This window comes from Tinamus guttatus, unplaced genomic scaffold (assembly GCF_059628265.1).
Source record: "Tinamus guttatus ecotype Peru unplaced genomic scaffold, ASM5962826v1 Tinamus_guttatus_pri_ptg000674l, whole genome shotgun sequence".
Lineage (NCBI taxonomy): Eukaryota > Metazoa > Chordata > Aves > Tinamiformes > Tinamidae > Tinamus > Tinamus guttatus.
In genome coordinates, this window is record NW_028289208.1 from 1,324,532 (window position 1) to 1,396,620 (window position 72,089).

General features: G+C 36.6%; 2 protein-coding genes across 3 annotated transcripts; both read right to left on the reverse strand.

Annotated features, from left to right (window-relative positions):
- Positions 1–4,066: 4,066 nt before the first annotated feature.
- DPY19L3 (dpy-19 like C-mannosyltransferase 3) lies at positions 4,067–29,942 on the reverse strand. Its single transcript, XM_010226209.2, has 18 exons — positions 29,822–29,942; positions 29,430–29,563; positions 22,354–22,444; positions 21,386–21,507; positions 21,041–21,186; positions 19,242–19,365; positions 18,351–18,485; positions 16,924–17,055; positions 15,759–15,860; positions 14,879–14,952; positions 14,485–14,643; positions 13,711–13,836; positions 13,256–13,367; positions 12,666–12,722; positions 9,847–9,929; positions 5,959–6,091; positions 5,057–5,215; positions 4,067–4,455 (listed from the first exon to the last, which is right to left on the reverse strand). Exons 1-18 carry the CDS (start codon positions 29,940–29,942, stop codon positions 4,294–4,296), a joined length of 2,172 nt encoding a protein of 723 aa, XP_010224511.2. The 3' UTR covers positions 4,067–4,293.
- Positions 29,943–36,848: 6,906 nt separating this feature from the next.
- On the reverse strand, positions 36,849–49,267 carry ZNF507 (zinc finger protein 507). 2 transcript variants are annotated; one of them, XM_010226207.2, is made up of 6 exons: positions 47,143–49,267; positions 46,028–46,133; positions 41,900–42,014; positions 40,036–40,140; positions 37,574–37,708; positions 36,849–37,444 (listed from the first exon to the last, which is right to left on the reverse strand). In XM_010226207.2, exons 1-6 carry the CDS (start codon positions 49,264–49,266, stop codon positions 37,081–37,083), a joined length of 2,949 nt encoding a protein of 982 aa, XP_010224509.2. In that variant the 5' UTR covers position 49,267; the 3' UTR covers positions 36,849–37,080. The 2 variants fall into 2 exon arrangements, with proteins under 2 accessions (XP_010224509.2, XP_010224510.2); XM_010226208.2 differs by lacking the exon at positions 40,036–40,140.
- Between the last annotated feature and the right edge of the window lie 22,822 nt (positions 49,268–72,089).

A 72,089-nucleotide genomic window follows, 5' to 3' on the forward strand; every position in this document is an offset into this window, starting at 1 on the left:
CTTCCAAGTTCTTTACAGACTTTAACATGTAGTAAGACCATTTTATTTAGTATAAAATATTTGTAAAGATCTGAAATTCAAATAATCTTGTGGATATTAGTATTTAATCTGTCTGTCAACTATATTAATCTTTGTGTTTTTCTCCATTTAAAATAACATGCCACGTATAACGTAGTCAAGCCAGCGAAAGCTGCTTGTCCTTAAGTCTGACCTACTGGCTAGATCCAGCAGGTTTAGAAGAGAAACCTTGGCTGTAAAAGATGCAGGATTAGGAGATTAGGGGGAATTCAAGCAGTTCCTTAATTACAGAAGTGATGGAAAACATGGCCATTTCTTGGGGATTTAAATAAATAGCTTGCACTATGCTATTGATAATTCTTGACGGATGAGAAGGTTTTGAGACACCTGGGATCTCTGGCACACTGTATTCTACCAGCAGACCATCTTATGATTGCAAGGCATGAATTATATTAATAATCACATAAAACACCTGTGCGTGTTCCCAGTTGACATTGCTGACCCCTCCAAGAGTCTCCTAAGAGCAGCATTACACATGCAAAGCCATATTCAGGCACTGGAGAGGAAAAAGGCATCATGGAGAATGATACACACACACACACACACACACACACCTCTGTGCATCCCCATCCCACCCACTGAGGGAAAAACACACCTGTACCAGGGCAAATTCAAACCAGCCTCCTCCATGAGCACAAGGAAACCAGCAGTGAGGCCCTAAGGGTCAAAGCAAATTTCATTTACTTAAATTAGCATAATCCCCTGTTAAAGTTAAGCACCTGGCATGAATTACTCATAGTCACAACTGATACGTCTTTAACTTGTAATAATGAAAAAAAATTCCAGCAACCTGTGAAAAACAAACATCATCGATAAAGTCAGTGATATATGCCAGGTAACAAGCTTGAAAAAACTCCAGATTTGTCTGAAAACTTTGTTTTCCTCCATATGAACTGATTGAAGGAATATTAGATTCCTTAACTGCTCCTTTCTCTATCCATCCCACCATAAAAAAAGAACGTGATTGCCCAGTGACACAAGTTTATTTAGTACATAATAGTCATTACATCTCTGTACAACAATGTAGTATAAAAGTTGTATGTTAAATTTCATCAGCAGAATACTGACAGAGAAATGAAAATAGAATAATGGAACTTGCTTTTTCTCTCCTCCAAAACATTCTGGCTACTTGATAACAAATTGCCTCTGCAATCTAAAGAAAGAAGTTCTTCACACCTACAATTGCACTGGTAACGCACAACTGAAAAGTCCTTGCAGACAATATATAACATATTGCAGAAATCACGATGGTGTCATTCCCACGGTTAGGTACTTGTCAGATTGCTCTATGTGTTGTTCATGGGGGTGGCTTGTATTTAATGTGGTGAAACAGATACCACAACAACCACTTGGAAACAAAAATGCGTTGGGATGACATAGATCAAGAATAGCAGAAGTTACTTAAAAAAAACCCCGCAGTTTTAATGCAACAAGCACGTACCAGACACAGGAAGCAGAGAAAATAATTCTCAGACAAATAAAACACCACGTATCACCTCACAGTCTCAAAGAGCTTCATCCCGAACCTGCAGGGACAGGAAACGCAGCCCTTTCACCTGGGCCCCACATCCCGGCACCGGGGCCAGGGCAGATCCCTCCTGCTGCTGCCAGGCCCGGGCTCAAGGGCATAAAAGCAGCTGGTGCCGGGGCTGTGTCCTGGAGTGCAGCGGTGAGGAGCTCCTTCCTCCTGCTGAGCTGGTGAGTGCTCTGCTCCGCGGGCTGCATTTTCTGTTCTAGGGAGATTGGCCTGCCAAGGGCTGGACTGATTAGTCACTAAATTAAATTTCTCCACTTTAAATGAAAATTTTCAGATACTGGAATGGTTGAAATTGTTTAAAAGTGTCACAGACTATGGAGGGCTGTGCTGATCTGGGGGTATTTGAGTTCCAAGGAGGTACTCTGCTATTGTGCTAGTTCTAGATCGCAACAGCTATGTATTTAATGCTTCCTGAAAGGAAAAAAAAGCTATCTTGGGGTCTTCTTTGTTCACTCTGCAATTTCTACAAAAAGCTTAAATTTCTCTTTTCTCAATGATAGAGGTTCTGCTGAAGAAAAACATTTATTCTGTCTAAAAGTAACTGTTATGGTTGGGACTTTTTAGCTTCAGCTCTTACTTAGAAATAAGTTCTGTAAATCCTAGGCTATGACTGGATCTTGGAATCTTTTATTTCACTTAGAAGAAAGTTAATGCACCTTTACAGAAAAACACAGCCACATTTCAAAATAAGACGATACATCCTAGAAATACTTTACCTTACATGTGCTTGTTTTCAATTACTGTAAGGCACTCATTGAGGAAACCACTGACCCATGCTTTCAGCAAGAAAAGGCATACATCATTACGGGCCTAATTAAAGTTTTAATACTGATTAAAATGTTTTATTATTGTATTATGTTAAACTGCAGTGATCTCCAACCTCATTAAGGGATACAGGGTAGAAATCACTCAGGAGTTTCGGTTGCTCACTTTAACAATCCAGCTCCTGTCAATGTTTGATTTAAATTCAGCGTGATTAAAGCACACTTTCCTTTTGTGTTAGCAGGAAAGTGCAGGGAGATGTTGAATGTGGTTTAATGATTATTTACTCAATATAAAATTGCTTGAGCATGTGACATAACTGTCTCCCATCTCTTCTGTAATTTACCTAACTACAGCTGAAAAGGGAAAACATTTAAATCACTTGGAATGGGAACACAGCTCAGTTGTGAAAGTTAATCTCATTACACATCTTGATTAAATTAAATGTGGAGTTTGCTATCAGTAGTACTTTAAGTTTCTCATCATTAGAAATTAATTGCAGTGGTAATTATTGTAACTCAGTTATTTGCACAGGTCGCAAACAATCTAATAGGTGTTCAAATGTTAATTCAATGTTGGCCTAGAGGCACTTGATTACTACAAGTCTCTTTTTCATAAGAAACAATACATACCTAATTAAGGATGGAGAGTACTGTTAGGTTTTGTCCAACTTAATCTCTAATTTCAGTGTAAAACCAAAATAGCACTAAATTACAGTAAAAGTGAGATGCTTTCTACATAGCATTTAAAAAGTCAATAAAACTCACAAAGTTCTAGCCTGGAAAGTGATAGCGGCTAAAAACAAGTCACAGAGTTTTCAGAGACTGAGGTCTGCTTTCACTTCTTACAAGTCAAGTCAAAACACACTCCTGTAATCTACTCCTTAGTAGCAAGGACATCACAACAATCTTTAGTGTGCTAAAAATGTGTCTTTATATTACTTGAAATACTATAAAGGAAAGCTCTAGTACCTGAACATAATTTCAATACCTAGATTTCCTGCCAGTCTGAGATGAACCTTTCTGTTGTAAGGTTGGCAGTGTCTCATTTTGGTATCCTACTTCTGGAATACCTGTAGGGTGAAAGGGATCCCCTGTGGTTTGGAAAGCAAAACAAGTGTTGTGAGAATACAAGCAGAGTAATTTTGCTTTTTGTCCTGAGCACTGTAAGGATACAAACATGCAACATGTATTAAAAGCATGCTCCAACCTTAATTCTCATTAGAAATACGTAACACTCCATCACTAAATTTTTAACACTAAAAAACAGCAAGTTTCTGTGTCACTGTCACTAAAAAAATGCTGTACAATCATCAAAGTTTTATTCTTTAAACTTGTTTGCTGATTCTGCAAACACACTCATGTGCTTGGAAACTCCTGTCCACATACAGCCCCAACGAGTTAAAAAAAGAGGCACTGAAAAAGCATAAAGGTTTGTCAGAGGATCAAGGTAGTAAGACTAGATCCAATATTGTTATCACTTTAATGGTTCACAGAGATAATGCATATCTAGTAATTCAGCAGTGTGGCTTGCTTCCATTGAATTTCTATCACTTTTATAGTTAAAACAAACAAACAAAAATCTAAAACCCTGAGCAGAGCTTCACAGGTTAGCTATTCTGCAGTGGTCGTGCAGGCTGCTCACTTCATGTCTGTTTAGTTAAAAATGGAAAGAATGTAATATCCTAGGTATTCAGAGGTCAACCTTGATAATCAAAATGGTCCCTGCTAACATTTATTATGAATCTATGAAAATTTTGGCAATATCAGGAATGTACTATCAAAAGGAGGCAGTCCTTAAAAAAGTTATTACACAAGAAATCATTAATGTAAAATGTATTACAATGTTTGTAAACTTCATCTTCTAATGTGGGCTCTAGCACTGAAATACTGAACTTGAAGCCATTGCTGGAAATGCTATTTATGCTTAGCAAGTCTGTAAACGTGGAATGTTTTGTTCTGAAACACTCTAGTGAAGTGTACAGTATAAGAAGGCAGATTTCTTTTAATTTCCTCACAGAAGCGAGGATACAACGAAGGTTTCAGATCAGGTTCATTCTCTCCCAAACCATCCATGATCTGTAATTGAAGTGAACAGATTTGTGAAATATATTTAGCCAATTTACTGTTAAAAGCAATAACAATGAACCGAAAAGCAACCCTGGAAATACATTCAGAGGGTTAGACTGCTCAGATATGCTAACAGTGACCATGTGAAACAAGGAAAAAGTGTTAAATTCAGTATCATGGTCACAAATGGCTGGTGTGTCAGTGGCACTCCCTGCTCTCAGTTACGTTGTCTTCCATGGCTCCTTGTTAAATCTAGAAATGCTCGAAAACCCCCTCGACACAACCGCATAGCACAACTGTCTGCTCTCCTGAGGGAGCTGACGCTCCAAGATGATTCCCTCTCTAGAGGGGAACGCTACATGTGCATGGATAACCTGATGCTCAGCAGGGAGTGATGACATGTTTTCTCCAGGTTTAAGTGCTCCTTGTTCATTACCAAACACCATTAGAAGCAAGCAGGGCTCCTCCTGGCTGTTGTGAGCATGTTTAAGGGCTCCATTAAATTGACTTCCCACTGTCATAATGAGGTGGAAAAAGCCCAGCTTCAAACTGTAATTACAATTCTTCCCCCAAAATACATTATTTTCTAAAACTTTTACAAAATACTTACATGACCATTAGCTATATCAAGCAGGTCACGTAACCGACAGCCTCTACTGTGTCTTCTCTCGTAACATATGCTGTCTTCTAGGATCACATAGTCTGTGCCAAACGATTGCAGTATCCTGTAAACATCTTCAGGAGATCTCTTTGCATAGATCTGATAAATCTGAAAAGGAAGGAATTAACTTATAAGAAAGTGAGTAATTATTGCTATGCATTCCTTTGTTTGCTTCTTCAATTATTCCTTTACCTGAACCAGAGAAAGAAATGACAGCTATAATCCACATGACTTAAGTATTTCCAAAACACATACATATATCTGATATATTCGGTAACAATCTAGAATATCTACATTAAAGCTATGATGCAAAATAGCATTCCAGTTGACTACAAACTCAAAAGGTAGTGAATTGTGCTTCTGTATGCAGAAAGCCTTTGATAGGCAGCCTCCAAAAGCTTTACAGTTATCTAACTTATTGGAAATGATAGCTTAAAACTCTCCAGCTCTGTATAGAGGCAACTTCTACATTGAATGTAATATGCTAGTTTGGGAGCTAAAGGCCAGTACTGGGCAAATCAAAGAAATGTTCCATATAGGCCAAAGAACCTGGCTGACCTACTGTTTTGGCCAACAGCACCCAAACTTGTTCATCCAGAACTAGCTTTAGTATCGAGGCATGGTTAGTTATTCAGACACATACCAGCCACTGGAAGTCAGTTAGCAGATATCCAAAGTGCTATTGAGTTTCACAGATGAAATTAAATTCTGGGGCTGTATCCAAAAGTAACCTAGAGCAATAGGTCAAGTGTGAGATGTGATGAGTAATGTGTCACAGAGATGGCAGGTGTTTTGTGGAGTGGAGCCTGTGGCCAGGATGAGTATTAGCTGAAAAAATCAAACATTCTTACCTGTTTTGTTCTCTCTCTCAGATTCTTATCTTCATAATGGGGATGATTAGTTAAGACCCGTCCAGTGCACAGTTTGACTCCTGCTAGTAGCTGCATGCTCCCAGCAAACACTGCTGTGCTTGGAGTGTTTGACCTAAACAAACGTTCACAAGTCTGAGAAGTCTCTCAGGGCATTTTGGCTTCAATTCTTACAGGTCAGAAGGAGGGAAAAAAGACTGAAGAAAATTTTTTGCTTGTGAAATTTGCAAATGTTTGCACCTTTCCTATTCGTCCCCTCTTTCAATATGAAGCCTTAAATTCCAGAATTCTTTACTAAACATACTCTTACAAGGCACACATTTGTGAAGTGAACAAACTACAGTAAAAAATACATACTCATTAGACTATCATAGTCTACAATAGTTGTGACTTAGACATGCCAGGATGCATTTAGAAGCCTTTGAAACCTCAGCTAAAAATTGTAAAGACGTTGAGAAACCAAACATTAAATTTTACTATTGCCTTCAGCAAGAAAATGCTTAGAAATGATTAATATTAATTACAAGCCCTTTCTAAACATTTTAGTACTAGTATATTAATCTAATCTAGAGGGGACAGAGATAGTCTTTTTAATACACTAGTTTTACTGAAATACTAGTGTTTTTTTTCAGCAGTTCACAAAATCAGTTTCTTTTTAAATTCTGAAAATGTAACTTCTAATGTTTCTTTTTTACTTAAACCATTCAAAGCCATCAGTGTCATGTAATAAGGGTTTCATCAAAAGAAATCAATTAGGCTTGGCACATAGTGTCCGCATTGTCCTAGTGTCCACTGGGTGGTCCCCGAGCAGCATGTGGCTGTCATCACTGCTATCAGATGCCTCCTTTTCCCTTTTGCCTTCCTGGTAATGCCAAGAAACCCAACTTGTCCCTGGGCTGCATCTCTGGGGATGGACACCTGACCTGAAGTCACGTCTGCAGCTCCCTATTTGCAGCTCAAAGAAGTTGAGCTGGTAGCAGTTACCAAGTTGTTACCTTCAGGAAGAGCCACAAGAGGGAGATCTGACAATTAACAGATTTTAAGAACTGCGATTTCTGTATTTCAAGCAAGAATCTTTCTCTAAAGCCCTACCTGAGAATGGCACTAACTGCTGTGGGCTGTATCCAAGGCAGCTAATGTGCTTCAAACCACTGAATGACACTTCTCTATTATAGCCAAGCGAAGCATTTTTTACAAATGTCTGAACAAATGATGTATAAAATAAAAGGATAATTTGTTTTTATAGCTTTTTGCCAAGCTCTGCACCACACTGCCCAACCTGCAAACAATTTATTCTGTATGAAATGTCACTGAATAATGACAAGGACTTGCAGGTCAAACTGATTTACATTATATAATTTAAATGTCATTCTGAGCAGACCTGATGGCATTTTGAACAAATCATCTCATTTATTTTTGAAGCTCTGAGCTTTCAACAAGTTCACCACAGCTGAACTAATGGGAAAACTATGCCCTGCAATGTAATGTGTGAAGCTTTTTAATATACACTTAAAAACAGAGAAGTATGTAAATACTGAAGAATAACTCATTAAAAAGGAAATGTTTTCCAGGAATTATAGGTCTATGCTTCATTTGCATAAAAAGTGGTGGTAGTTCTGTATTTTATGTTGCTTAAAGCACTGCTGTGAGTTTCTTATAAGGAAGTTCTACTGGAATGGCAAACCCTGTAATCACAGGTTACAGCACTAGAAATAGAATGGCTGCTTCTACTGAACTCCTTGAAGTTGAAATCTGTAGCCAGTTTTGAAAGCTGACAAATCTCAGAATATTCCTTTACTCACATCTGGATGTGACAGGAATCTGATTTGGCTGTAGTCTGAGATTTGTTAGAAGCTTTTTCTGTGCTCCTAGTAACTGAAATGGCCCTCCAGTGTGGGACCAGAGCTGTGAACTACCCTGGATCAGTGGTAGAGCTAGAATACGTTAAAAGTAAGGCGTTAGGCAGGGGAGGGGGAAAAAAGACAAGAGCTAAATAAGATCATTATAACAAAAACTGTGCTCCAGGTAGTCCAAAACTTTATGGTAATGATAAAAACCTGGTAAAACTTCTAGAAATGCTATGGTAGTTTTAGTAAGTAGAACTTATATTGGACAGAGGAATAGCTGACTATTTTTCAGTATATTTGAACAAACGAACACACATTTAGATCTAAGCAGAAAGAAGGGTTGTATTGGTATGGAGAGACTGCAATACAGATGAGTTATGCTTATTTCTGGGTTACATATGGCAAATAGCACTCAGTATGTAGAGCTGCAAATAATTAGTTCCTGACACCAATGGGCATAATGCAAACATGACAGATCGTTAACGACAGCAGAACTATCAAGTGTTAATACAGTAAAATATTTTTCTTACACATCAAAATTTAAGAAAATGAGTCCCACCTTGAGGAACATATCATAAATTTCTGTTGACTGCTATTTAATGCATAGATAATTAGTTTTTCTTTACACGAATAATACTTCTAAACACAATAAATCCTAAAGAGAAATTTTCACTCTGTAATTCTGTCATGACTTAAAATGAAAAGAGGACATGCATCAGTTGAGCATTCTCAGCACTACGAATATGAGAAAAATTATTCTCATTGGATCCAGTCAAATCCAGTTCATGGCTGGGAATAACTCCACATTCATATTTTATGTATAAATCTATATATAACTCCATATATTGTCCACAGGAGACCTGAACTATCAGACATTTACCATCTCTTAATAAAACAGAAGGGCTAAATGGAACTGGCTGGTAAACATTAGTCATGAGAACATGTCAATATGGCTACAGAAATCCTAAATGATAGAAAAAACATGGCCTGCTTTCAAAATAAGTCAGTGAAAGTTTGCCATATATTTTGCTTGTAAATTATTCCTTCTGGCTGATGGACTAAAGAAATGCAACATTACTGATCATAAAAACATTGCTGAGGGTGGAATGGGCTTTTACTGCTAGTTGACTGTTTTCCCTTAAGCTCACTGGATGCAAAAAATGCTACACACTGCTCCAAGGAAATATCTCAAGCAGTGCAGGACCAAATGTAGGACATTCAGATATCCTTTCAGGGTATTTTCCCCAAGAAGGAAATGCTTTCCAAGTATTTTGCACACAGGAATATCTCTAGTCACAACTTGACCTTAGTGTTCAGTGGTGACCTTGTTTCACAGAACATGCCCTTTATGTTCACAGTCCTCTGGGGAGTGCCCTATGTGGCCCTTTTCTCAGTATCTTCTACATGCAGTGTCCAAATGATTTCCATGCAAAATACTGTCCCATGCTCTGTGAGAGAGGCTTTGTGAAAAAGCATAACTGATGAGGTTGGACTGAATTTTTAATTCATATTCCTGACACAAACTTTGCTCATATGCTGTGCCTTGGAAAGCTCAAGCTGGATTACAAATACTTTTCTCGCCCTGCAATTCTTTATATCTAAGACTTTAAAAACTATGAAGTTGGAGAGGGCCATCTGACTAAGGAAGTGAGGAGGCAAATCCATTTAAATGTTAAGTTTTATTGATGCAAAGAGCTAGGCACAATTGTATCTAAGAAATGTGATGCCTCTGGACTGCCCATCCTTTCCCCAGGGAACTATGTGTACTTATGGGAGCAAGTGGAGTAAACTGGTTTCAGATGCATACAGCCTGCAATGTACTGAGCAGAGCAGGCTCTGAGCTTTTACACCTAACTGCTGTCCCCAGCCCTTAACATGCCAACCTCTAGCTAGCCCATTCCTCTTTAACTATTCCCATGGGTCACTAGAGTTTACTGACCTGTGACAAATAGAAGAGAGCACTATAACTAAGAACATTAGACCTATATAAATAGCATTTAAATAGAGAGAAAAATCCTCTTACTTAATCCAGTTCATCAGCTCCACAGTGTCTGGGTCATAGAATTCTCTCAGCTCTGAGAGTTCATCCATTATTCCTGGCCAGAACTAAAACAAAAACAAACACACTGAAGGCAGAATGAACGAGGAAAGCTCTGCACGTTGGAGGGGATGTCTGTGTTTCTTCTCAGCTGGTGACCTGAGCTCAGCCTGGCTTATGCTAAGATGCAAGTCGTAAGCACATCTACTCTCCTTAGGAAGGATGTGTGACTGCCATTATAATACATATAGGCAATTTTGGAGCTTGGGAACTGCAGCTCCTGCCAGATGACCAAAAAGGAAGAGAATAAGCTGCTGAGAGCCTGAGAACAGCTCCTCTCAGACACGCATCTCGCTGCAGGGCCCCAGGATTTTTTTAGCTGGTAATTGGCATATACCTTAAACCTGATGGGAAATTACAAGTTGCTACTGAATATTGCTCCTGTCTGTTACATATACATTACAACAAGTTGTTTCAGTTCCCTGCCTGGAGAATAAAAAATAACTTGAAACATTTAAATTTATAGAGTGATCTTTAAGAGGAGAAACAAGAGAAACAAGCAACATGAAACAGTTCAAGATACAACAGTCAAGCCAGAAAATAACTATGATGGCACGAGAAAAGGTAGTAGAAATTACAGAGTAGTTAAATTTTAAAAACAACCTTTATAGAAGAAGCAGCAAAAGAGAGATGTAGAAAATGTCCCACTATTAGATGTGTTGTGGATGCTAGTAACGCATTCCAAAAGGTTGAGTTGAAAGATGACCACAAAGGCAAAAGACAAATCCCAAACAAACAAAACCCCCGCACCCCTGCACAGTAACATCCAATAGGCTGTTGGGAAACAGATAATTCAAAATTCACCAAAGACAAAGAACATCAAAATCAAGAATGGATGAATCGGACTGTGACACTACTGCAGCTTTTGAATGAACAGAAACAACTGCCTTTCACTAGAGGACAGCTTTGGCAGGGGGGATTTCTAAATTACATTTACCATGGTAATCCTGAGGTGCCATGTTTTCAGGTAACACTGATTTTAGTCAAATCTAGAGAAAACTGAGAAACCAAGATCCAAATACAATAGAGAAACAGTGACAAAATAAACACTGATTAATGCAAACTAAAGCATATGAACTAATGCAACAATGTAGAGTTGTAAATCACATATGTCAAATCATGAAGAGTAGAATCATGATACATATGCAAGGGAGAACAAAAACAGATGATGTATATCAGACTCCTTAAAGGGGGATATGACAAATTACACAGAATAATGAATGGCATGTAAAAGAGCTTTCAAAATTGTAATGTGCTAGTCTCTGGGGGCAGAGGCTTCAGGACTTCAGGAAAAGAAGGCTGTTGGCAGATGTCTTAAAATTACTAACAGGGATTTCTGTCATGACTGGAAAAATTTTAAGGCCTGGGCATTTTCTTTTGTTGTTTATTCTACATACTGTTGAATTTACAAACTTTAGGTTAAAAAAATACAAGTAAAAAGTACATGAAGAACTTGCGTACAGCCAAAAATACGACTGACTCAGATAATTAGCATGAGCTGAGCTATATGCTGCCCAAACTATATACATGTGACTGGAACAAAAGTACTTGGCTACCATGAAGATAAGCTATCCATTCATGTAATTCCTCAAACTGCCTTTTTACTAGCAAAGAAATTTCAAAATTATTTGGCAGAAGAATGGAGTTGTTGCAGAAACTGATTTTAAGTGCCTAAATTTTTTTGAACAAATTTAGGAATGTCGGATTCATTTAAATACCATCTGATGGACATTATTCTGCTGAGTAGCTAAATGCAGCGGACATTGATGCTACCGAAATCTCATGTAAGGAGTATGAAGTGCAGTGTAAAGAATACTTAGTATTGCACATACATGTGTATGGATATGTGTTGCAATCTGTAACATAGGTAAAATATGTGTGGAAACACTCCAGAACTTTCACTTTACATGAGAGAGATTTTTGTACTGTTTTAATGAAGAAAATATATGTAAAGAGCAATAGGGTTATCTTGCAGGTCTCAAATGCTGTACGTGTAACCAGAGAGCTAGCTAGCCTGTGGCTGCATCTCTGAGTAAATTGTTTTTCAAGTGACGTATTTGGGATTGTAACAACCACATGCCCCAAAAGAGGCTTTCGTTAGCTTATTCTGGATTAGGATAGAACTCCTATTTTGAGGAATGGCACTGAAGCCTATTTCCTATCACAAATATAACCCTAACAGGTAATAAAATACAAGTTCACTTTAATATTAATTCAAAAAATCTAGCCATGCTGGCCAGTTAAAATCCGTGTGCCAAATATGCAAGATATTCATGCAATCTGAACATCCACTGTGCATGAACACATGAAGCTTTATCTGGAAAACAGATAAGTCAGTCTCTGATATTAAAATCCATTTGAGTTGTCAGCTTGGGTATGAAGGTCTTGGAAGGAGAATACATAAACCTAGTCTCACTGAAGCAATCTGTACTTTATCTGAACTTAGTAATTAATAGTTCAAACGAGAACAGACATCTTACCTTTACAGCATGTCAATCACACCTGGTAACTCATGCAACTAAAAAAAAAAACACTCCAGAAACAAGTACTGGGATCACATGAGCTTAAGTGACCCTCTAGGTACAATTTTGTATGCATAAATGCATATGCAATTTGGGCAGGTTATCATAATTCTTGAAATGCAGCTATAAATCTTGTATTTAATTGTACATAAGGCAATATCCCTTTAGCAGAAAAAGCAAAACTAAGAAATGCTAGAATACTGTCAGAAAAAAAAATCTTACCTTATATGAAATGTACAGTAACACAACTACTGGTAGAGAGTATCTAATCACAGATATCTAAGAGAAATCACAAAAAAATACATTGGTTAGTTCTGGTGGTAAATTTATTTGCATAAACTTATCAGGCATGAATACATTAAAAATAAGTTTGTCACAGAGTGGAATTTTAAGACCCTATTCTACTCCTGTTTTAAATAAAACCCCATTTAGAAAAAGTAACATAATCTATAGAAAAAATGAACCTACCACAAACTGTTTATATCTGCATTATGAAATGAAAAACTACTGTATCATTCAGTATAAGAGTGTAAATTTCTCTCCAGGCTGCTGCTTTCTTAATATAGCGACTAATATGTTTTAGTAAAATCTTAGCTATTTTTCATAGCTACATCTGTATTGCCATCTAGTGTATTCAAATGGAATTGTTTAATATAAAAACATCACTAAATACTTACTAGTTTATACAAATACATTTTAAAAATATCTAGTCTAAAACATTATTCATTTGATACAAGGCTTGTTTTCTTGAGTCCTGACTGTTTGAGCTTTGGAGCAAAGAGATTTCATAAAATGCAGTAAGTAGTGCTAACCCTTCGTGATGTGTAGAGACGAACACATTTCAGGATAAGTCCCCATACTTCTGTACTGCACAGACCAAATGATGCAAATACACACATGTGGGATGTCCAGAGGTATTTCATTCTGGAAGAATACAGACAAGTTCTTGCTGATTATCCCAAGTTCTTCTAAACTGTGCTGATGAGATCAGTTATGTTAGGAAAAATTTTGAATGCAACTTTCTTGGACTTTGAAAGAATTGAGTAAAAGATCAACTTTGCCTTTTCCCATGAACTCCTGAGCACACCTCTGCTCCCAACACTTTGGGTTTGGATTTTTTGAAGTATCTCAGTGTAGAAGTACACTAGGAATAGCTAGAGAGAAGGAAGGTTCATGGCCACAGCAGATTATGGTAAGGATACTTTATACTCTTATTAAATTACTCACTTGTTTGCAAAAACTTTCAGTAAAATGATTAAAAAAATACCTCATTGTGCTTAATGCTAAACATCCAAAAAGGACTGTGTGAATCAAGTTGTAAGCAGTTTCAGGCTTTAGTGCTATTGTGCAGTCTTCCTTTCTTTCCAGGGATTTTTCAACTTTAGTTGAACCACTGATTAAATACAAAAAATAAAAAGTGTTATATTATGGCATATACTTCTCAAAGTAGTTATATGCATCTTAAAAAGTATTCTGTCCTTCTGATGCTAGAGAGAAATACTGCTGCTCTCAGGCTACAATCACTTATTCACCCAGTATTCTACGATATCATTAAGATAGCACTAACCTGAGACAGTATCACTCAAGAGTGGTTTTCTGGAAGTGCAATGGGTGTAAATGAGTTACTTTAAAAACAGACAAAAACGCTTACAGAAAGCCATGCTTGAACACCTTGGTTTATTGCTTAGAGCACCTAATCTCACAAGGTTTATTAGAGGGCTGTTGATGCAAGTGAAGAAATTAACTGTGTTTTGTGGGCTGTGCTGGTGTATCTCTGGATTTTACAAAGGACATGGAATGGAGGTTAACTTAAAAGAAATGCTGAAAGGATTGGGCACGCGGAGTTGGGCATGGCTTATCCTAGCTCACCTCTGAGCAGCTTGGGGATATCTCCCAAGGAGATTTTGATGTGAAGTGCATAGCACATGGGAAATAGGATGGAAAAGTAACTTAAAAAAAAAATAGACAGAGTAAGCAAAAGAGTTTGGATAAATCTAGACAATAAAGTGATAAAAATCTGAAATTTTAAAACATACTGTACCTGAGGTTCTGAAAGGCAACAATTGCAGCTGTTACTGTCATAAGGAAGAGAACAAAAATGTAGACGTAAAAAAGTAAAGTATCCGAAAGTCTTGAAAAAGTATTTAATGGTAGTAAACCAAAAGCTTCTTCACAAAGATACAGGTTAGCATCAAAATCTCTAAAGAAAAAAGAACAATCCTTGTCACCGTGTATCTCATAACTTCATGCCAAAAAGGACCAAAGTTACTTTTCTTCCCAAGCAATAATGAAGCTGCAGATGTGATTATCAGGAGAAAAACATCTGACATCAACACAAGATTTGTTTGATTTATGATCAACCTCTTAAAGGAGTAATACTTAAGCGCAGACTTAAGTCATACAAAAAATTAAAATTGCAGCCTAATATATCATACCTTGTAGCCCCAAATCCAAATTTTGCTTTCAGGAATTTGAATATATGTTCATCTGACTCAAGATTTAGAATTTTCTAAGAAAGAAAAAAAAATAATTTTTAGCTATGAAAAAGAAAACTTTACATAGTAAACTCTTTTTTAAAATCATTTTTAATGAAATTGAGAATCAACACAGGCTTACTGAAACATGGAGCTTTGCAACAAAAAGTACATCATAAGCATTCAGTTTGCAATCATGGTCCTGTGGGCAAGTTATTTGCCTTTTTTTTTTTTTTTTTTTTAAGAAAGCAAAATATTTAAGTAGACTGATCACATTGGTTTTAAATACATCTGGGTTCAAAACTTATTACATCTTTACAGTGATACCTCAATGCATACTTGTTTTTAGCCTGCTATATGTGCAATTTTTTGTAGAGACTGAAACTCTAAAGCAGAAGAAATGTTACTGTTGCTAATGTCACATGCAGATCGCTTTGCACAAGACGCAAATAAAACGAGGGGATATTCTACATCATTTTTATAACAAGTACTCATTTTCAGGAAGATTCATTGAAAAAGTAAATAGAACCAGATGAAAAAAATTGCAAACGCTCAGCAGTATTAAAATGTAGGACAGATCTATACTTCTATAAAACTGCAGATGAACTTCTATGCATATATATTTGATTACGTGGTGTTAATTTATGATAATATTCTTGAATATATGCTTTAAAAAAAGATTAACAAAGCCATCTTCAATTTCTAAAGCATATTCTTTCAAGTGGAGTGGAAACTCACTGCAGATTTTTGTTCAAAGACATTATTTTAGATGACCTTTTAACAAATAGCTTTTAACATAAGTAATTTGTGTATTTTTTTAACAATGAAATGATTTGCTTACCTTGATGAGTTTATTGACTAGAAGGGTCAAGCATGAAACGAACAGCACATGGAGAAGAAGTTTCCCAAGCCTGCTAAGCAAGCCTCCCTTTTTTAGATTTTTCTAGAAATATTAGCATTTATATATTAGCATTTTAACATATTTAACATACTTAGGATTGTACATATTTGGAACAAAGATGACAAAAGAGACTATATGAAATTACTTTTTGGTCTAATCAGGATCAAATTTCTGTTAGACTAATGTAAGCAAAAAAAAAAAAAAAAAGTAAAAAATAATTATTCTCAAAAACTGAAAGAACATAAAGTCATAAACCCTGTCCAGCTTTACTCATCCAGATGAGTCTTATGAGCAGCCAAATGGTATCTTTCAGAGATGGCTCCATTATGCTCACAGAACTGTTGAAACCCAGTGAGACAACAGTGGTTGTGATACAGGAATCCCCCAATTTCAACACCTTTTTGTGTCTTTCCATCTATCTCTGATAATCTCCCACCTAACTACGGCAAGGGCATGTTCTGATTCTAGGTGTCAAGTGATACTGTTTTGAGCAATTTTCCAGTTCAGAGCTCCAGAATTGTCTTTTGTTTGCAGACAATTTGGGATGTGTGCAGCCCCTGTCCAGCTATAAAAAACAGTCCTGATTTTTGAGGAAGATACAGAAAAACTGAGAGAGCTGCAGCACAAATGGCTCTGTATATTTACATATTCTGGTTGGAAGCTGTAAACAAAGACCAGTATCAGAAAAAGAGAACAGTAAATGAAGGAAGAAATCCTGACCTTTGAGGGATACAATACATTTCAGTAAAATGAATTTAACAACTGCCTCCTTCACACAGAGTGCTTTGTTGGAGGCTGTAAGACCAAGACAAGCCCTGCTGCAACAAAGACCTTTGTTCTTTTTATAAGCAGCAAACTGCAGCTTACACAATCATAAATGTTAATAATGATCACTGAATTATGGAGTGTGATGTACTCAGTTATGCTGCAGTTAGTGTAATTTAATTCATTATTGTTTGAGCATGCAATGTTTTTATTTCTTTACAGTAACTCCTTTAATTAGTATTAGTAATTTAAGATTATCAGGCAAGGGGAGAGATTTTTGAAAATTACTTTCCTCTCCCTCGCTGTTTCCTTACTGTTTCAAAAATGTTTCAGTACATACCTGAATTGTCCTTGCTATCAAGACAGAAGCATTAAAACTGATAAGTAATGATCCAAGAATCATGGAATTAAAGAACTGCAGGACACAGACTAGCAGTAATCCAGAAACTTGAATGATATAGAGCCATGTAACCTGTAAAAATAACGATATTTCATGCCTACAAAACTTTACGGTCTTAGCTATTTTTCCTCAAATATTTTAAAACATATTTCAAGTGTATATTTACAAAAACACACTGTCTTGCACTAAATCATCAGGTTCATAGCCATTACCATATCCTTTGTCTGTTTATGTCCAGAGCTGTTAGTTTAGTGTTTTAGATATTTGCTATGGAAACTCTGGCAGTTTTAAGTGATACTTTTTTGAAAATTAATAGAGAGCAGTAGTGTTGTGGTAAGACAGTTTTAGAACAATTTAAGATGAAATGGGTAATGGGCCAAACGTCAAGATTTGTCACCTTAACTGCTAACTTCAGCTTATGTTTTTACATGTAATGAGGAGTTTAGAAACTACTAAATAAGCTGCACATTTTGAAATGCAACTACCACACTTTCAGTTAAACACAATCACTAACATGAGTCAGCTTCAAATTTACAATGAAATGAGCTACTCTTCATTCTGCTGTAACTTTCCATAAAGTTAAAGCAAGAACCTTTTTCACATAGTGTAGCATTTAAATGGGCTGAGATAATTTCAAAAGAATTTCATTGGCACTGAATTTGAAGACTATGTTTTCATCTACAACATATTGCTATTTCTTGGGATTGACAGTAAAGGCTTGCTTATCCTCCTAGTAACACTTGTTTTACTTTTTGGCTCATTCAGAACAGCCATGAACATGAGTGGTAATGTTGCTATTTTATGGTGAATTTCAATGTAGAAAAGATGCTACTTTTCTTGAGCCATCTGGTCTATTCTATTTCTTCTTTTAGGGTACAGTGCCTATGCAAGGATGCAAGATAGGACAAAAGTTACACATTGCTATGGAATTGCCTAAGAAAAACATTTTTTGCACCGTCAATTCTTTCTGGCAAATCTAGAGTTGATGCTCAAGGTGGTGGTTCAAGCGAATTATCAGATCTAGTATTACAATGGTGGTTAAAAGAGATTCTTTAGTAGTGTCAAAACAGTTGGGTCTAAATATCTTGCTATTTGATTTCAATAGCATATAAAAATTGGAATAAAATTAGACAATGAAGTGAATTAGAGTGAAATATAATCAGCTGAAAAAACAGAAAGGGTATACCTTGTGTTTATTCATTTCTACACTTACAGTAAATATAGTGTGATTACTTAAAAGCATATCAGAGAAGCACAGAATATTTTCTGCTTTTGACATACATATCACTGAAGAATGTAATACTTCTAAAATTGTTAGTTCTACGACTAAAAAGTAAAAGTTCAGTCATTTCTAACCATGGTCTTACCTTTGCTGTGGGAAGCATGTCCAAGCAGTCCAGTATGAATAATACCAATGCCTGGATCAGCATCATAAACTGATTAAATTGCCAGGTCAGGCTAAAGAAGAAGGTTGCTATGAATACAGCCAGAAGTGTCCATCTCTGGGAGAGGGAGGAAAGAACTTTTATTTAACTTCAGTTCCTCCCAATAAAGAAACTCCTTTTTAGAAAGGTAATCTGGCTTTATTTCTGAATACATTAAAAAAAATCTAATGAAAGTAGCTGCTTTTAAGATATATATATATATATATAGAGAGAGAGAGAGAGAGAGAATTCCACATTCTTGTATTTATAACTGTTTTACTGTTTTAATACCACCTGTAAGAAAATGGTGAGTCCTCAGCTCGATAGATTAACATGCAGTATTTATGTTATAAATATTAGTTCACCTGCACAAATCGAGGAGTAATGACTTAGAACTGTTATTCAGAGAAACTGTATTATGAGTCTGCTTTTATTCCTGCGGATGATGAGAACTATTAATACAAAAGAAATCAAAAGATTTAACGCTCGAGCTTTACAAGCTTTTTTCCTACCCACTCTTTGTTAGCCTGTTATGTTTTCTCAAATACACAGCACTGCCTTCTTGTACTCTTTAGAGATTTCCATTAAAGTTAAAAGTATCCCTTTAATTTTCTTTCAAAACTGGGCATATGTATTTCCTCATATTTCAACTATATCTAAATTAATAGAAGGTTTGCCTGATTAATGTTTTCATTTTTACAAGTGATATCTATCTCTATCCGCTGCTATAAATTTTGTCCTTAATTTTATAGACCATTATCTGGCACTTCATGTTTCAACCACAGACCTGATGTTTCTGGTACTAGTTTTACTGTCACACTTAGAAATACTCACTTCGTGAGCAGGCTGTAAATGAGTTCTGAGCAGGTATGTGATGGCTGCTATTTGAACTGCAAAGAACGGCAGTGCCCAGTTCTCTCTTAAAGGAATGGTGAATTCTACTCTTGTCGTATCTACTCTGTTCAAAAGAAACAGTTTAATCAATATAAAGCAATCCAATCTGGTGATAGAGAGGTGGCATGAAAGGCATGTTTTTATATTATATATTATTATATATATATATAGTATTTTAGCTATCATTGTCTTATCCTAGCAGTAAATTTGCAGGCTCTGCAGTCTATTCCCTTCAACATGTCTGACTGAAAAAACATCTACATGAAAGTTCTGCATATCCTCCATTCTTTACCTCAAGTCTTGTACTTCAATTTACTGTTAAAAGTTGCATGCTATGGATTAAACCTTGCTCACAAAGCAGAGCTTCGGTGATTTAAAAACAAAATCCAAAACAAAAACACCCCAAAATCCAGCATGTGGAGTTTTCAGGTAACCAGTCATCTTACTCCATTTTTGTTTGTGTAAAGCACATATAATAATAAACAGTTATCATTTTCTTCCCTCTGATCCCAGTGCATTGGATATGAGTACCAGGAAACCGATCAGAAATTTTTGATCATTTTTGGAATGTTCTAACATGAAAAATCTGACAGAAGTTCCTCAGAGGGCAGTCATCTACAAAATGTTAATTAAAAGTAATAAAAAATATCCTTTTTTCTTTTGTAGAGAAAATATTTGCTAAAAATGAAAATAAGCAGTACATCTGGGACATTTTTAGCTACAGGAAGAAAAAATATTTCTACAATGGAGCTACTCCATGGCCTCAGGTATATTTCATTTGGACAGAAAGTCTTTGTCCAAATCAATTCCATGTATTTCTTCTATTTTGGAAAAAAGGTAGCAAGCTTCCATTGTCTATGAATTGCTAGAAAGCTGGACTAAACAAACCTCTTCCAAATCTTTTATGAGTGGAAAAGATGACCTCATGAAATGAGGAGTGACTGCTTTGCATGTATTTTTAAACTACTTCCATCTTAGGAGAAAGAACACTAGCTTCACCACTACATACCTATAATCATGTATTTTTCAAGCTCGCAGATTAACTTCTTTTGATTTGCTGATTAACATATCAAATAGTTTTGATAGAACTGACACTGTACTTTCACTTCCTTGGTTAAGTTACAAATAACAGCCTATGTTACCAGGCTTAGCCTCATTCCAGCTGCTTTGTGCCGGCCTAAAGCCAGTTCCTTAGTGTCTCTCTCTGAACTGAGATATCTTCAAGTGATGAAGCAGCAGAGCAGTTCAATCGCCAACTTTTTTTTTCTGACTCTTAGTGCAGAAGATGTCTACAGGAATAATGGAATGGAGAAGCTGAACTTCTGGTGATCATAGGTTGCTGAAACAATCTCTGGTGGTTGGGTGTGGGGTGGTGAGGAGAGGCATGAAGGGCCTGTAAGAGGGTGTCTGTAACATCTAAGAGCTCCTAGGCTGGAAAAGATGGGATACATCATCTGAGGATCTAGACAAGTCCAAAAGATATTTCCAGACAGTGATTTGACTTTGTACTCAAACACCTTGAAAATTTAAAATCCAAGCCTGCAATTTCAGCTCATTTCTAATTTTATTATCTAACTTGCTGTTATATAAACATCATACTGTTTTCTGACTAATTTGGAGAAATGCCTTGTAGGTTCTTTTTTTTTTCCTCCTCTGATTAATCATGCATTTGAAGATTTAATGCCTTACCTTTGACATAAGTTAAAATTTAAAAAGATTGAATGTTAAATCTGACTTACCTGTTTGTAATATACCAGAAAGCTGCCAACAACCCTGAAAGCCATGTTCCACTAAGAAGCCAGCTTGTTACATATAGAGCAATGACATAAACTGCCTGAAGTCCAAACAAAGTGTAGATATAAAAATAAACAGGCTCTAAGTATTGCTGTAAAACAGAAGGATATTAATGTTGACATAAAACACTTGGGAAAAAGAAAAGTTTTTCATATGAATTAGCTTTGCCTTTACAAATTAAAGGGTATCAGGAATACTTCTAATTAGAATATAACTGAAAAGGGGAGCTATGATTCACTGGGGAATCTTCATAATGCACTTACAGTCTGAAGCCATAAATAAATGCCTACCTGAATTGGAAGAATCCTATACAGAATGCTGAGAAACACCTCCTGGTAAACATTCATTCTTTCAAGTATGTTAATTGTCCTCACAGATTCAGTTTTATTGTCATATACTAAACCATGTAAACCTTAATGATAAAGAGAAATTGAAACAGGAGAAAGTCATTTTTCCCCCTCCACCTTCCATTGAACAGTGAAAAATTTTTCAAATGTATTTTAGAATCTTTCACCTCAAACTTTGGCAATGGTAAGGATTCAAATCACACTACCATGACCTCAGAAGGTCATATTTCCTTGCTTACAATGTGCTAATTCAAATATTGTGTTTTTAATAACGTAGGAAATGTTTATTATACTTATATTTCTACTACATTTATGGTAGATTCTGGATCTTGATCAATGGACTGTCAACATCTTTAATGATACAAAGAACCCATCTTGTCACTATTTTGAATGTAGGTCAGGTCACTATTTTGAACTACGCCAAGTGTGTAGTATAACCAAAGTTACTAGGGAGCTTGCTTAGGTAGCTAGAAAACAAGAAAACACCACAAACATGATTTGCTTGGAAGCAGCTTGTTGTGTCACTGACTTAACAGGCACAAAGCAAAAATTGTCCCTTTCTATAAATGGTTTATAATATATGTAAAGAAAAATTACCAAAAACATGTACAAAAAAAGAGTATTGCATATAATCTACTGAATGGCTGAAACTCAGCAGATACGGACGCTCTTCCTCCAAGTGATTGTACAATTTGAAAGTGAAGGTGTGGCACAGAAACCAGTGTATCACTGTGATTTTGCTGTGTCCATAATTTGGTGGCTCTTTAGAATAAGGACGGATCTGTCTCTAGAACAATGGTTACACCATCTTTCAGACTTATGCCCTTCCTTGTCCTCCACTGTATTTGGAAAAATACTCAAGACAGGCAGCTGGCATTGCAAAGTAAAACTTACTTTACAGATTACAATACCTTGCTGGATGGATGCAGCCTGGACCATCTGTTTGTAGTAGGAATAATATAGTCCACATTCTGTTCTGAATGAAATTTCTCTCTCTACTTCCTGCAAGTTCAACAAAAATTTCACTTTGTTAGTATTTCACTAATATGTGAGTTTGCCTTTCTTGCTCCGTTAAGTCACTTTGCCAGATATGGTACTTCTGCATTATGAAGTTTATTTTAAATTCCAGTATAAATCAAAACTGGAACCTTGGAAATTCTGACTCTTCTAAGGAATTCACCTGTAAAGTGGCTTGATTATTTGCGTTCATGTGTTCTACGCAACTCATCCAAACAATGGTAAAAATACACGGACAAATTAGAGTGAGGCAAATGGCTGAGGTATTAATACCTCTGTTAACTGTGGGAATACATCTGACTTGTGATTCTGATGTGTAATTATGAAATATTTTGGGTTTTTACTTTTTTTGGTCATATCAGATGTTTAGATAGGCGCAATGGCCAACAGCTGGATTTTAAAATTACAAGCACTTAAATTTTTCTTCCAGATGTATCCACCCAGTAGTCTTCCATGTCTTTACCACCTTAAGACTTGATTAATGCTGTGTGCTATATTTGGGACTACATCACTGTAAAATTCTGAGACTTTATCTGGCTGGGTATGCAGCTGCCCACTTGTTAGATGTTGTTGCTTGCAGGAAGACAGCTATTATGTTATGATTGTTAACCATAACAGGTTAATGGAAAATTGATTCTTTTTTATGCATATATTTTTCTTAATCTAGAAATGTTTAAATTATTTAAGTACATTTCAAACTCTGCCTCCCCCTTTGCCTGATATTGCAGCAGGTGAGGGCTATTGAGACATAAAAACTCTTAATGTCCTCGAGAAAACTGCTTTCAGTACAGGATCTCTGCTTTCCAATTCACTTGTTTTCAGTAGCTCATTAGATAAGAAGAATTAATGAAATTTAACAAATTGAGACTTGGATAACCACACTTACACAAACTTAGACTGCATAAACAGCCAATTTGAAAAGAAATAATACAGCATCTTATCCAAAATTATTTTATTATTAGAGAGTTTTTTTAAAGTTTCAGTTTATATAAAAACACCCCAGCAAACATATTTGCTAAGCAGTAAATTAGAAAAGGTTTAATCTCTATTGGAAAATCTAGCAAGATTCCCATATGTGGTGTAAAGAAGTAAGACATTAAGAAATCTAAATGAGATTTCTAAAGATAATCTTATTAATTCATCCTTCTTTGCAAAAGAACATGACTGAACTAGTGGAATTATACTGTTTTCCCAGATTTTTATGAATGCTGTTCTGCATAATGCAGCCTTGCCTAAAATCCAAAGACTTTCATTTTTTTATACAGTCTCATTGATTATCTCATCTCTTACATTGGAACGGAATCAATGCTATTTCAGAGCTAACATAAAGCTAGACAAAAAATCCTGCCCCTCCTTCCTCTACTGCCCACCACAGAATCTTATCTGAAGACATGTGTTTTATTGAAGTCAATTGTTGACAAAGCAAACCAATATAAGCTCTGGTGTGAGGAAAATCAACAGATAAAAATGCATCCGATTAAAAGTAAGTCCACAATTAAACTCTCCAGCTGCTTTACAGTCCAAAGCATTTTAATACCAGCAGAAGAAACTGACATTGGCACCAAGTACTAAAAGCCTCATACTTAGCAGAATGAGAATGCTAGATGGTGAACGAGCTCTAGTTTCAAATTCATCACTACTGAAAAGTTTTCTAATAATACCAGAAAGCGGCTGCTATCAAACAGAAGAAATGTTAACATTTGGAATTTATTAAGGGGGAGAGAGTAATCTCAGAGGGGGATCTAATTAGCAAAAATGCATTCAAACATGATTAATTTGTTATCCTGGCACCAGCTGTATTCAACCAAATGCTATACTTTACGAGACAAACACTAGTGAGTTTTACATCTGTTTCATGCTAAGATAACATCTGCTTTATTCACTCACAATACTTTTCCAGTTCTATAGCAATTTATACTTTTCCTAGTGTTCCATGACAATAAAAACATGTAGAGTTATGGGTAGGCATTATAAGAGCACATGTTGATCTTACTGTGTATTCAATTTGTGAGTATTTAACAAAGAAGCTACCAGTGGTCCAAGGACAAGGCGAGGGAAAGGGAAAGAGGGGAGGAGAGAGAATAACCTCTGGGATACAGAGTTGTGTCTGATTTCAATTTATGGAACTATATTCCAATAATATTAAGTATTCGAAATAACATACAAAGTTGACATTCCCTCTTTCTCTCAAAGGCAAAGCAATATTTTAAAACTTAAGTTTCTTCAAACTTCTTAACTAAGTCTTTCAAAACATTATGGAAGCAGACAAAGTCTGAGTCGAGAATTTCTACAGATAAAGAGCATAATCAAAGCTCTCATTCCATTGAGTATTCTCACTGAGGCTTCTCCTTTTGAAAAAGCTAAAGCACAACTTGTATCACTCAGATTTTTTTTTTTAGTATTATTTTAGCTGTTCATTTTAATCCAGATCAGAAAGATTTTCCAAATAATATAGAGGAGGGAATGCACCAAAGCCAGCTGCTATCAATGCAACAGGCTGCCAATCATGCCCTCTGCAAACGTACTGAATCCACAGCCATGGTCTCCTTGGCTGGTTAACCTCATGGCCATCTGTTAGAATGGCATGGTTCCTCCTCAGATCATGATCAGACTTATGTTTTGATGCATACAAGAAGAGATTAAAACATTTTTTTTCTTCAAACCTGTTTGACTGGTAGGTGACTGTAACCTCCTATGACTTCCACTGCAATTTTTTTGCAAATGCAATTTTTATGTGATCTGCTATTCTGCACTCTGACTTCTCTTGCAGTTCTTCGAGGAACATTTGGAATCAGGAGAATACTGAGCATGTACCACCTCTTCCACAGCATAGATGCTATGGAGACCTGCTTCAGAGACCTGTTTTTTTCAATTTTGTGATAAGGAAATGATCTTACTATCCTTCTCCAATTTTTGTGGTAAATGTATAATACTAGGCATATTTACTTGCAAATAAGAACAATATTTGCACATGCCAAAGTTGCTGACATAACTACCTTACTGAAAGCAGTATTCAAAATAATATTTAGTGTGACAGTCACAGCATCAAATTCTTCTGGTTGTGTATATCATTGCTGGAGGACACCTGAAACCGAACTAGCTTTCCAGTGACTTTAATGAACTCACAGAAAAGCCCTCGCTACAAGTGTATTCACAAGTTGTGACTATAGTTACCTTAAAGTTAAGAATCATACATTCAGACAATTAATTCTTTTTGCTTTCAGATTTTAGGGCTGAATACATGTTTCATTGAAGTGACAAGTTTCATAAAATATAGAGATTCTGACGGCTATATAACAATGGAGCTTTCTAAATCTGCTTGTTTGAAATACTTCTGAATAAGCTGTCTCTAATTTACCCCTTGTAACCTACGTTATGAGAGATAAAACTAAAGGAAAACTACTGCAAAGAAGTTAAGCATCATGTATATATGACTTTTTTAGCCAAGTTTGAACTTATTTTCACAGGATGACTGGCCTTTTAAAGGACTAAGCAGCTCTTACTCTCTAGTCGCAAAGCAGCAGCTGTAGAAGGGTAGTTTTCTCCCACAATTACTCTAGAACAGGAAAGGTTAACTGGGCGGAAGCTCCTGCACGGAGCATTCCAGAAGGTGGTAAAGGAGCGGCACCTCTACACGGTGTTGGGAACAAGTCTATTTGCATCTATTTTGGGGAATGCAGAGAAACATTATTAATTGATGAGTGATGATGAATAAGCAAGTAGAGAGACAAATGCTGATAGTTTTATAAACAAGGACAACTGCAATTGTTAGAAGGCAACTAAGACTGAATACAGCTAAAACTTTCCCCTACACTTTTTATCTTATTTTACTGCATATTTTTATATATGCTTGGTGCTCCCTTAATATCTGTACTATCTGTGAATACACCTTTGTCTTTAGAATCTTTCATTACATTAAAGATAATTTGTTAGAAAACCACTATATGTATGCTGATCAATTGTAGCTCATTGGATGGCAGGAAAAAAATGTTCACAGAGATAAGATGTCACAATACAATTCTTATAGAGTTCAGTAATATAAACCCCCCAAACCTGCACTATTAACGGCCACTTTGGAGTAGCTGAAATTACTAATCTGAAATGTACAGAAATATGACTAATGTAGATTTTACTAGAATTTACTCTCCTCTAATTCACAGCAATGGTGATTCATTACTGTTTCACAGGTATAGGGATTAATGCAACACTCAATGTGTGTTAGTGTTGCTTCTGTTACCTCTACGCTTAATAAATTAAAACAAAATAACCTCTGCATTTTATTAACCAAGGCACACAATAATTGTGTGTCAAGGATTAGATTACAGTTCCCTTCTGGGAAGTGGTGTTGGGCTCTGCAAGGAAATAAATCTTATTACTTCTTGATTTTTAACAGATTAAGTTAAAATATGCAGAAAAATATGTATTGGCCAAACAACAAAATGTTGAAGAAAAAAACCCAGAAAATTTCCATTTATTTTCAAGATAATTCAGTGTTCCAAAATTGTTACACAGGAGATTTTACTGTTGTCTTCTGTTAGTATATAGTATGTATTGCAAATAGACTAGGCAATTTAGAATTGCTGAAAAACATATGCATATCTACAGATCCTAGTCCACTGATGCATTTAGGCACACAGACATCCATACACTGTTTTACAGATCTTAGGATGAGCTCTCCCATCTCAGTTTAACAGCAAATTTCACAAGCTCTTCATCTGTCATCCCTTCTCTTCCCATAACCCTCATAAAACAGTACTTGGTTTATCTCATCCACATATATTGTAATGTGTTTCTTCTCTGTTTAGTTAAGAGAAATCATATCAAAATACAATCTAGACTTGTTAACTTGCTACTCTCACTTCTGGCCATTAAATGCTATGATGAAGATACTGGCAAGGTAATGAGTTTGGGCCATACTTTAATCAACACTAAAACTTTTGAAAACCTTGTTAACTAAGCAAAAGCAGAGTCAGTTTTTGAATTCACAGGCAATTGCAGTAAATGCTTTAAGAAACTTGAGTCATTCCCAAACTACTTTTTTATTTGCAAATAAACTGTAGGGGATACAGTCTGTCTGTTCTTAAACTACATTAAATAATTTGAGAACAAACTTTTATGAGTGCTTTCAAATCTTCCTTGTAAAGTATGTGTTTACGAGTAACCACTTCTTATAAACCTAGACAAATTCAAAAATAAACTGCATATGTCTGACCATGCAAGAGTTCTGTAAGTTGAGAGAGTGCACATGCAAAACACCCGAATAGGATACGCACACTGGACATATAGTTCTGAATGCAGGAGGATGTACAAATTCTGGTCACTTTTGGCTCTGCCTTAGAATTGGTTAATTTATCTTTAAAAATATGCTAACTCTAACTGAAGTTTCTCCTGTTGTTATCATTTTAAAATTAATACTGCAGTCACATTGATTTTCCAGCACAGTAAGCACCTCTTATGTCACATTATAGCCTTTTTCACTGAGAGTGTCTTCATTTCTTTCTTCTTTACACTGTTTGTAGATGAACTTAATAATTTTGAGACTTTTATGCTTCCATCACATTGGCTGAAATTGTGCAACAGGTTCCAATATTACTGAATTACACCAATTACTCCAATTACACCAATTTTTAGGATGAAATGACAAATACAGAGCAAGCAGAAACCAGTTTAGAAGTGTCTGAATATATATATTTTTGATTCTCCATTTTGGAGAAGACAAAACGGGCAATATGAAACGGGCAATAGAGTATACTTGCAATAAACAAAATATTTTTCAAACAAAATGGGAATTTCAAATGTTCTAGGCAACTACAGACCTATTTATATTGGTGCACTCTCTGTGACTGTATGAAGTGAACAAGAGAATATACTCTGTTATGTTCAGATGTAAACTTCTGGCCATATACACTGGTATTTCAAAAAATAAAATTCTTGTGGAATTAGTCAATACAGGCTTTAGAAAGGAGAAGGCAAATCTGAGGGGCACCTTCAGTATATATCTATACTGAATATCCATACTTTCCCATATATTCAAAGAAAGATGAGCCTGGCTACAGAAATTATTATATGTGTAATATAGTATTAATTGTTTCACTAAGTGCCAACTATTTTTATTATCACTGTGCAAATGTTTCTGGGGTATGAAAACACGTAGTGGAAGAAAGAAGCAGACTACAATATAAGCATTCCAATTAAACATACATAACTTTAGGATAATGTAATGCATGTAGACCTGCCACAGAGTGAATTTAGGCTTCTTCAAAAGGAAAATGACTCACCTATTTCTTTTCCCTGGTTAAATTTACATGTATGTACAATTGCATTATTCTTCCATGCAATGATTCTGGAAAAAAATCTAGTCAGTCCTGGATCCTGTGAATTAAAGTTCTCCTACATTACGGATGTAGGTGCCTAAAAAGTATTAAAGTGCCTAAAAAATGTTTGGAGGTTTGCAGATTTCGGGTAGTATTATATAAAATTAGTATTGAATACTGAGAGATTGTGCTTAAACTGCATTAGAAGATCGCATTATAAATACAATTACAGAACTGTATGTCAGGAATTTCCATATATTCTAATCTGCCTTTTTTTTTTTTTTTGCTTGTTCTATGACTGCTTTGGATACAAGAAAGAACAACATAAATAGACTCTTGCAACCCCAGGCGATGACCAATGAGTGGAAGAATTTGAGTAGCTATTTCTCAGGCAGAAGAATAATGGCAGAGTTGTATGGCAATGGGTGTAGGACACAGTTGGGGAAAAGTCATTTATGGAAATGACTGAGCATGTGAAAAGTGGTAGTGCAGCAAAGAACAGCTCCTGATTTCAGAAACCAAGAAAGAAAAATGAAGAATATTCTATGTTTTTGAACAAGTAACAAGAGGCAGAGAGGTAAATCAATGAAATTTAAACTAATACTCGTATCAATATTCTATGAAAGCACTGATGAAACTATGGAAATAACTGTTACCTTAATATTGGAAAACCAGAGGTCATTTTCATGCAGTGTAGCTATATAAACAGAAGTAAGAAGTCCAAGACAGACTGCAACAATCCCACCAACTGTTAATGAAAGTATGTTCCACAGCTTTCCACCTGTATGATCTTCAAAGGAAAAAAAATGTTACTGTGTTACTAAATTGATTTTTTTTTTACTTATTTAAATTCTTGGATTATAAAATAGACATCATCATGCAACAGCCTAGTGTTTCATTCTGCTCGCTGTCTCGTCTGGTTGGTAATATACAGCACTTGGTAAAATGCAGTACCACGGTATGACCATGTATTTGGTACAGGCCAGGATGGACACCAAAACCAAAGGCAAGTAAAACCCCACAATGTGACAACCCTTTCGTTACGCACCCGCCTGGATTTCTCCACGAGGCTTCGCGTCCTTCTCCGGTGCGAGCTGCTCGTCAGCGGCGTCTGCGAGCCTGACCCCCTTCCTCTGCCTGGGGGCTGCCATGGTGTCGGTCACCGCCATCCGTCACCCTTCCCTCGCCTCCTGAGGGGACACATACAGGGCACGCGTCCATCTCATACTGCATGAAACTGCTGAAAACAGCCGCGCTTTAGCGCGATTAAAGACTTCATACTTTACAACTATAATTTAGCTGAAGATCATCTCAGTCAAACACAAGATTATTTATCTTTACAACTCAGGCTTCAGATGAAAGCAACGGAAACACTAAACCCATGAGGACTCCAAGTTCATGCTTAGTTTTAAGCTTAGTTTTAACCCATGCCAGGGTTTCGGAATGCTCCTAACCCTGACTGTCCTTGCTTTTGGGTCCCGCCAGGCTCTTTTTCTTTGCAAACATGGAGCATCAACCCTACAGAGAAAAACTGGCCTTTGGGGGCTGTTTCAGTTGGATACTGAAAACAGAGACATTTGTTTTTAAACCTTGAATTCAGGAAACCTCAAAATGGAGGGTTGCAAAAGAAAGATGCAAAAACGTTGTCAGAGAACAGGTGTAGGGTGAACAAGCCAGATGAAGCCAAACGGTGCTCGATAACTCCCAGCCTTCTGTGATGCTGAAGCACCACGAAACCTCGAGCAAAAGGCGGGGAGGAGCGAGGCGCAGCCGGGCAGTCCCCGGCCGATTCACAGCTGTGAACACGGTTCGTAAGACCAAGGCTGTGAATGAGCCCTCCCGCGTTAGGAGGCTGTGTGTATATGGATGTGTATATATACAGGGGAAGCGCCACGCTCCCGCAAGGGGCTCCGCGCGCGGCGGGAGGGCGCTGTCCCGCGCACCTGCCGCGGAGAAGAGCGCGGCCGCGCACGGGGAGCCGCCGAGGCGCGACGCGCAGGTGAGGGGCGGCACGAGGGAGGCGGCCGCGCCGTGGCGGGCGCGGGAGGCCGGGGCTCTGCCGGACAGCGGGGCGGGCTGCGCGGGCGGCGCCGCCTGCCCTCCCTTCCCCTTCCCTCCCCTGCGCGCCTCGCTGCGGCCTGCGCGGCCGCGCCGTAACGGGCCGCGCCGGGGCCCCTCTCCCCGCGCCCTGCCCGCGGCCGCGGCCGATACCTGGCGGCGCCCCGAGGCCGGGCCGGGGGTCGCTGCGCGCGGGCGCCGCCGTGCCGGAGGCGGCGGCGGAGGGGCCGCTTTGCCCGCCGAGGCGCGCGGCGGCGGCAGCGGCAGCCTCCGCCCGGCCGCGGGGAGGAGTCGCGGCCGGGGAGGGGCGGGCTGAGGCGGCGGCCATGGCGACGGGCGCGCGCGGGGCGGGCGGCGGCCGGGCCCGGTCCGGCCGGGGCGCTCCGGGCCCGGTCAGCGCCTTCCCCGGGCACCCGCGGGTCCCGGCGTCTGCGAGCTGTTTGAGGATATCTATTTTTATTGTTTATTTAGGCTCCCAAATGTCTCAAAACTTAGAGGTGAATTTTGTCTCCTGTTCTTTATCGGCTCCCTTCCACTTCTCATTTACTCGTACCATAAACATTCAATGGTGGGGGCGGGCGGGACGACTTTCCCTCTGCAGCAGAAACATAACTGCAATCCAGGCTGTTTTCTGTCTTGCTTAAAACCCACGACATGCCTGTAACTCTTTATGCCAGTTTTTAACTTGCGATGCATCTATATAAGCTTACCATGAGGTAAACTTTACCACAAGTTAAGGTGCTGAGGCCTTTCCCAGTGTGTGGGCTCCCAGATCCACCCCAGGGAGCCAGCACTATGGAGCAGGCAGGGGCAGGATCCATTTATTTCAAGACAATATTCAGCAGCTTTTAACAGTTGCGTCATTCTACAGCTTCCTTTTTATTTTGAAAGTTTGGCTCATTAGAAAACTCAGTATCTTGAACAGAAAAGAGACATGTAAAACCATGTAAAATGTGCTCGGAACAAAGTAAAGCTGCCCAGGTAGGAATCATGGCGTTTCAGAGCTATGAAGCTATTGCCTTAGGAAATCAGAAAGTAGAAAATGTTGTAATATCTGTTTTTGCACATTTATGATGTTGTACTCTCTAAAACAAACGGGATGACTGTTTTCTCTTCCTCTTTTAAGCTCACCAAATAAACTCAAAATTTCCACTACAAGTCAATTTACAAGACTGCACATGCACTTTGCTTTTTTTAGTTTGTTCTAGCAATAAGGCAGGTAAACTTGATGGGAATGAGCATGTAAGCAAAGAATATGGGAACTGAAATTATGGGCTTTACAAAGTGTAACATTAGATTTACCTCATTTTTATTACTAGAATAAAAACTAGAATTTTTATTACTAGAATGAGAAACACAAAAAGACTCAAGTTCTGCCTGAGTAAATTTTAAGGCTAAAACTGTCTTTTCGGTCTGTTCCATCCCAGTCCGCCTGTGCAGGAGCAGCAGGAGGGGCTCCCTCTGCGGGGAGCGCCCACCCGCTCCGGGCTGGCTGCGGACAGTGCGGAGGAAGCTGGTCCTGAAACTCCGTTTCGGGAAGGCAACGTGCTGAGCATCAGGCGTGGTGTTTCGGAACACCAGTGGGATCACCTGACCAGGTTAGTTATGGGTGGAAATAAGGTCTGCGGAGGCTCTTCTGTTTGTTAAGTCAAAGCAAGCACAGTATTTTATGAATAGGACAGTACCTTGATGCCAGATTCTACTCCAGAGGCTTTTCTCAATTCTACCTTAAAAAGCTATATAGTTTAAGACTCTGTAGCATAGCAGCTAAGTGGTCTTGCAGTATTTTTTTTTTTTTTTAAGTGTCAGACACAGGGCTGTAACTGTAGCAAAGGAAGGAAGTCAGGTGCCCTGTTTGTGGGAACTCTGGTGTTACTTTCTCCTTCCTTTATTCGGCTGCAACTGACAGATGGGGGTAGGGGGAGCTCCAGCAAGGCCAGGAAATGCACTGTTCATTAAAAATCAGGTTAAAGCAGCACACATGATGGATGAGCAAGAGTCAGCTGCTTCCCTAAAAAGAAAGCAGTGTAAGGTTTTTCACTCCATTTGTCAGAGGCAAAATTCCCACTAGGTTTGTGTTCAAGAAAAGTGTAGAGGCACTTAGGGACATGGCTTACAGGTATGGTGTTGAAGGGCTTATGTTTGGACTCGATCTTGAAGGTTTTTTCAACCATAATGCTTCTATGATTCATTATGAATTTTGAAGGTACAGTTCTGTCTTTCAGCATCGTTGCATCATAACTGCATTCAGACTTGCTACTATTTTGACTTGTTTTAATCGTCTTGTACTTCATCACTACAGTTAACTTTTCCAAAACTTCCATTAACACTATTAGCACCATTAACACTATTAGCACCCTGTTATCTTCTCACAAGAGTGAGAAATGGCAGTGAAATATTCCACATACTTTTTGATTTAAGCAGAGACCCATCTTTCTAGACATTAGTTCAGTGCTTGAATTTCCCATAATCACTGTCACATTTCAGGCAGATCCAAAAAAAGTGACTACAGCATTTAACAAAAAAGGTTTATTACCAAAATACAATATTAAAGTCAATACGTGACAAACTCCTGTAAAGCAAAATAAATTATTCTAACATTGTACAGTATTTCAGAAGGTAGTTAAAGTAGTACTACAGACTTTGCTTCATAGTTCCAAACAGTCTTCTATCAGGAACACAATCCTCGAGAGAGCTTAAGGCATGCAGCTTAATGTGCTGGATAATTTTTATAAAATGAAAAAGTCATCCTATTTAATAACATACAGTATCAGAATTAACTGCAGTCTTTACATGTCAGTTTTCTAAGTTTTTTTTTTTTTATACTTTGGCTATAAAAGCAGTGCCATAGTGTTACAATATGTTTTCTTAAAAAAATACATGTACCCATGTCCATGAATATCAAATGCAAATGTAAATTTATATTAAATATATCTTAACAAATGTTACTTTGAGCACCAACTGTACATTTTTTAAATGATTAAATAAGTGCTTCTGAAAGAGGAAAATACAGTAACTCTGACTGAAAACCACTTTATTTTTCCAGGCCAAGTATAAGTCAGAAAGATGAATTGCCCACCTATTTATCAGTATAGTCTAAAATGAATTAAGTCTTCTCTTTAGCAGAAGTATAGGCATTTAAAACCAAAGCTGTGTGTTACAGTTCAAATGCCCAAAAAAAAAAAAAAAAAAAAAACTCTTTAAAGCAAACAGCAAGTGAATTCCTGATTGTGACAGAAGATCCTAAAACATTTTAAAACCTTAAAGAAAGGGGAAGACTACAGTGTTGGTAACCTGGAAATGTGCTTGAAAAGCCCTTACATAACATGCAACCAAGCCAACCACACACTTTCTAAAGCTGATATCCTGAGAAAAAACTTATTTTGAAAAACTGAGCCTATGCAGAACTTCTGATAAAATCCATGGGATTTTTTTAATGGGTAACTGACGGCAAGCAATGGGGAGACAGGCAGTTAATCCCTCTGCAGATAGGGAAGAGTATTTGTTGGAATTTGTTAGGACTGGTTAAGAGTTTTCAGAGGGAACCAACTTTCTACTGTACTGTAGTAACACATGCTCAAACTGCAAAAAGCAACAAAAAGGCAAAAAGAAGCTGTGAATAGATGCATCCTGCTCAGTCATCCCATTACAGTAACTCTTGGTGTGTTACACTTAACACTGCAGGTGTGACCTACACACACCAAAACTGTTAATTTTGGGCCAAAGTTATGTGCTTTGTAAGTCTTGGTTCACTGCCATCTTTCTCTCAGCTTATGAGTGCAAGATTTTCACCTATTTTTCCGTTAGCATAGCAACTTAAAAATACACTAGCCTTTTACTGAAAAAGAATGTGACAAAATAATGTTTCTATGAACACAGATAGGTAGCCTAACATGACTATGCATCTCTTTGTATCTCAGAATTTTTCAGTAAAAGGGATCTCTGAATGCTGAAGACCAGGTAGATTCCAAATAATTTGCTGTTTTGACATGAATTGAATTGAAAATAAAGTATGTGTCAATAGGACAAGAACAATACCCCATTAAAAGTTATCTCAGTTTCATCTAGAGAAAGAAAATGAATCATATTTTTAAAATGTAAAACCCATGTGTATGACCATTTAAAAAAAAATCTTTTGACTGGGAATTATGTATAACTTTCACATCTGTGCCAAGTATCTCAAATATCTGACACAAAAGATCCTGTCCAATTTTAAAGTAAAAACTTCATGCAAACTGATTTATAAATGATAGTCAATCCAAAAAATGATAGATACCCAAGTATATATAGCTACTCAGCCAAGTGATAGATATTCAACCCAAAGGAACAAGCTGAAGATGCCTAAGGAAATCACTTCAAAAAAACAAAAACAAAAAAAACCAACCAAACAAAAAACCCACCAAATGTATTTGGAATCTTAGTATCTTTTACACTGGCCTTTAGATTCTGTGCTGCTTCATAAGGTTGTAACAAGATGTTGTTTTCTTGTTTGCCACATTTAGTCAGCAATAGCACAATAGACTGTACACTACGTATGCCACCTTCTAAAGATTTATAGCTGTAGCTTATTTCTGCTAGCAGAAATACATAAATAGGAAATAAACATAAAATACTATTTTTTTCCCTAAGAGTAAGTAATTTCTCAAGCAATGAGCAACTAAAACAGTTAACTGCATTACCATGCCATGAACTAGATGTGCTTCTGTGCAACTGCCATTCTTTAAAAGCAGAATAAAATGCCCAGGCTAGAAAGTTTTAATCAAGCTGCTAAAGGGCTTCTCCAGAAGTGCTACTACTTCACTCGGTAGGAAGCGTGTATTTCAAACAATTTAAGTAGCGGACTCTATAAACAATCTCAACAAAGTTGCCAGGTAATTAGCTTGCATAATAATATTCCCAGCTGATACACAGATACCTTCTACTGCAAATCCCTGAAACTGTAGGGAAGATCAGCATTGTAATCTTTGAAGCTAAAGGCTTTAAAAGGGAGAGATTTCTACATGTTTCTTAGAAAACAAAGTAATCCCTAATTCCCTTTAAGAATCCATACTCTACGCACTACTAAAATTTATTCTACAACTGATTGGATCATGTTTTTTCTTAAAATAGTTTCCCATATTTTATGTTTTGAAACAGCTCATTCTATAGGAAGAATACTATATCTTTCAGTGATTTTTTTAAAACTTTTTTTTTCTTCTATAGATAGAGCGTAGCCAGACAAGTATGAATTTTGGACAGTGAGGGTTTTTTAAAGAACTCCAAAGCATGTAGGCACTGCTCCAAATCCAACCTTGTGCTCATCCACAACTTTAGAAATCTGTGTAGCTTTGAAAATATCTTCTTGGCAATTACAATCAGTTAATACCATATTTCCATTAAAAATGTTGCTCATATGTACTGTCAAGTAATCACCTCAAGTTAAAATTACATATGATCTGCTTTAGCTTTTTAGTTCGTTTTGAAATAGGATTTGCTAAGTGTGTAAAGAAAACCATTAATAAACAACAGAACATTAAAGGATCCTTTACACACTTTAGACTGTAGCTATCAAAAGGTGTCATATTTAGTGAAGATCTAATCAGCCAAATGGTCAGCAAAAAGCTTCTACGCTACTCAGCTCCTGCTGCTCTGAATCAACACAGAAGATACCCATCTTTTTCAGGAGGAGGACTTGGAGGTTGTAAGGCCTTAAAAATAGACTGGGAGAATGAAATGCCTCTATGCAGATGCAAGCACACACGTGAGCCCTCACCCTACTTTCTCCCTGCTTTCCAATATCTGGACAACAGGCTTTGTACAATTATACTGTAAAATGTCCACCTGTCTTTTGCCAATTAAGAAAGTGTGTAGGAAAATTTCTTTGTCCAAAAACTTGCAAAACAACCAAAAAGGGAGGAAGAGAAAAAGCTTTTCAATTGATAAAAAGGCTTTGGGTTTTGACTTAGTGTACTAAAACATTATTATGGAGTAGTACCTGACAATTAGGAAAAAAAAAATTACACACTCTTGGCACCACACAGAGAAATAACAGGTTTAAGGATTGTTCTACTACCCACACCTGAAACTTATCTCTTAAATGATTCATCTGTCCCTGGCTAAGCTAATATTCTCCTAATGAAACAAGGAAGTGGGCTCAGAAATCAGCAACTTTTGCTTGCATTTCTTCTCTTTAGCAAGTTTCTCAGGCAAGATTAGTAAAGATGGATATTATCCACTTTAGGAAATCCTGCTCTTAAGTTACTCCTTCATCTAGTTTGTGCTCTGAGTTGCATTGTGGTCCTTATTTAAAATGATGTTTATGATTTCACCCTCATGTTCTTTCATATGATCCAACAGATTTTCTTTGTTGGTGGACTCAAAGCCACAAATGCAGCAGCAGAAGAGAAGAACACAGTATTCTGTGCCAAGGTGGGGCAGAGCAGAGTTCTTTTCTAAGCTGCATGAGGTATTCATCAAGTTAGGTTTTTCATTTTCATCAGAACCTGAAATTTCATTAGTAGTTTGGTTAACAGACTCTGTAAAAGACACCAGGTTGTCTGAACTTCCTAGTATAGGTACTGTACTTTCATCAGTGCCTTCCAATAAGGTTTTTTCAGGAAGCTGTCCTTGAAACCTAAAGTAATAGGAAAAAAGAAAAAGAAATTTCAAAGCTCACTTTTTTTGCTTCTTGATAGAAACTTTTCTTTGAATCTTAGTCTTTCAAAATTCCAGATGATAAGGCTTGAAAGTAAAGCTGACATACCTGCTGCTTTGTGAAATTGCATCATTAATAGCCTTGTTCACTTGTTCATAATTATAATTTTGGTCACTTGCATGTTTCCACATGTGGGACTTCAGGGAAGGAGGATGACTACATACATATCCACAAAGAGAACATCTAGTGAAAAAAGTAGAGAAGGAAAAACAGAAGAAATTAACATAAATCAATACAGTTCTACAATTTAAAAGATTCACTAGTTCTTCCAAAAGGATAAGAAAACAGCGAGATGCATTTTTGCATGGAAAAATTCTGCTTACTCATTTCAGGACAATAACACCACAATAGTTGTGTTATACTTCCATAACAGAACACGTCAATCCCCCCTCTCCCTCCTCCTGTCAAGTTTCTGCTTGAAACTGCTCCTGTGGACAGCAGGATCTATGACTTAAATGCCTAGCAAATAATCTCATAAAAGAAACTATTTCTATCCAGCACAAGTTTGTGGAGAGCTGCAAAATCTGATACATTATGTGAATGCATGGCACATTACCTTGCTTACGTAGCAAGATAATCCTATTCTGCTGGTGAACAGTAGGTTCTTCTAGCTCATTTGTCTCTAATACTTGATTGGGAAGGTACTATTTTATTTTTTCCTCCTCCTAACTTGAAGCCTTATAAAGAAAATGGATGTTTTCAAATATAAACAAGTTCACCCTCAGGTTGAAAGTGTTAATATGTCTAAAAAGGCTGACACAAAATAATGCCATCATTTTAAGTAAGAAATAAAAATACTTGGTAATTCCTTTTTTTGGATAAAATTAGGCCAAAATAATTTTTCTGCATAACACAGAAGTCATTAAACAATTCTAATTTGATTCTATATGCACATGTATTCCAGTAGTCTTTTGGTATATGTTTATGATGGTATATAATTTATCTACACTGCTAACACAGCTTGGTCTGTGGGTGGATACAATGTGAAGGAAGCTACAATTCACTGTTTGTTTTTATCTGCCTTTAATTAAAGTCTTATTTTCTGAAGTACATAAATTTACTCAGCTAATTTGCTAATCACATTTACTTTACTGAGGACAGTATCATGAGCTTAGTGCTTTTGACTACTTTAGACTGGCACGTGGTTCAAATCAAACATGCAGAAACTCAACAACTTTGATGCATTTACTTTACGATCATTATCCATAATACAATGTATATTAAACAAAATTATCTTAAGGCAATACATAAATTAAGATGGGACTGCAGAAATGGAAGTGAAAGCAGTCTATGAAGTTTAAGTAGGGTTTTAAAAGAAATACCAATTAAAATGATGGAATTAGGAGAATACTTGTTCTTACCTGAAGCCCGAATTTGCTGCATAGTTACCGTACGTGCAAGATATTCTCAGAGAAATTATTTTTCCATTGAGTTTTGTATTTTGGTAATAGATTCATTTCTATAGCATGATGTGCCCTACCGATTGACCTATGCTGAATTATTAAACTGTACTGTTCAAGTGTATCCCAAATTGGTCTACTGAGGAAATAATTATCTTACAGCTTTTGATAGAGTATTTCCTCAGGGACCAAGAGGCTGAAGTGTGGAGGTTTGTAGTAATCTTGGGTAATACTAAGAGTACTTAGTGATAGTTTATAAAGTATGACAACAGAGCACACAGAACTTAGTGCTGCTTTCTAGTACATTTTGGAGAAAAATGCAGTGTAAGGATTTTGCTTAAAGTTATAAAATCAGATTTTCTTGAGAATAAACCCTATATGTTTATGTACTTTATTTGGATTATTCCTGTTCACTTTAAAATTCCATCCTAAGAAATGCTGAAATGATCAGAATCTTCCTGATACTTTATTTTACTTTTTAAATTTTTTGTCAAAAGTCAATAGTAAACAATTACCCATTTTTATGCCAACTTCTCCTGATATATATTTATATAAGACATAAACATATCAATGGACAGACAATTACTTAAACATAATGACCCCATGTACTGATTCTTAACTAGGGCATTGTGATGCAAGTCTGGCTTCTAACTAGTAAGTACGTAGAAAGGCCGTGCCTCGACTGGAATATTAAACAAAGCCAGAGGACATTCCTGGGCACTGGAATTTAACAATCTGTACTATTATATTGTTAGAGGTGCCCCAGCATGGCTTTGGCACGTGCATTTCCCCGAGCAATCCCAGGCATGCTCTGGCAATTAACATGATCCAGAACCACTTGCAAAAGGCAGTTTATATGCAGCCAACCCATTTTGTAAAGAAAGGGCTGAGTACTGTACCAAAGGGAGCTCATGAACATACTTAATTTACTAGCATGAATATCATCTAGGAATGCCATATCAAATCAATCTCTGTCTCGCTCAAAAAAAAAAAGTCACTTAAACAAGGAATGAATCTAGGAGGAAAAAGAATAGAATCTCAATTCTTCTTTATTTCATAACAAAAGTGGCTGCCATCGGGGCGTCTTGCCCACTCGGCGCTCTTACATACTTGTACTGCTCCGTTAGCTGCACTGCCTGATGCTCCTGGGGGTGGCGCCTCATATGGCATTTCAAGCTATTCATATTTGTGGTGGCAAAGTCGCATACTTGACATCTAAAGAGACAAAAATAGGTAAACTAATCTGAAAAGTAACTGCTTAAACTATTCCATAAATAAAAATCTAAGAGAATAAAAAGGTATCTGGAAAGACTACACTGAAAACTAACATCATGTATAGATTTCCAAGTGGTAACGTTAACTTTCAATTTTTGGAGCATAAGAAGTTTTTGCACCCAAAAAATCTCCTCCACCTTTCAGCATTAATCATTAGGCATACGGAGCAGGTTCCTTCCTGAAATCCATCTTGTGGTACCTCTACTGAGGCTGAAAAACATCACTAGGTAGAAGAAAGATCTGGGTGCTCTGGAAGCAGCCACGATACAAATTGCTTTGCTGTTATGCAGGAGCAGAATGTGATCATAGAGCTATAGGGGAGGCGCTGCATTTTAAAGTGGATCTTATTTTTCAAGAATACAAGCTCTACTTAGTGCAACAGTTTAATTTCTAGCATACTTTGTCAAATGATAAAAAGACATTTACACGTGAAAATATAGCAGCATTATAGTGGATTGTCATTTGATCATATGAAAGGCTTGAGGAATACATGTTTCAGAATAAGAAACACCAGAAATACTGGATCTTTATGTTTTTTAGGCTGTGGCTTGAATATTCTACCAATTCTACAGATATGCATAAGGAGTCCATGAAAAGTTTGTATGAAAAGCAAGCCAGATCAGTAGGCTTAAACTTATTATTTATCTTTCTCCAACTGAAATTTTTCATGTGTTTCTTAATCAAATAGTATTAATATTTAGTATTAGTATAAAATTCTAATATACTAATAATAGTAAGATAGTAATATATGCGCCACTATAAAACTCCAAATCAAAATACAGCATATCTTGAGAGCCTTTTTAGTCAAGAGGGAATGTCCCCTTTTGAGTACAAGGTTTCAAGGTCTTAAAGATGAATTTCCAGAGTTTGTACAAAAAAGACAGAAGTATATTAGCTCAGAAGTTTTACTACCTCAGTTCTGGTTTCTAGCCACTAGAGAGGGACAGAGATCCACCCTGAATAAGAACAGATTGAATTTGAAGGAAGTTTGGAGAGAAAGGAAAAAAAAAAGGGGGGGGGAAGAAAAAAAAGGCATCATTTATTTTTTTTCCTCTGAGGGCCTGTACAGTAGTATTGCAACCATTTTTAGATACCATAATTTTTATATAAATCTGTATAATGTCTTTGAAGGAAAGTTTATAAAATCTGATCCTGAAAGAGTTTGTTAATATTGATAAAGATACAGGAAACAAGGCAAGACAAGGGGCCAAATTTTGCCACACTGTGTAGCAGCCAGTTTCTATGGATATTCCTTGACTCCTTCCACTAAGGAGTGTGAACAAGGCCACTTGCCCTACTACTTTAAACAAAGTGTTAGAACTAGACATATTATAATGGACACCTTGCAATAAAGCAAATCCAAAATGAACGTAGTGTGCAAGGAGTTTGCCAAATATGCTGTTGTTACCTGCCAAAGATGAATATTACAATGTAATTATATCCCCTTGCACATCTGGATGCTTCAAACCGAAAACAAGCCCTGGACTGCTATAGCTAAAGATGCATCTTGGAAAAGCTGGCAAATTTTAATTTCCCAATTTGAGTCGATCAGCATGCATGGCCCCTTCCATTTTGCAGTGCCTTGCAGTGAAATTCTGGAACTGGCGCTCTTTAACATTATCTTCAAAATTGCACAAGCAAGAAAGTAGCCTTGCAGGCCAAGGGCCTAGCATTACTCAGTAATAATTGGGACACTTACCTATATGGCTTATCAGAGTTGTGAATTCGTCTGTGGTTTCGTACACCAACGTAAGTTGTGCTCGTGTAGTCACAAACATCACATCTGTACAGCTTTTGAACTGAAGCCTTATTTCCTATATGAAGCAAAATGCATAATTTTAGCATTTAAGAAGTTCTTAGATGATAATTTCAGCACGCAGTTGAATTATGAAACAGGAATTAACACTTAGAAATGATACTTCAATATCTAGAGCAAAGCGACAATTGATATGGAGATAATAAGTGTTCATTTGCCATTTACTGAATTACTAAAATTTCAGGAAATTGCATTCTCTCTCACTATCCACTTGCTTCCCTTCTTGGGTTACTGTGGTCAGTAGAAGGTGTTGAATGATGAAACCAGGACTTTAACTGCTTTGCAGGATCAAATTAAAGCAAAGGATGAGTGAGAGGGGATATGTCTGAGGGAGGAGAAGTTTCCAATGGACAAACATAGAAAAGAAAAAATAAAAGATTTCCTGAAACACGAAATTTTCTTTATCATTCAGATAAACTAACCACTAACTAAGGTGGTTACCTTCAGAAGGATCTGAGATGATCAAAAAACAGGTACTGACCAGAAATAATTTGGAACTTCTCCAAATTACTAAAAAGCAATTGCAATAGAAATCATTTTTTCTTTCTTTACAGAATAAGATTCTTGAAAAATTAATGGTTGCAGAGACAAAGGCTAATAAGTAATTTAACATAGAAAAATGTGTGCCCGCAAGAGCACACTTTGAATATTTTGGGGTGGTCCTACTCCTCCCTCACTAAGGAAACTGGGTTAGAAATATTAACATTTGGAGAGATGGTATTTTTAATGCAGCTGATTTTGCTCCTCTAGTCTACGATGCAGCCTTCATGCACTTCCAAATGAGGGAATGGCAGAAAGAAGGACAAGAAAATTGGGGCTGCTTAAATCAGCACTACTGCCAAAAGAAACATTAAACTAACACCTCAGGCGTTTCTTTCTGTATCTGCATTCTACCTCTTCGCTAGCCTAAAGCATTAAAATTCTACTTTTTCTCTCCTACATGTAAGGAAGGTGTTTAAGCCCACGTTACCTTTACACCAAATTCTCATTAGCTGACCAAAAGGTCAAGCCATGGCTCTCGGTAATGTATACGGGCTGATAAGAAAAGCCTGCTAGAGTTCCTGCAAAATTTCTTGTGTGAGAAAAGATTACTGCTGAAGTACAGGCAAAAAAACAAACAAACCAAAAATTATAATTCAACAAATTATACGAGGGACACAAAGTAAAGCTAAAATCTTTTCATTATCATTACGAAAATAAAGTATGTGCATGGTAGAGCTCTGTTTTAAGAAGATACTTTGAAGTATACCTTTTCACTTCCATCTTATTTCACTGTGGAGCACTGAATTATGTCAAAATGTTGTAAATATGTTGTTTGGAGGGACAGAGTGATTTAAATAGTAAGTTTAGGGTACATTTTCACTCTAAAAATCAACACTCTTGTTTCAAGATGCAAAGTAATTAGTGCTAGAGCTCTAGGCTGATATTACCAGAGGTTTATTCTGAAGAATATATCATCTTTATATTATAAAACAAAATGACAATCTGAATACAAAGAAAGTCTAAAAAAATGAATAATTCTCTGTGTGTGTGCAAAGATAACTGAAATTTTACATTCTTTAAAACTTAGGAAATTGCTCACTGTTCTGGTGTTTTTATGAAACATAATAATAGAGAAATAAAACCTAATATGCACTCCTACAGTTCAGCCTTAAAATTCTTAAACTACATCTGAATTTCTCCTACTATGTGCTCACAGAGCTTTTTAAAATATCTTACTGTTCAAAGAAAATCTCTCTGAAGACAAATTATCAAAGCAGTCTTAAGTATGTACTTACAGACTTAAGAATTTCTGTTTCCACAATTATGCCTTTATGAATACACATTTATGCAGAAGGCCTCAGATGAATACAAAGACACTTACTGGGCTGCGGATCTACAGTAGAGCAGGGTGGTGTCAAAGTTGGGCTATTGCATGTTCTACTTGAATGGTTCTTTCATCTTAAATTCTGCAGCTTTAGAATAAACTGTTTTCAAATATATTTTCTGGCAGGAATGTGGTATTCTATTGGATAGGCAGCTTAAAATATCTAAGGAGATTCTAAGGACATTATGAAAACATAGCAAAAGGGCATCATCAAAACATACCATAGTCACAAGTGGCCAACCACCTAGTAGCACACACTTTGCAGCAATTATTTATACAAATTGCTACTTGCTTATTCATTCTTCCAGCAAAATGTACGTAAGTTAGGATATATCCTATCTTCTCTGGCTGTAGTGAAACAGCAGTTGTTCCCCCCACATCCCCAAAAGACTTATTTCCTCTGGTCGTGGGGGCTTTTTAGCTTTCTGGATTTATGATACCAGGTCTTTTAAAAGTAAACACGGAAATGAGAGATCTTTATTCTAGCAGCAGTAACAGGTGCTCCTATAATTCTGCTTATTATGCTATTCCTTCATTATTAGACATTTACAATCTGATCATATTCAGTGTCATAATGCCCCCTTTTAATTTATTGTACAACCATGATGAATAAAGAGACTTTTAGGACTATTTCATAAACAAGAAATGAAACTGTTCCAGCTCCGGCATCTTTCACATAAACAGATGCTATGCCATAAACTTCTTTGTTTTGCGCCGCTTTATAGGGGTGACATCTGGTTGACAAGAGATTGCTGTACTGCAGTGGTGTCGCAATTTGGTTATAAATTGGTTCTAAAAAAATTAAAGCATTCTGAAGTATAAGTTAATAAAAGTTTAAAAGGAGAACTATTTTCATTCAAGCCATACTACTAAATTTGATGTGGAATAAAAATTCAATTAAGGTGCATGGCTGTAACATTTTTATAAGATAATAATGAATAAAATTATTCTAAAAAATCACTTAAGTAATTAAATCAAAATCAGGCAGATTTTGTGAGCAGGGGTTCCTCTTTCACGGAAGTCACAAGATCAGGACGTAAACTAAAACTACTATTTTAAGAAGTGGTACTTTCAAAAGCAGCCAGACGTCTTGATTTTAAGTCACCTTAATGAGACCTAAGTGCAGAGGTAATTTTTTTTTTGAAAGTCTGACATATTTCAAGTGTTTCAAGGCACATATTCCTTTGAGGAATTTATTATTTCCTTTAAGTCATCTTACTGCAATCTAATGCATACCTTACAGTATGCATTTTGCAAACAAGCGAGCATTGGACAGAAAAGAGCTGTATGCATAAAATGGGAAATATTTCAGCCCACAGTTGTTTAGAGGTGCTCTAATATTGCAGAGTACTAATAATTACAATGTTCTCTTTAGAATAAAAGTACTATAAATAATTTCAGGAACTTTAACTCAAGTTGCAATAATAAATAGCATGGTTCCAAGACAGTCACAGCATTTTAAGACCACATTTTTCCTAACATTCAAAATTTGGCTAATTTTAACTACCTTAACACATCAAGTTTTAGGAACATACCTATTAAATTATAAGGATATACAATAATTTAGAAAATGCATATCTACTAATATTCTGGCAACTATTACAGATATAGGTTGCACTTTTAGAACCCCATACATTTGCCTAATTACTATTTACCAAAATAGTAATTCCTAAACAAGGAATGCAAAATTACATTGTTTGTATACAGTGATAGCAAACTATGTTACCACAGTGAGTTTAAAAAACAAAACAAGGTTTTCTTTTATTTACACCAGACAACTCAGAAAAACATTGTAGCTGGTAAATGCAGAGAAAAAAAATATGTTTTTCAAAAAGAGAAAATAAATGGTAATATTCTATACCACCTCTTATCTGCAGGTATTTAGAGTTTTGTTTTTCAAAAAGAAGAAATCCAAGACATAATCAGGCAAAACATGTATTCCAACAGATGCCAGTAAGACTTCTCAAAACTGAGAATTATAGGAAGTTTTCCATACTAAAAAGGTGACAGACTGAAAAGAGGGTTCTGAACGGAACAGGCATGAAAACATTCATCCAAGAGGAGATCTTAAAAACAGTAGGACTATAAATACAGTAATACAGTTATAAGTAAATTGTAATTTTAAATTAAAATATATACAGTACCTTCTCTTTCATCTACTTCATTGGAAACTATTAGTTTGTTAGATGTGGCTGTTGAAAAAATATCTGGAAGACTGTGTTGCTCTCTCTCATGATTTCGGAGTTGACTCTGAAAGAACAATTCCTTATGTTTAAACATATAGTGTGAACAGAAATCATTTCAGATACTGCAGTAATTTGCAAAATCATTACTCAAGTTTTCATGACAACTATTATAAGACATACATTAGCATACATACAGGTTATCCCTCAATTAATTTTACTACAAACAAAATGGATTAAACCATACTTTACTAACGTAACAAAGGACTGGTAAGTGATTAAAAAGCGATATGATTTGTGTTAATAAAACAAAATTTACTGTTCACCAGAAAAGTGACTATATTTACTATATACGCATTTTTTTCCAAAACTAGGATCTAACAATAGGACAAATGGGAAAACCAGCACTATACCATTGCCTATGACAGTTTCAGTTGCAAGACCTGATACCGAAGCTGTGTATTGTATTTTGCCAAGTGAAATGAGCATACTTGAGCATGAGCATACTTGAGCATACAGAAATGCAGTCACAGGCACTAATGTTAAAAGTGGAGACTAAAACTCAGTGCAGTGTATTATTGTGCTCTTGTATGTCATCTTCCAGATCTAAGTTCTGCATAATGTCCAACCCATCAAAACAACTGACAAAGAAAAGAACTCCTATTTCAAAGATTCTCACACATTGCCCCCAAATGCCACTATTGCACATACAACTAGTGGGCATATTTGAGCGTTCTTTTAAAGTTTTAAATTTTGACTAATGCTTCTGTTTCTTCATTTAGTTACTATGAGTTGGCAGAACAACAACAGGATATTAATAAGTCCATAGGATGGTTCTCAAGAGAAATAACTGCTTGAGGAAGCCAGCTTTTTCAGTGGGTAAGTCAGAATAATTATGGCAGAATATTATATTTGGAAAGTGCTGCAGGCAGTAGTCTCCAACTGTAATGACTCTGAAGATAGGATGTCAGATTGGATTTAGTTAGAAAGAGGGATCACCAGTTATTTAAAAAAAATAAAAAAGGTAACAAACAGGTTATTTAGCTTTTATAAACAGATATAGGAAATAACGTTACCTTATAATGAAAGGATTCTTCACATTGCTTGCATTGATACATTCTTGTTTTGCAGTGGTTGATCATGTGGCTCTCCAGATCCTTGCTGTTGTCAGCAATGTGTTCACAGATAGGACACTGGTAGGGCTGCCTCTGGCGATGGACCCTCAGGTGCTGCTTGATGTAGCCCTTGTTACCGCTGCTGTAGTGGCAGAGGCGGCAGCGGTAGGGCCGCTCTGCGGTAGGGATGTATTCCACTAGGTTGCTTCCTGGAATATTTGCATCGCTTGCATCTTGGCACTGTGCGTTGTCTTGCAATTCTTTCAAAATGTCATCATCAGAAGCATTCTGATCCGTCCTCTCTTTCAGTTTTTCAATGACAGTGAGTAGTGACATGCTAATGCCCATTTTAATTGGTGCTTCTGATAACTCTCGTCTTTCTTTATCTATCTCCACTATCGCACAGCCACTTTGGTTTAAGCTACTGAACTCCTCTGCAGGATTCTCAAGTGCAGATACCACTTTAGAACGAGCTGTGAATGGACCATCAGCATCTCTCTGCCCTGTATCTGCATCCACAGAGTCTTCCCCAGTGAAAGTCCTGAAGCTGGACTTGGTTAGTTCTGCAGCTCTGATAGGCATCGTAACAAGGGCTTCTGCAGCTAAGGAGTGTAGCCGTAAAGACTCTGAATTTGTCCTTCTTCGTACAGGAGGAGCATTTTCATCAGTTGCTAGGCTTTTATTAGAGCTTAATTCGTTATCTTTCTTCTCAGTATTATTCCATCCTATTATCACCTCTTGAACTTCATCTGAACGATAAACTTGAGGTCCTTCACAGATAACATGGGATCCCTCTGAGATTAATTTTTTTTCTGTTTCAATGTCAGTGTTCATCAAGAAAGGCTTTTGTAAGACACTTTCTTCAGCACCTGGCAAACGCTCTACTATTACATTAACATGACCCTTTTTATTTGGACTACAATTAATGATTTTCTGTGCTGATGAAAGTAGGCTATCAGTTATCAAATTATCCTGTTCTGTATCTGATACAGCTTCTTCTAAAACTTCTGTAGTAGGAGATTGTGCAGTTGACTGATTTAGCATCTCTTCCTCTTTTACGTTTGCTCCTACTGGTGATTTACACGACATTTGCTCAGAATTGCAAATCTGAAGTTGCAGAGAATGTTCACTGTGAATATCTAGCTCACTGTTTTCCAATGAAAGTACAACTGCATCCACGCTGTGAGGTGTATGAGTTACAACAGTCTCAGACAAATTCGTAGTTTCATTTTCTTCTTCAAAGATAGGATAGGAACAATCGACTTCACCTGCATGTTTCCAAGCATGTGTTTTCAACATTCTTTGCTGACCACAGGTGTACCGACAAATTAAACAGCGGTATATGCCATACTGCTCATAAGTATACCATTTCCTCCTACCCATCTCAGCCACACGAGTAGTCTGAGTTGTATCTTTGCATTCCAGATTTCCTGTCTGCTCAGTCCCTGATTTGACACTTCCTTCCACTGGCCCTTGCAAAAATGAGCTTGAGACCTTTACACATTGCTGTGCTTTTGTCTGGATGTTATTTTTACTGTCATTCTCATGGTAATTTTGGAAGTGAGATTCAAGCTCTTCTTGATTTTTGGAAGCAAAATGACATTCTGAGCACATTAATATCACTTCATTTTTCTGCCCATGTTGTTTTATATGTTCTTGTAGCGTTAAGAGAGACGGTGATAGAAACTTACATAGACTGCACTGGTAGCATGTCACCTTTTTTTTGCTTTGTGGAAGACAATCTGTCACATAATATTCTGCTTGTAACTCCTCTGTCTTTTTTGTACCAATAACAGAGAGCTCAATTGTTTTAGCTGGGATTTCACAAAGATCTTCTGTGTCAAAAGACTGAAGAGAAGCATTAGGATGGGAACGCTTTTTCCCTATTAAAAGGCATCTCTGTGACTTCTCACTTTCAACTATCTTGCTTAGCTTCTGAATAACGTGGATGAGTGGATCAGTTTTACATTTTCTCTCATCTTCACTGTTTTGCAGTGTTGGCCCAATCACTGTTTCAGAAATCAGTACAGCTTCCTGTTCTCCAATATTGGGCATCAATACTGCAACACTGCTTCCTTCTTCCATAATATCTAGGAGAAAATGTTTAATAAAATATTAAAATATATACACATACACAAAAAACAGTACAATTTATATTTCTCTCTCTACTAAACACAGAAGCATAAAGCCACCAAATTTATAAAAAAAATACAGAATGAGAATATAAATAGCCAAAGATTTTGAGGACATTAACAGGACAGCACCAATGATATCCAATAGATATGGAGAGAATCAAGACATGCTGTAACTTCCTATCTCCAAGCTGTGTAATGACAAGATAATTATTTTTCAAGTATAAGCTAATTAGAGTTGTTGCAGATACTGTGTATTTCTTTAACAGGACCAAACATTTGAATGTTAGATCCTTAAACATGCCAATCAGTAGTAACTAGCGTATTTATGTTCAAAAGCCATAATATGTCATGAAAAATGTGTTCCTAGCATGCTTATTCTGACGCATTGAGGTCTGATGCAAGTGTCAATCTGCAACAATGTAATTTAAAAACATAAGACAAAATCCTTCCTTGAAAAGTTAGGGGGGAAAAAAAATTCTACTGTTTACTTGCTCTTAGGCCTATATGAAAGACAATTCAAATGTCAAGTCATACTTAATATAAATCTCATAGAGGACTTACTTATTGTAGCTATTCCTGCAAATCCTTAACTGTCAGGAAAAAAAAAATCAGTTGGTATTTAAGTTTTGAAGAGTAGGGGTTTTTTCAGTTTTGAGGGAAAAATAGTTCTGGAAGCTAAAGGCAATAACTATTTCCACTTGCACTTCCTTTAAACACATCCAACCATAAACCACAAGCAATAATGTGGTAGTGCTGGAGGTTAGATTCAAAGCCAATTCATATAAACGTACATGAAAACATATTTTGTGATGCCGGCAAGGCTCAGGGAGTGGGGAGTTAGGAAGAAGGTATAACAGTGAAATTGACTTCTGAAAATAACCTAGTCTCGTTCCACAAATTATATAATTGAGAACATAGAGAGATGCCAAATTTTTTTACTAGTAATCCTTATGTATTTATCGTGAGTTTACTCAAGTTGATTTTTTTTTGCAAGAAAGATGTGTATGCCAAGCTAGAACTTAAGAGCCGTAAGTCTACTTTTAAAATGCATTTCATATACTTTCTTTTTTCTTAATAGTACAGTTGTATTTGTAGATAATTCTGTCTACTATTATGTTATCTTCGACATATGCAGAGGAATAAAACCAGGCCTTACTTTGTCAGTGAGCAATATATTGATTTATACGAGAGCAGGTATGAATGGGGCCTTTTTCCAGACCAACTTTTTGAAGCAGACACATTCAGCACGAGGTTCACGTGGTGGCAGCAGGTCTACGCTCAGTTCCTTGGCCTCTGAGCACCCCTCATCCCCGCAGACATGTCCAAGAAATAACTAAGGCAGAGACAACTGCCACGGGTAACTGTTGGTGCCACAGCGTAGAAGCGTTGTTTAGTCAAATATAAAAAATATTTAAAATGTTTTAGTTTGAAATACATTAGAAAAGATAGAACAATGTCGGGATAACATTTATTATAATGTTGGAAGGTTTAATGTGATGGCACAGTGTTGACACAAGGTACAGGGACTTGTACAGGCATTTACTCGCTGAGGCAACAGTCAAGGGTGTAAATAAAGCATCTGAACTTGAAGTAGTCACATTTACTGGAACTTAAATACAAACTATAAGAAATTCCTTTATTGCATAGGAAGGCAGTACAAATGTTATGGCTCCGCAGCAAATTTAATCCTATTACCAAACACAATATACAATTGCTCTATTTTAGCCTAGCATAGCAAAGATTTTCTTCTTGTTATTTATTACAGCCAATGAAGCTTGCCCCAAACAAGCCCTTTCATATTGTAAGAATTTTATTAAAAAAAAAAAACACTAATTTGAGAATACATGGGAATACAATTGTGTGGTAATAATTTTTCCTCATCTTTTGATGCTGAGCATCATCTCTCTGAACACATATAAAGATTTTTAATTGCTCCATCAGGAAAGGAAAAACATACAATAACCCACTTATGTTTGAAGATGGAACAGTTATATTTCTATCAGTACAAATCAGGTTGGGACAAGATCTTTATACTTAAGTCTTGAAAGATACTTGTGCAGATGGAAGTAGCACTTCCATCTGGTACACATCACCTTTAAACCAAGTTAAAGCTTATCAAAATTAAGTATGACTTCATGCCTTTTTTTCCCCCCATGTGGTTTTAGTAGAACTACACAGTGTTAAAAATCTGCAGGATGAACATTTTGAATATTTTGTGCTGTCAGTTATTAAGATAGGGACTTGCATATAGCGGAAAACAGTCCATACAAACACACAAAAAGGTAGAAATCCAACAATAGAAAGCAAGCGAACAGAGCACTACTTACACTTTCTAGACATTCATTTACAAATTTATCTTTTTTTTTTTTTTCTTGAGATAATTCAAACGTGTAAGTCATAATTGAGCAGAAATACCAAAATTGCCTTTGTTTGCCATTCAGGTTATCGATGCTTTGAATTATAAAGTTACAATAACTGTTAGAAGAGCTCAGATTCACACTGAGGGGTACTCAGGACACTTCATTGAAATAATAGCTCCAACTATCAATAGGGGTTTAAAATCATTTTTAATATCGATTTCCCAGCTCCTCACATCCGTTTATTTAATTCAAGCCCAACTGAAACTCAGCATTGTGTAACAGGCATCAACAAACCTATCCAGAGAGCTAACGTTAAACTAAAACCCAAGCATTTACATTTTGAACCCCGAAAGCAGATGCCTTAACTCGCATGGGCTACTCCGCTTTCCCCGCCGCTTGGCTAACGCTGGTGAACGTGGCTGGGAAAGCCCGCACCCCCCTCCGCGTTATCCCCGCGAGCCCCGGCACCACGTTCCGTTACCGGCTCCGCAGGCCCCGGGCGCGCGTGGAGCGGCCCGCGCGGGGCCGCGCAGCTCCCGCCTGCCCCGGGGCGGCCTCGCACATGGGCTGCGCGCGGGCCGCGCCGCCCACCTACCTGCCGCGGCCGCCGCTCCCCGCTGGCGCCGGTTTAACGGGAGGGTTTAAGGGGGGTTTCCCCTTAGCAAGAAAAAAATCTTTTTTTTTTCCTTTTTTTTTTTTTTCCCCTCCTCCCTCTAACGCCTGGCCACCGCTTCAAGATGGCGACGATGGGGACTGGATCACGTGAGGCGCGGCGCGGGTCAGGTGACCGGCGGGCAGCGGGTGCCGCCTTCCCGCCGCCGCCGCCTCCCGCGCGTTGCCACGGAGACGCCCGGGCCCCGCGCCGGCCCCGTGCGAGGCCCGGGCGTCTCCACAGGGTCCCGGCGTCTCCATAGCGCCTGGGAGCCGCCGTGGCAACGCGCCGGATGCGGTGGCGGGGCCGGCCGAGGTGCCTTGACTTCAGGAACGTGCATGGAGCGAGACACAGGGCCGACCCGCGCACAGCGCAGCGCGTTTCGGGCGGCCTCGGGAGCGGGTCTGCAGAATCAAGTGTTGCCAAAATGCCTGATTCTGGGGGCAGTTCTTACCTTCCCACGGTTATGTTGGATTCAGTGCTAGTACGTGGGCAAAACCGCTCGTGGCAGGAGTAACCATATTGAACAGGTGCCTTGAACTGATACTACTGCGAAGCTCTGTGTGATTGCGTTAATTGCTTTAGGTTATCTTGTAATCCATTACGTTAATTTGGCCCAGGACCTAAAATCCGGTTGTACCTATCTCCAATTAAAGGTCCTAGATAATCTCATCTGCTTTTCCTCAGCTGTTAATATGCTTGAAGGGTGATCCTGACACTTTTTTTTTCCTTGCTTAAAATCCTATTTATTTATTTATTTATTGTTTTCTGTTGGTAACAATCTCATTTTTTAAAGACATTACCGTGTGAGAAAGAAAGGATGCATCTGTACCCTTAAAACCTACTAAAATGCGTTTTGTCTTTCAGAAAAAAAAAAAGTTGGAGGTGCCTAGTATTTACAATGTAAAATCTAATGAAGATAATAGTGAAAGTTGCATCTTTTTTTCTGTCATATTAAACAGAGCCACAGAACTGTGATTATTTTTCAGGGACTGTATACCTTTAAAAAGCTTAGTTTCCACTTCGGTATATTTGTCATAGTTTAATTAACCGGTTATCTGATTTGAGTCACTCTTTCTGTACATATAAAACATTCACCCTCCTTTATCCAATCCAAGCGTGCTAGGATCTGATATAACGTGTCTGAATTAAAGGTACCACGTAAATAATGAGAAACAGTGTCCGTAAAGTCTGTTATTCTTCTTTGTTATAATTAAAGCTAGACCAAGTTAAAGATTTCATTCTCATTGTAAGTATGATTGCACAACAGAAACAGATTTAGATTTTACACTTTTACATTAATTTTGGAGGGCTTCTCACTTCATAAGGTTCTTTTCGTGTTTTTCATTTTCATTACCTTCAAGTTGAAGGAGACATGAAACCAAATGAAATTTGGAGAAGGCAACTATTCCTGAGAGGTAGAGATGAGACACTTGTATTGAGCATAATATATTCAAAATGTTGATACTATTGTAAAAGTTTATACAAAATTGCTTTGTAATTACTGTAAATATGTGCAAAATGTCAGAAGCATGAGTTTTATGTTAAACATTATAAGCTCAATTTCCAAGAGTAATACATAGTCTAGAAACATCAAGTAAATTTAGAGCTACATCAGCAAAGATGCTATCTTGAAGTAAATACATACTAAGTATACATGCTTCTTTATACAAACTTTTTAAATAACAGAAACTATGCATAGGAACTTCTGTGTTCTTTATGGCCTCAGTCACAAACTCTTTGCGGGCACAGGATGAATGATTATGTTTACCTTCATTCATGAGCTGAGCAGCAGTGTTATATAGTTGTGAATTAAAAAGTAAATTTGGCCCATGAGTTTTTACATTATGTTGCCTACCTGTTCCAAAAGCATTCCAAAGGCTGTGTAATTTTCACTTTAATATAATTAGGGTCAGATTCAGACACAAGTCAAATGTTGTCATATTTTACATCTGCGTAGTGGGGGCCGTGCAGTCCAGATTTGTTAGAGAATTCTGACCATGCCCGTGGTCGTGCCCAAGATCGATTTTCTACTCTGGGCAGTCCTGTACTAAAGGTAATAAAAGAATATGTGTACAGCTGTATCTGCGTGTCTACTCGTATCATAATTTTGTGTTACCAGTCTGCTGTGAGGTTCCCTTACAGACCATGTTGTCTGTTGGCATATTTGAGAAGAACTGCCGTGGAGGAGAATCTAATGCACGCTGTCTGTGCCTGGTCATGGCTGTTCTGTTTCAGGGGAAAAAATAAATAAATGAAAAAAAAGTCCATGAAATAATGTTGGTTACCATATAAAACAGAAAATTTGGGAAGTTTCTTGATTAGAATGGAAAATGGCTAGAGAATTTGCATGTGTTTGTGTGCATTGGCTACTTTGATTTCTCACGCTGGCATCTTCATAGTATTGTGGAGCAGAGCCTCACACACTGGACATTTTGACCTTCCAAATACACAAGTTGCAAAGCGGGTATATAATGTCTGAAAATACAGCAAGGAAGATAAGAGTGGTAGAGAGCACTATATAGAAAAAAAAAGGCAATACTGCGTTATTGGTTTATGAAATAAGACTGTATTATACTTTGCGTTATAGAAAATATTGCAGACAGGGATTTCAGAATTATTAGAAGTATAGAAAAGTTGTATGAGGAGAAATAAAAACCGTATTGCTTCACTTAGGAGATGAATATGATAGATCAGGAAAGATACATAAAGCTAATAAATGGTATAAAGAAGGTAAATGGCACTTTAAATTTGCTTTCCATTCCATTAGACTAATAAAATTATATTTCAAAACAGGTAAAGGGAAGGGGTTGGATTTTTTTTTTTCTTTAGAGGTGCGTAATTGATGTCTGGAACTCAATGCTACAGGATGCTGAAGGAAACAGAAGCCTTATCCAGCTTTGGAAAGTTTTGGATGTATAATGAGAACCGGTACAGCTGTTCTGGAGAGAATTAGAGATGTGTTAATGTTATGACACTGCAATGTTTTAAGCAATGAGGCAAATGCTGATGGTTCCAGAGCATCTTCCCCTGTGAAAGAGGTACATGATGTCTGACACTATGAGGTTTAGATTGCAATATCCTTTGAGGTGACCAGGCTTACCTCCTTTAAGAAGCAGGGTAGTAAATATTATATCTTTGTGTATCATTAGTTTTTTTGTTGTTGTTGCTGTTATTTTTCATCACAGCATCAGAAATCCTTGGGCTTTGACACTGAAATATTAAAACTGAGCAAAATTTGTGTTACTTAGATGGCTTATTTAACTTTGTGCATTCTTTCTTTAATACAATACTTTCTCGATTCCATAGGAGTTATATTTCAGCTGCAACAATGACATCTAGGGGCTGATTTTTATTAACTTTAGATACATCTTCTGTTTTTTGAGAGGATGGGTACTACTATGTTTACTAAATTTCAATTAAAAATCTGTAAATCTGATATGTGTTGTCTATTTGGAGAGTAGGCATGGTAGTTTAACTTCTTACTTTTCATCTTTTGTTTGTCCTTGGTCTCTCTTTTAATTATTTTAGTACTGCCAACATTACAAGTCAGTGAATTTCTCTTTCCTTTACACCTTTTCATGACATGTTGTCAGATGATGAGATTTTTTTTCACCCATACTTGAAATATACCCTTTTTTTGTGACTTAAATGGAAATGCCCTGACTTTTCTTTTTCATATGATTTATTTTGTCTTCTAAAACTGCGTCTGCTTTGTGTAGGAAGTGAAACACAAAATCCTTATATTTAGTCCTCTGCTTACCCTAGCTTTATGGATGTGTAGATGTAGGTTTGACTCCAAGTTTAAGCTGTATGATTCAGAGCCACCTCTAAACTATATGTAAATCCAATTTTATATATGCAAGTAAGTATGTACATAAAATATATAATTGCAATTTAGAGGTGATTTAACAGAATCTGTCCCATTATTTGTGAACGTACTTCCTTTCCCATGTATCATAGTTATTTGACCGTATATCACTTGGAATTATATTTTACAGAAAAAGTAATGAATATTTTCTTTTTCTTCAGCTTCTTCACTCATATTTGCCACATTTTCTTGAGAGTAACAGAATACAAGTCTACGAACAAGACTCTTTTTCAAACAGACCTTACTTTGGCACAGCAGATTGGTCATCTTTGTCCTTGTCTTTGTAATATTAAGTGTGATTCTTCTGCTACAATTTGAAGTTGTGGAGGAGCGGATAATCTCTAAACACATACCATTTTGCAGGTGTTTCATAGTACCTAATAGACAAACCCTTTCAGCTTTCTTCTTTGACTTATCTATTTCTTCTCCCAAACCTTATACACGAAAGTTTACAGAACTTTGCCATTTAGCGCTATTTTTCCTCAAAGTATATAAAAATACTGGTATGATACTTTGGAGTCGTATTTTGAATTCCACCCGAAAGAAGAAAACGAAAGAACTGGAAAGATACTCTACCAATTTTTAAAGTCTCTTTTCAGCTAAGTTAAGTTTGTGTTTCCAAGCTGATCTGCATAAAAGTGAGGATGTCAGGGGTTTGGCTGACTGAAACTTCCTGAAGATTCAGAGTTTTTATTTATTTATTTTCCCCCTAATCCTTCGAAAGCTGTGCACGTGCATTTCTGCAGGTGCCTGTACACACAGAAAAATGATGTTTTCATTGCAAATTGCATGCAGAATCTGTGCACACTGAGCACGGAACTGCTACATGAAAGCAGAGAAGTCCATGCGTTCTTAGTTTCTGAGTCTTGCCGCTGTTTATCGGACCTGAGTAGACCAAAATGAACCCCCACACTTTTCAATAGTGACCTTGAGGTGGCAGCAGCATTACATTCAATTTTACCATACACCGAGTCCATTAAAGGTGAAAGTAAAATTTGCAATAAATCAAAATAATACTGATTGTTATAATTTTATTACCAGAGCATTAAGTCAATAAAACTTATCTGAAATGCCATTTGCATTGTATACAATTTTTACTAGTTATCAAGTATATTTTAAAAGCATGTTTAAAACAACTAAATGAAGAAATCGGTGATAAATTGTTGAAAAGCTGGGACTTGTCTAATGGTGTAGTAAAACTAAAGTCTGTTTTGATCTTTTGTATTGTAAAAGACTGTTTCTGAAAGCATTTGTTAGTACAGTAATGTTTTGTGTCTTGACTAACTATATTTAATGTCCTAATGTCTGATTAAATATTTTCCTCCAAGTTGTCAGGTCCTTTTTCATTCATGATTTTATGTAGGAAGGTCATCTAATTATATGACACCTTTTCAGTGGAGGAGAAGGTGTTTGTTTCTTTTAATAATGAGGAATAATTAAACTTATTTATGTTGGAAGTCAGAGAAATTTATTAGAGAATTACAACATGAGAAACACGAAAATTAAAAAAAAAAAACTTTTAATAGCATATTCATTACCAAGAAGCTTGCAGGTAATGAAATAGTTGTGTGAAAGCCAGTATATTGGGTGATATAATATTGCCTGTGTCAAATTTCAGGACATGGTTATTATGCATTTCGACATTGTCAATTACTATTAGGTTACTAAATTATTATTAACTAATTACTCAAGGTAGGAGGGACTAGAAGAAAAGGCTAAGAGCGTTTATTTTTGTGAACTTCTTAAAACTACTTCTAGCTGGCAGACCGGTTAGGCTGCTATAACCCTGCCCAATGATTATGTCAGTTGGGTTGCTGTGTGGGTCATGTATTGCTGTTCAGCAGCACTAGCGCAAATTTGGGCTGGAAATTGAAAGATACATCCATTGAGCAATGATGTTAAAGAAACTACACGCATTAAATGCAAAATAATGTTGTTAGTGATATGATTATGTATTCAAAGTGATTTGAAGGGAAAATATGTGACTTACATATATAAAAGGCATCCAAATACAGATTTAAAAATATAGTATAATTATTTTAACAGTCTATGACTAATTTAAGGAAAAATAATGTTATATTCATTGTCTAAATTTGTTTTTTTTTTGAGTTGTGGGGCTTTTAGCTTTTCACTAAGGCATGATATTCAGATTTGTTTTTCTCTACCTATGTTTTACCACTGTTGTCCAGTTCTTTTATGAAACCTCATTTAGCAACATTTTCAGCTCCTCATGAAATAAGAAATTTAAATATATAAACATATAAACAAGATTGTAAATGTTAAATTATAACTTCAGCATTATATTTGATTATATTAAAAAAATCTACATACAGAATCTCAAACCACAAGGCCGAAAGAGATCAGAGGTGAATGCTGTTTGGGCCATGGCACCATTAGAGGATAATAATAGAGGAATCTGTAGTAGAAGTTGCAGATATTCCCGGGTTTCCACTTGCAGTAAGCTTGTTAGTATTCCAGTGCTAATCTTACTTTTGCCTAATGTTCATGCTTTAATGTTAGACCTTGTTATCCTTGTTGTATTTATAAAATTTCTATCTTAAATGGTACCTAGGATGAAATGGAAGGTATCTGACGTGTTCTGTATCTTTCAGTTAAACCATAAAGCATCTGAAAAAGTTTATTTTTAGTGGAATAATTTGCATGGTAGAGAATATTTTGCAAATTGTACAGTTGGCAGTACTGTTGTTCTGTAAAATAACATTACCTAGAACATTAAAATGATCATTCTAAAACATGATTTATAATGATTTGAACATATTTGTAAAAAATAGATGACCATTGTACATTTACAGTTGACACAAAGGTCCCTAATGTCAAGAAAGCACTCTTGACCTTGATGGGTAGTTGCAATTCCATTTAAATCAATTGCCAGTAGAAGTCAAATGAAGTTCTTATGGCTGTCTAGTGTGCACTTCCCTGTTCTTCTGACATTATTGTTCTACTCCAAGTCATTCTTCAATCTTTTAACAGCTGAAAGGGACCTGAATTCTGCAGCTTTATGGGAAAAGAGCACTAAGTTGTACTTCTCTGTGTTTTGAAAGCTTCCACTCTTTTTCCTTAATTTTATTTCCAAGCTAAGCAAACCACATATATTTCTTAATAAAACAGAATACTTGTTCTCTTGCTGAAAAAACAAATATTTTACTATTACAGTGAATATCCATTGTGTTTTCCATTACTGCAATTTTATGATTTAGACACTTAATTTTCTAGAAAATAAGCTGAACTTTTAACTTTGAAAATTGGAGATAGGATTGTTAGTTTAACCTTCGGAAAAGACTTTCACTATATTAAAGATATAATATAAATAATTTGTATTAAAAATGATATTGAGTGCAACTTCCAGGGTGTTTTGTGGCATGGAAGAGGAAGGAACATAGCAAACATAAAACAACTTGAAAGATTTGTTCTGTGTTTGCTTGTATCTAGATATTTTTTTTTCCAAAAGTTTTGGGTGAAACTGGAGATTAATATAGAAAAAGTTAGATGAATCTGTTAAACACATTTTATACAAGACTAAAATCCTTGGATATAGAAAACTTACTAAAATTATCTTTTTTATGTTATTAACCTCTTCTGTTTTCACTCCTGTAAATTAATCTCTGAATGTTAATTTCTGCCTCTTGGCAAGTAGGAACATTAAAAGTTCATGAGGTGGCCTTGAGCTCACAAGATTAAAAAGCCCAAGTACAGGTGCCTTCTCCAAGACGGGGGATACGAACTGGCTAATCCCCTCCGGCCTCCACAAAATGCTTCCATGGGTATTTCACGTGATCTTATACTGATACAAATAATAAGAGAACTTAATTGGACTGATGTGTTAACATTAAATACCTACAACAAGAGATGAGAATTAGTCATGTAAAAAGTGAATTTGGTTGCCAGTAGAACCTGGCATGCTATTAACAGCTTGCTGTAATTAATCTGCAAAGTAATCACAAACTCTTCATGAAGTGATGCAGATTCCAAGTAACTGTATAGAACAACAGCATTACTAAAATTGAATGTTTGGCAAGTATTTTGACCAGAGTGCATTGCTGAGTTGATCAGTTTTCACCAAGCATTATATTTTGTAGCCTTTTGAAGCTAAAGATCCGAAACAGCAGGTTGTGAAATCTCTTATGTTCTGTTCACTGTTAAATATTTGACCTTTTCTTGTATAATGTAGTCTCTTCATTCAGCAAAGATTTTGATCTAGATATTCAACCAAAGCCAAAGACTTCCAGCAAAAAAAGATATTTTGGGATTTTTTTTGCAGCCTTTCACTGACATGAAAACCACTTCTTAAAAAAAAAAAAGTCATTTTGTACTTTATTATTTGATATCAGAGGCAGAACAATGTCCAATTTCCATATCCTACTGTTTGGCTGTGTACTGCACTAATTTGTTCTGTGACATCAGTGAATTAGAGTAGAGTTCCTGGCAGAAGAACATCAAAAGGAACTGAATCCCTCTGCGACAGTATTAGAAATGTCAGCATTGACCTGTTTTGCTCAATTACTGTATCCATTGAAAGCCGTTTCTGGGGGTTGTTGGATCAGGAACCCAAGTGGAGTGTGTAAGAGTTGCCGTTTTTCAGCAGCTGATCAGGAGTGTCATTGAGAGGACACAGGAGAAAGTTTGCTGACCTAAACTTCCTTGGTAGGAGAGTTTAATGGTTATGTAATGAAGGGAAGCAGCTGTGAAATTGAGGGGGCTGGGGGGACGGAGAGGCAAAACCTGGGCAAAACCCAGTGCTTTGTCAAACTGCAGGGAAAGGGGGTTGGTGGGCCTGGGAGTGGGGACGGGGTGGGGGGCTTGGGGTGGTGGCACCAGCAGGCAGGTTATAACCAGAAATTAGTTGTGTGGTGTAGTAAGAAATTCAGTGCAAATGGTAATGGTAATACCAGTGCTAACTGATAACTTAAAAAAATCAATTACAGGGCTATGAAATGTGTCTTAGAAAAGTTTGAAGCAAAAGTGTAGCATACTGGAGCTGCTGTAATGTATATTCAACATACATCTTTTGAAAGTACTGCAGTTTCTCACAATGTGTATGTATATATATATTTAATTTGCCTTCTTTTTTGTTTTATACCTAATCCTTTTCAGGTGAATATAATGTTTAGGAGAAAGCATGTTTCTGCATGTAGGGCTCATCCATACAGTTTCATTCATGCTTTTCCTGTATTGCTATTAAAGTTAAGCGTTGCCTTACTGCAGGTTTTTGTACAGTAGCTGTTGATCTGTGCTGTCACATTTGAGTATGGTGCAGCAAAAAAGGAAAACAAACCACCTATATTGCACATGCTGAATGTACCATATATACGTGCGCATTTGTGTGTATATTTTATACATAAAAATAGGAGATATATGAAATATACAGAATTTGACACAATAAAAAGAAATTCAACAGTTACAGGTATAGATTCCTCTAGGTGTTCCGTAGTGCAAGAGTAGAGGAGATACTAGTAGAAGCACTAGAGAAAAGAGTAGAGGTTGAGTGCTCTGGTTCTAGCTCTGCAGCGTGATGCTTGTCACACTGTCCCAGGTCTGGCCGTGTGCTAAAAATTGAACTACAGCAGTACAGAGGCCTCAGTGAATCACTAACAGAAATGTTGACTGCATTGATATGCAGTCAAAATGTCTGTATGTGTGGGATTACTGCAGTATTCAGAAGTAATCCAGATGGATATATGATTTCATGTAAATCTAATATTTCCTTCTTTTCGAATTTATTGATTTTTAACTTTCCCCTTCTCCAGATTCCTTCCAGGCTCCAGCTGGTAGTGTTCATCAGTCAATGAACAGCTTTGTACAAATGATCTCATAATAGCTTTATTCATGTAAGACTACTGATGATTCTAATGAATTCTTTTTTTTTTTTTTTCTGGGAAGATACAGAGACTTTACCTTGTGAAGTTAGTGAATCCATTAAAATTTCTAACAATTGATGTATATTTTTTTCTAGATCAAGACTATGATTCTATGTCCTTTTTTGCATTGACCAAGATGACATGAGATGCATTTACAATCTCTGCCTGGGATCCTGGAAGAACGTCTCATATTAAAGAGAGAAGATAGGTGAGTAGAAACAGTGTGGTGGAAATGCTTCCACTGAATATCAGTTGAAAATCCAAGGGAATCAATAAAAATCAAAGCATCAGCATCTGCATTCTATCCCAAAACCATCAGCATCTGTATTCTATCCTTCTTCCTCCTCCTTTACCTCCTCCTTTCCTTTCCCTTTGTCCAAGCTAGAGATTTCAAGGGAAGCTGCCTTAAAGTGATTGATACTGGAAGGAACTGTTTTACAACATAGATTTACATTGTGACCGCTCCAAATCTACTGCTTGGAAACCCCAGGCTGTTTGAAGGATAATGAAGAATAAAATGTCAGGAAAAACTATTAGGCAATCTTGTAAGCATTTTTTAAAGAAGAGCTTGTTTCAGATTACTGACATGGAAATTCAAGGATACCTTCATGTTTCTTCTAATAATTATTAGAAGACAGAAAAGTTTTTCTCTGTGGTTTTGCACCCAAATCCCAAGGATTCACTTTATCTGCAGAAGTCAGAAGGATTATTTGGATCAATTTTTTCTATATCTAGACATATTTGTTTGTTATAAATATATTGCTGTTAGGGGAATTAGAGACTATGTTCACATAGTAGTTCTGGAAAACCATTCAGGAACGTGCTCTTCACACGGGCCTGTGCTTTGGTTACTTTATTCCAGAAAGCATTTTCAGAGAACAAACTCATGCATTTTCTCTGGAATCCTAGTTTAGAAAACTTCCCTCTTATCCAACTTCTGAATAACTTCAAATCTGGAAAACAGTGAAGTCTAAATATGTATTTTTAGCTGAAATAATATTTTGACAATATTTGTGAATATTAAAACAATATCCGTAATTAGGGATAATACTTTATTTTCTTTATAAAAACAAGTAAAATCGTACTACATATAAGCATATGGAACCAATGTCTGCTTAGATTAACTAAAAATCTTGACTATCTACTGAAAGTTTAGGTTATTAAATGCATAATGCAATATATCTCTATGTGCGATATCTACTTGTTCACTAGCTCTCTCCTTTTCTAAATTCTTTCTACATAATACATGCAGTGTTTCCAATGGAGTCCTGCAGGGCGAGATGCAATTAGGAATGTTATGCAATAAGACATCCTTTTTCTTACACACAATATGTTTGTGAGCATCATACATGCAAGGAAAAGTGCTGAGCTCAGGATTTCAGGGCTTTATATCTCTCTTACATTAGTTGTTTTAGCACAAAGGTTGTAGCTACAACAACAGTATTAACAAGAGAAATAAAAAATAGTTCATTATTTTTTGTGCAATAATAACCAACATGTCACTATATAAAAATTTGCCATATTTTAGCTACATTGTTTTTTTTCCATTTTAATAGAGATAGTTCATGTCTGAAAAATGCTCTAGAGTGAGGTTGAAGCTAAAAATAAGCACATTTATTTTCAACAGTTAAGTGCCATGTCATTGATAGTTAATACTTTTTCATAGTTTTACAAATGTCCTATTGTTTTGAGTCTTCCACACCTTAGAGGGCATAAATTACCAGTAATTTAAGTACAGAATTCCTGAAGCACAGGAAAATGGTGCTGCTGAGGAAACTGTAGTCTTGACACCATTTACTGCGCTCAGCGCCTTGGAAAGATGAACAAGTTCTTGGTACAAGTTTGGCAATGCTTCCTCACCAAGCCTCACATCCAAAACAAATAGGGCTGCATTGTTTTATATCCGCAGATGGGAAGGGAAACATCTGGCATTTTATGGCTGACTTGAGCATAAGAAAAAGGAATACTGTGGGAACCAAAAACCTTGCGCTTTTTTTCCTACTAGCTGTGTTTTACGTTTGAGAGTTATAAAGAATAAGGATGAGTGAATATGGCCATAAGTCTTGTGTGTAAATGTTCCATTGATATGTATAAATTAAAACCTAAGAAAATGAAAAATAAATCACTTTCTCTTTACATTTGCTTTTTGGAACTTACAGTTGATCAGACTAACTTCACGGTATAACTGCAAAACATTTTTTTTTTACTTGGGGCAGATAAAGTGTCTGAGATGATGTATTGCTCGCTGACATATTTGTGTGAGTTCTGGGTGGTGGTTTTCTTTCAATAGTTTAAAGTCGAAACTGGACTCCGTTTTAATGGCTTTGAAAAACCAGAAGGCAAAGGTAACCTTGTTTTTTCACTGGAGTTTCTTGATCTACTTACAGCGTTATGGCAGAAAAGTGTAATGGTATGGTTGATAAGTTGGTATTCACAATGCCAGTATTTTAAAACTGACGTTTCAGTCACGTTTTTGTGGGTGGAACTCCAGTAGTGTCAACTACTTGTGATGTTTATTAAATGAAAATTCTATTAAATATGGAAAGTGTGATATTGGCACCACATTGGTATATTTCAAATTCAAAAGGTCTATAAAAATCCCTTCCGTGGAACTACAGTAAAATTATCTTCAGTTGTCTCTCTGTGGTATCTGTAGTTCATGAATGAATTGTTTATTGCTGATCATTCATTTCGGGAAGTACTAGTAATATGTTGATCAATGATGCCATATTTATAGTCAGAGTGTTGATGTATATTCTCATGATGATCATCTAGTCTTTCTTACAACCTTCAGAATAAGAGTAAGTCCACTTCTTTGGCACACCTTGACCTGAAGTACAGGTAACTGTGAGTTCTGTACGGCTGGCTTTCTGTTTTTGTGTGTTGTGCTTTCTGATACTAATTTCTAATAGCTATAAAATGAGCAAATAAGCTTCTGTTTCAAAACTGACAATTCTCTGATGATACAGCAATTACTTCTCAGAATAACAGGTGAACTGTATGCATAGACTCCCTCTCTCCTGGGGAAATATCATTGAGACAGAGCAATATATTCAGTCAGAAGCATTTGCATGAAGACTGTGACTGAAAGGCTTTTAACTAGAATAATAAAGGTAATTCATAAATTCCCAAACCCCCACCATATACTCTGGAAAGACTCAACTTAAGCTGATGAAGTAGATTTTCAACAGAGACAGTATTATTGTGCAGTGCAGCATCAGTACTTTAAAAATACAGAAATATTTATAACTTTCCAAGTTATTATTAACATTATCTGGTTGGAAGTTGACTAACAGGAATGAGACAGGATAGTAGTATGGGTGATAAAAACCCTGTTAAGGAAACAGTGACTCCATCTTCTGGCTGAAGAGAGAAATTTAGGAATGTTTGATTTAGACTTGACAAATGAGGAAAGGTTAAAAGGTATTCTTAGAAGCAGCACTTCAGAGAATGAAATGAAAGTGTCAATAGAAAGTAACTATGATAGTTCTATATGTTCCTCCCTTATTAATTTTGCTATACTTCTGTGACTGCAACAAATTTCATAAGCTAGGATAAAATTTCTTTTTGCAGATATACCTGTACTGTATAAAAATCTTTATTAAATTCAGGTTATATAGGAAAAGTTGGTTCACCTCATTTTTTGAAAACAGTGATGTTATATTCAAAGAAATTTAGAAATTGCTTTGAAACTATGGATTACTGATTGTCAACAAATAGCAGTATCCAGTATACCTGGTAATGAACACACATCGATATGAGACATATGATTAGAATTTGTAAAATGTGATCCAGATTTAGGAACTAATTCAATTCTCCTGGCTTATTTATTCACTCCTGAAAATATTATCCTTTTGTTAGGATAATACTGATTTTACATCAGTAAGATGTGTAATAATGAAAGACAGGCTGAATTCTGCAAATTGTTAATTCCTTACTCACCAAACATGAGTTGTTCTAGAAACTGAAAAAGCCCTCAGCCACCTGAGCTAGGGGAAGCTGAGAGGTCATGTAAATTGTCCTTTTAATTCCCTCTTTTTACTTTGTGATGTTCTCCCTGCAATTTAGTATCTTATCTGGAAACTCCTGTGTGACCATGTACAAGCTCAGCCTAAAACTGAGAGATTTATCTCTGAATTATCTGACTTATACTCAAGGAAATCTTAAGGAGACACCAATTTAAAAATGTCCTTGGCCTCAAGGAGAATATCAACATCAGTGATCTCAAAATCTTGCAAGATTTGTTAAAAAAAAAAAAAAAGAAAAAAGTAATGTACACTTTTAGACTTGCTTATATACATACGATTTTGAAAATAGATATTTTAGTTCACATCAATTTTTAAGAGAATCAGGATGTCTGTAGCAAAATAAAATTACCAAATTATATTGTAGCAGTATACCAATTGCAATGGATCTAGAATATGACAGTAAGGATTATTTGTATGTATTGAGCTTTATGTACATGTCTAAACAACAATCCTATTTATAGTAGCTTGTAACCTATGTGTACAGTTGGATAAACAGTTTAACTATTCATGTGCATTATTTTTATAAGACGGAGTGCAGAAGTGTAAGTGCACCCAAAAGGATAATACTCCTCACTCTTTTTGTGCTGGAGAGACCAGCAGGGACTGGCCATTTAGGGCTATCAGTAAACCAATACTGTGCTAGGGTGAAAGGAAGCATATGAATCATAAATGTAGCATGCTTCACCTGTTTTGTTGCTAGCTTTATGATTTCATGCTGCTTAAGCATTATGATTTTGTGATTGAACTGTCTGTTTTCCCCCCTTGCCGTGTAATAAGATGACATTGAAGAAAACCCTCCCCTTTGGGTTGTAGCGTGTTTAAATAAATCAGCATTTGATCTGAATCCCTGAAATAGCCCTGATTTGCCCTCTATTCTTCTCAGTTTGTGAGTCTACACTCTCTCCTAAATTACTTCATAGGGATTTCAAAAAGAAGTTTTTTTTCAGTCTGTAAGTGACTCCATTTTATTTTTTGCTTTTTCTTCCATGTTGTCAACTGTGTGTATTTATACTTACTGTGCAGTTAATAGATACAAGAATAAAATATTTGTAAAATCTTTTCTGCCTGTTTAAATCCAAATGTCAATATTAATTTTTATAGTAAAAATCAGTATTTAGAAATATTTTCAGTTAAAAAAGCACCCTTGCATTTCAGCAAAGAACACTGTGCTGGAAGGCCCCTTTAGAAATGACAGTGGTAAATTGAACTTTTATTTATTTACATATATCTGTCTTTGTGGCACTTTGAAACAGTTGATGCTGCTATCCCATTTTGACACGTTTAGCAGTACGCGGACATCAGATTTGTTTTACCATAAATTAAGATAACTCCAAAGCGGATGCAGCCATGTCAAACTGGGGGTGCCCTTTGTGGCCACTATACAGCAGGGACTGACTGAGCTACTGCTGCCATAATTTCTCATTACTTCTCACATATGATGTTTGCGCTGTCTGCGCTCCTGCTGGACTCCTTAGATGGTGAATTAGACAAGCTTTAAGTCCATGGAGAAAAAGCCATGCTGTTTTACAGGATTGCTCCAAGCTGCCAGCTAGGCAACCAAAATGTGGATGAGCTGACTACTAACTAGATGTTCTGCACCTCCAGTCCAGGCATATTCCATAGTTCTGCTGATGTTTTAAAGGCCTCAGAATAGCAAAGCAAGGCCAAGTTGAGGAGCAGAGAGGCAGGTGCTCCTCAGGGCTCTGTGCTAAAGCTCAGTGTGAGCCTAAGGACTCTTAGGCTTGCAGAGTGAGCGGGCAGAGGACAGGCCCGTGTCTCCTTGGTCAGGCCCTCTAATACATCTTAATGTTAGTGAGAACTTGGCACTTACTCCAATAGTCCTGAGATCTCATTCCGCTTTTTACTTCAAATTTTATGCTAACCTCTACCCTTTTCTCATTAGAGTAAGCCTTCAAAGTGGCTGTTGATCTGCAAATGCTTTGCTGAATGTGTATCTATAGATAAGAAGAGTGTAGATACTATTGCTAGCATGTGTGGTAAATTAATATTTGGTAACTTCATAAACATTTTTACGGATTTCTTCTAGCTATTTGCTGCTGCAGTGGTAAATCATGTCTCATATCTCTGACTTGCCAGTAGTAATTTTGTATTTTCCTGGGTTGTTAGGAGCCCAGAAAGCTCCCACAACTCCAGGTCTCTTTCAAGCCAGGTTGGGTTCTGACAACTCACTAATTTAATTAGATAATTAGCCAAAATCTGATACTGGATTACTTTACTGTGAAGCCAAGAAAAGCTCAGCCAGTATACCTTAACATTTGTGAATTAGGGTTTGAAATTGTAACTATTAGAATTAGAACTTTTAGAATTTCTTTACTATTTTATTTCTGATTATTAATTTACCTAGGGAAGATCTTTCTGTCCTATTCCAAAGAAACAAGTGGAAATTTTGTTTTGGAATCTGTGGAAGTAATGTGAAACTCAGTTAGTTTTGACATCAGGAATGAACAAAGGAATTTGACACAATGACATGTTATTTAGATTGGTCCGATTACACGTTTATTTGACAGTTTCCTCCTCTCTTCTTAAAATAATTTATATTTTTTAATCAATTTAATCTTTATGCTGTGGATTTTTATAGTAGACTTGTATTTCTGATGGTGCTATTAGACAAGAGCAATTGGGCTTCATAACAGAAGCAAGGTGGACACAAACATGTTGCAAGGAAGTTTTGAAGACACGCAGGTGCTGTACTATCGCGGTAGCCTGAGAGCCATTAGTTACAGGAACAACCCAGGTCAATGACCACTCTGTTTTAGATAAAACTCTGAGATTGGTTTGAAACTTTTTTTTTTTAACAATTAAGTTCTTTTTGTTTCCCTGTAGTGTTTTGAATGTTTTGGTTTTGAGTTTGCAGTGTTTCCTCCTTATCATCGAATGCTAGAAACATAATTAAAAATTGAAAATGAGATTTCCTTACATCATATGACTGCCAGTGTTGGAATATTAGAAGGAATACAAAGTAACAGGAGACCTGTGATAAAATCATGAGTGTTGCCAACACACTAACAAGCAAGGGAGAGAAATAAATCAAAATAAACATCCGTTGTGCAGTGTTTGGAGATTTTCCTGTTCAACTTCCTGCAAAATTGTATTATTATGTTTTCTTCATGGTGAGTTCCATTTTTAATAAGGTTGGTCTTACTTAGCCTGTTCACCCGCCTGTGACATCTTAAAAAATTTGAAGAAATTTCATTTTCTGTAATATATATATATATATTTACATATGTAATGTACTGCAAGAATATCTAGAATGAATTTAGTAGTGATCAAAAAGCTCTGAAATTTTAGTAGAGCTATTAATACACAAAATTACATCTAACTGATAGGTGAGTGAAAAGCTACTGAGAGTGGTTAACTGTGAGCTGGTTATACCTTAATTGCTCCTCGTGGTTTGGTTGCATCATTTGCTACCAGATTTTTAAGATACTGTTGTGCGAAAATTGGAGGTTTCTAAAACTGAGCTGTGCCTTTGTGAAAGGATCTGCAGACAACTGACTATAGATGTTTTGGGCATATAACTGTACATGGCAAAACAAACCTACAAGCTACAACTTCATCCAGCTGGCATCCAGGGTGTCTCAAAAAGAGCTAGACTATTATGTCTAGCTCTTTTAGGCTTATGTTAGGCAGCTTGCTTAGTAACAAGATAAAAACTGGTAAAAAGAGTTGTTAGTGGGAAGGAAGGAGCAAGCGAAAAACAAACTCAGAACTTTGGAATGTAAAACCCTGTAGAAGTTAGGGGATGCATGAATTCTAGAAATAGTAAAACAAAAGGAAATTGTATTTTTTTTGAAGCCATATTTTAGATAATAAGAAATTTCCTGTTAAACCCTCTCAGCTTGGAGCTATATCATGTGATGAATTGTATCTCAGTGTAAATTCTGGCTCCTGATCACTGAAGACAATATTATTCCATACCTCTGCTGAGGAGTAATACGCAGATGTTCGTGTTCCTGATCTTCTGTTTCCCACAATACCTGTCATCTGCCCCTTGAAGAAACTGTTCTGTGTGTTCAGAAAAAGAACTGTCTGTGGGAGAACTGAGGAACTGTGGGATTTAGTGGTGTGTTCAAGATTATATGAGAATTCTGTAGCTTAGCCAGGAATCTCTTTATCTTGTTCTTTCACTACAAGGCTGTTTTCAGTAAAGCCGTTTTTAAGTTCTGCTTTCTGTTAGCACCTTGTATTCCACATGTTTTTGAATATGGAAATATTTTTAAAAAAAATCTTGCAAACTGAGATCTGCTGCGCAAGGCAAAGTTCAAGAAAGGTGTTTCTGTTAGGTGAATGCCTCAAAATGTTGGCTCAGGACGGAATTACATACAATAGTTCATATAATAACTGGAAAGCAAGGAATAGACAGCTAAAATATAAAACTTGCAGTTTTATTAGAGCTTACATTTAAATGAAATAATGACAATTGAGATTTTTTTTCTTGTGGTAAAATATAGACGCATTTTTAGTCTCTGTATATATTTATTGGTAACCCAGGTGTATGAGTCCTGCACAGGTCCCATATGTGATGGGAAGCCAAATGCCTCAGACTGCTGCAATACCTCTAGTTGCTTGAAAGGTTCTATTCTCAAGGTGCCTATGTCAAAAAACCCCAAACTCTCAAATAAAAAACAAAGAAAAAGAAAAAGAGAAGGTCAAATAGAGATGGAATCATTGTATTTCCATGAGTCTGTCATTGGCAGTATCACATTTTTATATATGCTACAGTTTCAGCATGCTCCCTTAATTCTTGAATTACTACTAAAATACATTTATAGGTTAATGAGACTCATATGATGCCTTCTGTATATATTGGACTTTCTTGAGCTAAAAATAAAGGTATTGTTAATTATATATTTCAATAAGAGCAACCATTATCTGTGCAATTACTGCATAGATTCATTATTGAAATAGAAATTGAGGTGGAAGAAAAATAGGAAAGAAAGGAGAAACAAAGGAGGCAAAGCAGCAGCTTACTATTGCCTGAAAGAAAGATTATCTTATCCTAGTTTCCTTGTGCTGGATAAAATGTGATGTGATCAGGTCATTGCATGTAAAATGCTATAAGAATGTGATCTGTACTTCATCATTATAAAATTCAAACATTCTTGAACCTTTTATTCCACCCTGTTCGTATTTATCTTTTTGGTCCTGCCTTCATTGGGTACCACATTTGTATTGATAAATTGTGGGTACTTGGAGATGTATTGATGGGCTGAAGACAGTTCAAAATGTAGAGTGCTGTGGCTTTGCATATCATTACACCTAGCTCGCTCTTTGCCTCTTGAAAGCTGTCGATTTGTGCATTATTGCTATTCAGGCTGATAAATGACAGTAATTGTTCTTAAGTTGAAGAGCTGGCTTAATGTGCTGACTTGCTTGGGAATTCTGAGCACCAGGGTTAAACTAGTGCTCCACTGGTTCTAATAAAATGGTCTTTTCCTGCTCAGAATAGATACTTAATTGAATTACTTTAGTTTTCATGCATTTTGCAGCTTTGCATTTGGAGAAAAAATATTCATAACAAGATCAGGGAATTCAGAGCTGTTCACAGGGAGGTCAGGATCGGTATGTGCCCCCACTTCATGGCACCTGCTCCCAGGGGTGCTACCACAATTAAAAAAAAAAAAAAAAAAAAAAAGAGCGAGAATATATTGGTATTATCGTGGCAGTAGGAAAGCCATAAATGGAGTGGTACCAGATTGGATGGAGATGTATCTCTATTCTTTCCTCGGCTGTCCCGGTGGTGGAAATTTGTAGGATACTTAGATGATTGCAACTCATTTTGTGGGATATTTAAAGCAATGTTTTTGAATGATTCCTGGCATTTGCTGAATCTATATCAAAAAGATATTGATAGCTCATTCAGGAGGAATTTTGGTCACCGCCTTACTGCAAGGTCGTTTTCTTCTTAGAACTCATGTACCTTCATGTACACTATGTGTATTATACGTATACATATATAGCTGAA

Excerpts from the sequence above, each read along its gene's own strand:
- DPY19L3 (XM_010226209.2), bottom strand. The coding sequence starts at position 29,942 with ATGGCGGTGACCGACACCATGGCAGCCCCCAGGCAGAGGAAGGGGGTC. Across the intron at positions 19,366-21,040 it reads TTCTGGTATATTACAAACAG|AGTAGATACGACAAGAGTAG; the intron begins GTAAGTCAGATT and ends TCTTTTGAACAG. Across the intron at positions 14,644-14,878 it reads TTTGGATTTGGGGCTACAAG|AGATTTTGATGCTAACCTGT; the intron begins GTATGATATATT and ends TTTTTTCTTTAG.
- ZNF507 (XM_010226207.2), bottom strand. The coding sequence starts at position 49,266 with ATGGAAGAAGGAAGCAGTGTTGCAGTATTGATGCCCAATATTGGAGAA. Across the intron at positions 42,015-46,027 it reads TGAAGTAGATGAAAGAGAAG|GAAATAAGGCTTCAGTTCAA; the intron begins GTACTGTATATA and ends TGCTTCATATAG. Across the intron at positions 40,141-41,899 it reads AACTCTGATAAGCCATATAG|ATGTCAAGTATGCGACTTTG; the intron begins GTAAGTGTCCCA and ends TTGTCTCTTTAG.